This window comes from Rhinichthys klamathensis, unplaced genomic scaffold (assembly GCF_029890125.1).
Source record: "Rhinichthys klamathensis goyatoka isolate OS25496 unplaced genomic scaffold, OSU_Roscu_1.1 h1tg000032l_1, whole genome shotgun sequence".
Taxonomy (NCBI): domain Eukaryota; kingdom Metazoa; phylum Chordata; class Actinopteri; order Cypriniformes; family Leuciscidae; genus Rhinichthys; species Rhinichthys klamathensis.
The window spans coordinates 1,785,069-1,848,682 of record NW_026606581.1 but is presented as its reverse complement, the minus strand read 5'-3'; the positions used below and the strand labels follow the sequence as shown (position 1 = coordinate 1,848,682).

At 36.7% G+C, this 63,614-nt stretch overlaps 5 protein-coding genes across 6 annotated transcripts; 3 read left to right on the top strand and 2 right to left on the bottom strand.

Annotated features, from left to right (window-relative positions):
• The first annotated feature begins 4,999 nt into the window (after positions 1-4,999).
• On the top strand, positions 5,000-8,764 carry si:dkey-229e3.2 (uncharacterized). The gene is made up of 5 exons (XM_056245677.1): positions 5,000-5,507; positions 5,636-5,793; positions 7,057-7,198; positions 7,384-7,452; positions 8,238-8,764. Exons 1-5 carry the CDS (start codon positions 5,292-5,294, stop codon positions 8,358-8,360), a joined length of 708 nt encoding a protein of 235 aa, XP_056101652.1. The 5' UTR covers positions 5,000-5,291; the 3' UTR covers positions 8,361-8,764.
• Positions 8,765-10,392: 1,628 nt separating this feature from the next.
• gpr132a (G protein-coupled receptor 132a) lies at positions 10,393-11,528 on the bottom strand. The gene has a single exon (XM_056245676.1). It carries the CDS (start codon positions 11,508-11,510, stop codon positions 10,539-10,541), a length of 972 nt encoding a protein of 323 aa, XP_056101651.1. The 5' UTR covers positions 11,511-11,528; the 3' UTR covers positions 10,393-10,538.
• Positions 11,529-13,756: 2,228 nt separating this feature from the next.
• Positions 13,757-46,960, top strand: ubr1 (ubiquitin protein ligase E3 component n-recognin 1). Of its 2 annotated transcripts, XM_056245537.1 has the most exons (47): positions 13,758-13,844; positions 15,124-15,389; positions 17,566-17,644; positions 17,821-17,931; positions 20,095-20,222; positions 20,297-20,435; positions 20,521-20,583; positions 20,678-20,801; positions 21,863-21,970; positions 22,969-23,057; positions 23,178-23,276; positions 23,753-23,910; positions 23,998-24,097; positions 24,185-24,313; positions 25,566-25,746; positions 26,103-26,164; positions 26,244-26,354; positions 27,372-27,437; positions 27,569-27,670; positions 27,772-27,835; positions 28,005-28,129; positions 30,149-30,201; positions 30,340-30,442; positions 30,529-30,577; positions 30,861-31,015; positions 31,127-31,226; positions 32,319-32,422; positions 32,505-32,585; positions 32,675-32,856; positions 34,218-34,420; positions 34,572-34,665; positions 36,564-36,716; positions 36,808-36,905; positions 37,000-37,096; positions 37,591-37,739; positions 38,049-38,104; positions 38,187-38,283; positions 38,370-38,437; positions 39,338-39,485; positions 39,578-39,665; positions 39,743-39,876; positions 40,379-40,487; positions 41,157-41,213; positions 41,309-41,386; positions 41,493-41,663; positions 44,452-44,553; positions 45,551-46,960. In XM_056245537.1, exons 1-47 carry the CDS (start codon positions 13,809-13,811, stop codon positions 45,690-45,692), a joined length of 5,211 nt encoding a protein of 1,736 aa, XP_056101512.1. In that variant the 5' UTR covers positions 13,758-13,808; the 3' UTR covers positions 45,693-46,960. The 2 variants fall into 2 exon arrangements, 1 of the variants encoding a protein (XP_056101512.1); XR_008806660.1 differs by lacking the exons at positions 39,743-39,876; positions 41,309-41,386; positions 41,493-41,663; positions 44,452-44,553; positions 45,551-46,960 and having other exon boundaries at positions 13,757-13,844; positions 41,157-41,177.
• Positions 46,961-49,151: 2,191 nt separating this feature from the next.
• On the bottom strand, positions 49,152-53,044 carry prph2la (peripherin 2-like a). The gene is made up of 3 exons (XM_056245675.1): positions 52,464-53,044; positions 50,806-51,052; positions 49,152-49,438 (listed from the first exon to the last, which is right to left on the bottom strand). The coding sequence occupies exons 1-3, from the start codon at positions 53,042-53,044 to the stop codon at positions 49,172-49,174; spliced, it is 1,095 nt and encodes a 364-aa protein (XP_056101650.1). The 3' UTR covers positions 49,152-49,171.
• Positions 53,045-56,260: 3,216 nt separating this feature from the next.
• LOC130080310 (protein ELYS-like) lies at positions 56,261-60,963 on the top strand. Its single transcript, XM_056245667.1, has 11 exons — positions 56,261-56,278; positions 56,362-56,398; positions 56,495-56,584; positions 56,675-56,818; positions 57,189-57,311; positions 58,428-58,506; positions 58,614-58,803; positions 59,634-59,777; positions 59,889-60,079; positions 60,448-60,571; positions 60,653-60,963. Exons 1-11 carry the CDS (start codon positions 56,261-56,263, stop codon positions 60,809-60,811), a joined length of 1,299 nt encoding a protein of 432 aa, XP_056101642.1. The 3' UTR covers positions 60,812-60,963.
• The last annotated feature ends 2,651 nt before the right edge of the window (positions 60,964-63,614 follow it).

Below are 63,614 nucleotides of genomic sequence, written 5' to 3'. Positions count from 1 at the left end.
TCATAGGCTACTCTGTTTGCAGTGCGTAGGCCTATTGTGGTCCTGGAGGGCCACTGTCCTGACTCCTGCAGAGTTTAGCTCCAACTTGCCCCAAAAATAACTATATATGGAGCTTACACCGCCTAGTTTTACTTCGCATATCCTCATCTGCATATCTTTTGCATATGCATATTCATCCACGTGGTACCATGTTAACGGTAGCCTACAAGACATTAGGAAAATATGAGATACGGATGTGCCGTGCACATTACATTGCTAAATTTAATTTGCTATCCTTGCCTTGTTTTTGAATAAATAAATCAAATAAGAATTATTGAGAAAGTTTTTCTCAATCTTTTCCACTGGCCAAAAAGTAGCCTATTTTTAATTGATTTATTTTTTAAATGGAAACAGATAGTCTTAATGTGCATTATTGATCATTATTTGCACAAAAATATTTTCTCAGACCGTGAGTTCTGCTATCATGCACTAAGCAATCCTCGCTGTAGTTAAAACCTTAAAACACAGCATGCCACAGGAAAAGTGTTTTAAAGCATTGCATCCACTACATTTCTATTTATTAGAATATAAAAAAAATTGTAACTTCTCGGTAGCCTATAATGATGTAATTTAAGTGCTTAACTCCATTAATGAGAATGGCATATTTAATCTAAATGTACACTCACCTAAAGGATTATTAGGAACACCATACTAATACTGTGTTTAACCCCCTTTCACCTTCAGAACTGCCTTAATTCTACGTGGCATTGATTCAACAAGGTGCTGAAAGCATTCTTTAGAAATGTTGGCCCATATTGATAGGATAGCATCTTGCAGTTGATGGAGATTTGTGGGATGCACATCCAGGGCACGAAGCTCCCGTTCCACCACATCCCAAAGATGCTCTATTGGGTTGAGATCTGGTGACTGTGGGGGCCATTTTAGTACAGTGAACTCATTGTGATGTTCAAGAAACCAATTTGAAATGATTTAAGCTTTGTGACATGGTGCATTATCCTGCTGGAAGTAGCCATCAGAGGATGGGTACATGGTGGCCATAAAGGGATGGACATGGTCAGAAACAATGCTCAGGTAGGCCGTGGCATTTAAACGATGCCCAATTGGCACTAAGGGGCCTAAAGTGTGCCAAGAAAACATCCCCCACACCATTACACCACCACCACCAGCCTGCACAGTGGTAACAAGGCATGATGGATCCATGTTCTCATTCTGTTTACGCCAAATTCTGACTCTACCATCTGAATGTCTCAACAGAAATCGAGACTCATCAGACCAGGCAACATTTTTCCAGTCTTCAACTGTCCAATTTTGGTGAGCTCTTGCAAATTGTAGCCTCTTTTTCCTATTTGTAGTGGATATGAGTGGTACCCGGTGGGGTCTTCTGCTGTTGTAGCCCATCCGCCTCAAGGTTGTGCGTGTTGTGGCTTCACAAATGCTTTGCTGCATACCTCGGTTGTAACGAGTGGTTATTTCAGTCAAAGTTGCTCTTCTATCAGCTTGAATCAGTCGGCCCATTCTCCTCTGACCTCTAGCATCAACAAGGCATTTTCGCCCACAGGACTGCCGCATACTGGATGTTTTTCTCTTTTCACACCATTCTTTGTAAACCCTAGAAATGGTTTTGCGTGAAAATCCCAGTAACTGAGCAGATTGTGAAATACTCAGACCGGCCCGTCTGGCACCAACAACCATGCCACGCTCAAAATTGCTTAAATCACCTTTCTTTCCCATTCTGACATTCAGTTTGGAGTTCAGGAGATTGTCTTGACCAGGACCACACCCCTAAATGCATTGAAGCAACTGCCATGTGATTGGTTGAATAGATAATTGCATTAATGAGAAATTGAACAGGTGTTCCTAATAATCCTTTAGGTGAGTGTATATATCAGATGTAAAACAAAGTTTTAATCGTTCTTTTATTTTTTTAAACTGTTATTGTGAACATGCACTGTATTTATGATTAGGACTCATAATGAAGATTTAGAAGTGGTTTTCCTTCATCTGCCGTCAGTCCCTCAGCTCACCACCGGTGTTACCAAACTGCTCCGTCTCCAAAATGTTCGTACGCATGGGTCACAGTTTGCGTGCAGGTGCACAAATATTCCCTTCAAGTTTGTTTTTATAAATCACAACGACGCGAGGCATAAGCCAGGGCCGGTTTTGTGCGTACTCGATGATTAGCCTATAAATGAGGCCCCAGGGCTGACACTATGTTGCTGTCTGGGAAGGTGGATTTGCAGTTATAGTTTTGTGTCAATATGCTGAATTTAGGGGTAAAATCATACCTTATATATTGTATTGTTATATATTGTGTTGACAGCTCATCAAATAAATATGTACCATTGTATATTCTGCATATTGGATGTTTTTAAATAAACACTGACAAAAAACTATAGCCTACAAGTTTTAAGGCTAGAGGATATGACGATGTATTGATATTTGTGATATAAGTGATCACATGGATTTAGACCTACCTATATTGTATTTATATAAAAGCGTTTACACGCAAATTTGCTTTATGTATTTCCCCGGCGTCGAAATCAGGCACATCAGAAATCAGCAATCAGCTGTCAGATTCCGTTCTCCCATACTGTCCTATCATAATAAAAGGCAAAAACACCCAAAAATAGGGTCCAGCCTTATGATGAGACACGTTGATGTATTGATTTAAAAGATGCTGATTTTTTCCTGTGTGTGCATGGAGCTTAACCAGCATCATTTTCAAAATTATTAGAACCTCATTGTGTAAGAAACATGGGGGGAACGGAATCCGACGGTTAAATATCCAGCTGTCAGAATCTGTTCCCCCACCCCCATGATGAGAGATGTTGATGTAGTGGCTTAAAAGATGCTGATTTTATTCTGTGTGTGGATGGAGCTTAACCAGCATCAATTTCATAAACTTCTTCCTTAAACTTCCACATCATAATCCTCTCCAAACACAGCATAACAATACAGATTAAGTTAACTGGGCGATAGTCATTATACTCTTCAGGACTGTTTTTATTTTATTATGGAACTGGTATGAGTAAATCAATAGACCTCTGAAAAACGTCTGCCCATCCAGGGGCTATAAGCTAAATTATAGTCAAGAAGCAGTTCATCACCTGTAAAGCAGTATTTTCCAATGAAGAATATTTTTACAAACATCATAAAGGCTATTTATAAAAAGCATTATTTAATTTGAATAAACATTATTTATTATACATGTTTTTTCACTCAAATGCAAATACTGAACAGAGACAGAGAGAGAGAGAGAGAGAGAGAGAGAGAGAGAGAGAGAGAGAGAGAGAGAGAGAGAGAGAGAGAGAGAGAGAGAGAGAGAGAGAGAGAGAAAAGCAACTACCAAAATAAAAAAGCGTTAGTGTAATATAAAAAAAGAAAAAGGTATAAAAATATGAAATACATTTGCAAAGGTCACAAACCCTCACAAAATCGTTATAACACGTTCTTTATAGATTTCTTATTCAAAGTGACTCTCTAGTAATAGGCATAGCCTACTGTCCATGTACTGCCCTACTTCAGTCAACAAAATCTTTAAGTTGTAAAATTGCATTTATGATTGTGAAATTGGTTAAAAAAAGTAATGTAGGATATGAGTATGAGAAAAATATAATAATGAGCCGAGATAATGTAAGTTACTGTGAATCTCACGAGACTTTTGCAGTACGACGGTTACCCTTCTAGACACGACACGAGCACGTGTTGTTGTCAAACGTACAGGTGCGCACTTCACTCTCTCCGCCTGTTTGCGTGACGTCAGATTTGTGGAAGAAAATTGCGGAAATGCTACGTGGATAAACTATTATAGGCAATCAGCGTTTTATAACACCTATTGCTGTTTTTTTTATGAGGGTAAGTGTGATTGTCGTGTGATTGTCGTTTTATTGGCGTATAAGTCATTTTAACCACAAGACGGTTGTTTACTATTTAGAGAATGTATCACACAAAAGGTTAGCCTATTTACTGTTAATCTGTTTACTGTTGGTCTGGTAATCTGACCTCTACATTGTTAAAAAGGCAAAGCAACGTATGTTTAATAAAAATACGATAAAGTGATAACTGATTGATGTAAAATATTTGTGTCAAAAAGCAACTTTTTGTAATGTATGCTATGGTTTTTAGTGGTTCTCAGCCTTCACAGAGCCCTCCTTTCAGACAGTAATATTCTCTATAACACCATATAGCGCTTAACAGATGAAATTAATATTTAAATGTAAAAAACGTACAGAATTTTTACATAACATAATTATTGCTGTAAAAGATTAGTTATGTAAAACTGGAAAGTTAGAAAATACATAATAGTTTATATCTTTAAGGTGTTTACAACACATGGAATAGAAATACAAACTACATCTCAATTCAATTCAATACACTTTATTGTCCCCGATGGGGAAATTTGTCTTGGACTCTGATGCCCACATACACATACACTGACCAAAAACATGACTATCCATAAACCATACACAAGCACATACAAAATTTTAAATAAACAAAAAGTATTGCTTATTAAAAAGTATAATCAACATAGACACAAAGGATTTCTTAAAAACGATTGTTTCACACTGGCAGCCTATGTTGTCTGCCAGAAGGCAGCAACTCATAAACAGTACTCATAAATCGCTTATCTAAATAGTTGTATATTTTGTTTTACTTTTTGCACAAATATTTTACTCTGTTCAATTGTTTTTATTAAAAATGTTAAATTGTGTTTAATGAATGTTCTATAACCAATAAGATACAAGTACCTATGAAAGCTTGTTTTCTGCCACAGAATAACAAAACAAAACAAAATCAAAAATGGACTTTTTATCTCAAAATTCTGAATCCCCATCCCCGTCATAACTGCGAGTTTATATCTCACAATTCTGACTTTATGTCTCGCAGTTGCGAGTTTATAACTTAAAAAAAAAAAAAAAAAAAAAATATATATATATATATATATATATATATATATAATGTTTATGTAAAATGTAATATTTTACTCCACAGACAGATTCCTCGGTCCTCTTCCTGTAAATCGAAGCAAAGCAACTGAGGAAATGTCTTTGGAAGGAAGCATGTGTCCTCTAACCTGCCTATGAAATACAATGGGAACTCCCTGCCTCCTGCCGAACACCAGAGAACAAACTGCACACTGCCAAAAGCGAAGCTACAAAGACGACAACAACAGAAATTAGGTCAATATAGAGGCAACCCCTGCTGATCCTGCTACAGCTTGATAGAACAACTAGATGTAGACAGAACTGTAATAGTGTCACGGGTGTTATTGGATAACATTGTTGTGTGTAATGGGGGAATGTATGTTGGACCTCTATGGTGAAGATGGTTTTCAAAGTGGTGAAGGGTTTGACGAATGGTCCACGTTCAGTTCTGCGGACTGGACAGAACCCCAGCAAGATGACAAAGGGTTTTCAGACTTGGGCGGATTACAGGACAAAACCAGGAAAGAGGAATTATCAGCCATACCTGTGACAGAAACAGGAACTTTCGAGTTTCCTGAAAGGGTACGTTCTGCAGTTTTGTATATTTAACTGTGGTTACATAATACTAAAATCATTTAGAGGTGACATACTTTCAAACCGTTCTGTCTGTGCTGAGTGTTATTGTGATATTTAACGCTGTTGTTTTACAGGCTGAAAATGGAGACAAGGTAAATCCCTGGTTCATTTTTAATGACTGCTTTCAAGTTGAGGAGGGAGAGAAAAACCTTATCATGATGGAAATCCCTACATTGTCCCAGCTACATCAGAGCACATTACACATGCCCTCTCAGTCTGCAGCAATATCAAGGTACAAGTCTATTGCTGTTGCTACTGTTCACTATGAGATCATGAAACCCAGTTGTGGTGAGATGCTTTGCAAGTAGCCGAAGTCATTATAGCAGCCATCTTTACTTTTTTGTTGTTTTAGTGCTCGGATCTATTCATTTATTCACAAAATCAATTATAAATGCACATCATACACAAATAATAACTTGGATATTACTCTTCTATGACTTGCCATAATCTTTAGATCATAGTCAAGTCATAGTTAAGTCATAGTTCTCTATTAACAATTCTCACTATTAACTATGACTTTTGCCTCAAAGTCCTAATTACTGCTTATTAATAGTTAGTAAGGTGGTTGTTAAGTTTAGGTATTGGGTAGGATTAAGGGATGTAGAATATGGTCATGCAGAATAAGGCATTAATAAGTGCTTTATAAGTAATAATAAATAGCCAATATCCTAGTAATATGCATTCTAATAAGCAAGTAGTTAATCGTGAGAATTGGACCTTAAATGAAAGTGTTACCTATTTTATTATTTTGAATATGTTTTATAAAAAAATACAGTGAAGCAGTTTTGTTAAGGCGTTATAAATATTTGAAAACTTTTATCTGACATATTATAAGATCATGTGGTGCAACCAAAAAATAGAAACATAAAAAACATAAAGCTGGAAATTGTATCGTATAGAGATTCAGATTGTAAAACTTTATGAATCTTTACAAAGTCCTGATATTTGTAAAAAAAAAAAATATATATATATATAATTATCTTAAATGTTTTGAAAATAATTATATTATTATTATTATTCATACAGATGTGTACACTCATTAAGCATGTATTCAAGCTGTATGGAAAATACAATTTTTACTTGTTAGTTGAAAAACATTTGGCAACATTTCTCACTTTCGTTTAATTTAACCTGAATTACTAAAATAACTAAAACAAACTAAACTAAAACGAATAAATAAAATAAAAAACTATAAATTTAAAATAAAAATGGACTTGCTCCCCATTATTTATCTGAACTTCTGCACTATTAATTATTTCCATTATTAAAAAAATGACAAAAACACAAAGCCAAATTACTAAAACTTGAACTAAAATTGAAGTAAAACCAGAAAATGTAAGATTTAAATCTAATAGTATGTGTGTACATTGTCATCATTTGCCCTGATTGGAATGTGCTCAAACTATTTTTGCACAGTAAAATGTTGTGATTTATTACTTTTTTTTAAATTATGGAATGTCATTGTCAAAAGTCTCTCTCTCTCTTTCCCATCAAGCCAAGCTGCACATTTCTGGTGTCATCTACAGTCTGGGTCAAAGATTCTGAGACTGTCAGGTCCCAAACCTAAACTATACTCCCATGAAGGACTGGTCAAATCCCTGCAGCTCAGACACCCGGACGCAAGCACTGACTCACAGGTGGGCAGAGACTGACATGGCTGTGGACTGAGTATTCAGATTCAGAGCATTACTTGACCTGCATCTTTTGTGCTACAGACATGATTGATTCCTCATGTGGCTTGTTGAGGGGAGAGGTTGTGCTGTTACATATTCAGGCTTTTGTGGTGCTATTAAAAAAAGCAACTTTAATTTTTTATTTTCAGACCACAACTCTGTCTGATCTTGAACTAGAACATCCAGAAGACCCTCCTGGAGCTCTTATTCAAACCAAGGTTGGTGACATATCAGTATGATTTCTGTACAATTCAGATTTTAGTTTTGTTTGTTTCATTTCTAATATATTTTTAGATAACTGGTATCAAAATAGTTTAATAGTTTGCCAGGTCTTCTTAGGTAAATGTCAAACCTACTTAAAGAGGTTGTTTCACATTATAAGTCACAGTTTTCATGCAATATGGGGAGGAAGTAAGATCTTTCTGAAGATGAAAAGCATGAAATGTCTTTCAAAAGTCATAAAAACAACTAATATGTGGCAAAAACTGAATAGAGATTGTCAGATTAAGAGATTTAATCAGAATAAGACGGCAGTCTACCAAAATTATGGACTGGTAAAAATAAAGATATTTTAATATGTACAGTAGGATATAAACTAAGAATGATTTTTACACTCCTTAAAGGAATAATTCAATCAAAAATGAAAATTGTCATGAACACAAAATATATTTTGAGACATTGTTTGGACATTCAATAGTCAAAATATTTTGATTACCAACATTCTTCAGAATATATTTTCTATTCCACAAAAGAAAGAAAAAAAATCATGCAGGTTGGAATTACATGAGGGTGAGTATGGTAATTGATAACATAATTAGTTTTATTTTTTATTTTTTTAACTGGTTTCCTCCAAATTTGGGGTGTTAGGTGGTCTATGATTTGTTTTTTTTTGTTGTTTTTTTTACCACCTGAAAACGTTTGAAAATCACTGATTTAGAGGAAATTAATCAAAGGTAAAAAATGAACAGGTTCATTGACCTTTAAACTTTTTTTTTTTTTGTAGCTGATGCCATCATCCCACTGTCAAAACTCTCCAGGATTCTTCTACCAGATCTCACGCCAGTGGCTCAGCCAGTACAGCATGAACCTGCGGCCCAACCAGCACAAGAAAGATCCTCTGCAATAAACATCACATGTACACACACACATATACACAAATATATCCCGGAAAAGCCAGCTTGACAAAAGCACAGGGACGTTCTACTATGCACACTAGCTCAGGAAGAATATCCTAACTTACTTGACATACACACTTACTACTAACGTAAATAAGAGGCTGTTAACAGAAGCATTAGAACAGAACTAACAAGTGCCTAATAAGAACAAAATCACTGTAAACCTCAAGTATAGGCAGTTAACAGCCATATCATTATTTATATATTCAATTTTCTGTTGCTGCCTAAGCTCATTGCTTACTGTTCTTAAATCTATGTTATTTTTATTGTGAACTGATATCTTAAATGTTTGAATGTATTTGGTATATTTATATTGGAAATATTTAAACAAGAATAAATGAATATACAGCTCTAATAGTTTGTCCTGCACTTTAGATCAGTTTGCCTTTTATTATAATAATTTTGTTTTTTTAAAAAGGACTGAAAAATGTAACTCAAATGCTTAATAAAAAAGAGAAGTTTAAACTCTTATGGAATACATTTTTTTTCTGGGTGGGTGTGTCAATGAGTCTTAAAAATAGATTATTACATTTTCTGGAAGTCCTAGTGGCTTCTGGAGTAAATGCAATTCGACTCAATACATCAAATACATCAGTAGTAAACAGATTAAAACATTTTGTCAGTTACAATTTTTACATATGCTTTGACAAAAGTATATCTTATAACTCAGGGTTTTCTCATGTGTCAGGGGAGGCACGGAGTACGCTTGGGCGATATGACGACATTGATAGAGATTTTTCTATATTTTCTGTATGTAAATATATCCGTGGAGCGCAGGACTGCTTAAAAATGATAGAGCAGAAAATAAACATGGAAGCATGAAAAGAAAAGCAGGATATGCTTGATGATTTATTAAAAAGCACAATAAATACTGTACAGCACTGAATTCGGTACCGACAGGCAATGACAACGTGGCTTGAACGCTTAAATACACACATCTATGTATCAAAATGGCCGTCTTGTTGAGTATTCACCTAAACACAGTCAGTTATGTCAAAAGTGAAAGTAAACAGTTAGGCGAAATTATTATTATCTAATATTGGATTCATACATAAGGTCTTAAAGTGACAGCAGCCTCATATAGGCCTCCCTGCTGCGGTCTATGTCCTTAATGTTAATCGAACAACAAAAGAAAAGAAAACCATTCACTGCTCTTGACTGAATATCTTACATAGCTTTATTATGAATCTGTGTAGCCTATATGTAATTCATAAAATGTAAAAGGGCTTCCTGTATGTTATGTTAGAAGGGATGCTGCCTTTGACTTTGTAAACTCCTGTGACTTACTATAGCTAATTTCAGTTTAGGGCTAATTTGATATCAAGCTTATTAATTATAATATCAACACAATTTATCACCAAATTAGTCAAGTTTAATGTTTATCAGTTTGAACAGTTTTCCTGATTTAGTCGACTGATTACATTTAGCTTTATGTGGCACTCCTGGTGAAGCTGATTCTGTCACACTTCCTGTCATTGTGCTTGTGTTCAAACTGAAAACAGAACTACACTTAAAACTTAGCCAATAGGAAGTTCACAACTATTTAAAAGGCAAAGTTAACATTGGATCTACAGCATCCGTTCTCACGCTCAAAGTCCTCACTGCAACACAAAGTTTAAAGCATCAAGAACTATTCAGGGAGAACTGATGGTAATTCAGTCTTACCATCTGTTATCATTTCTTGTACTTTATAAAAAATAGGCCTTTTATCAGCCACATGCGTTTGATTGTGTAACTACGTGCCTTCATGCAGGCACACAGTCTACGTGTCTAGAAGATTCTCACCTACAAGCGGACAAAACATCCTCTTTTTTGCACAATCGCACCTTGCTCTAACCATTTCCTCTACTAATGTTTGTGGCTTCTTGCTTCATTTCACACAAATTGCATAATGTTCTTCTGAATACACACTTTGACATTGCTAAGGTAAATATATTTGGGTCAGGGACAATAAAAATCTTTCCAAAATCTAGTTGTCAAGTTTTAAGAAAGGTCTCTTTGTTTATGACAGGTTCACCTACGTCACCTCAAAATAACGTGTAACCAAATTCTAACTTCTATTCATTCTTTAAATGTTATACAGGCTTCAGGAAAATAAAGTCCCAGTTGAAAAAAAGAAAAAAAGAAAATCACACTAAAGAAGAAGATCTTGAGCTGCTTCGTAACCCTTGCAGGCCTTTGTGGATCCTCTTAAGAACACTGTCGCTGGTAAGAACATAGAAAACTGGATTTATGGCACTGTTGATGGTAGACAGACCCAGAGAGATCGTATAGGGTGTGTAGACACTTCTTTCAAAGTCACATTTCCCCTTCGAAAAGTGATAATTGATTGCGCGGAGCAAAAGGATCACATGGTACGGCGTGAAGCAGACCAGAAAGAACAAGACGACAGCCACGGCCAGGTTACGAACTTTGACTTTGGTCCGTAGCTTCAGGCCCGTGCTAGCTTGCACGTTAACAAGGATGGCCAAGTTGGTGACTATCAAAATGCACAGCGGGATGAAGAAACCGATGAAGAAGCGGGAATAGTTGAGTGCCGTCACAACATCAGAGGGGTTGCTTGGCTCGAAGCACCGCTTGTCCTCCATTTTCTCCGAGTTGCCCTCTGTCATGGTGAAAACGGGCACGTGTCCCACAGCAACGACTACCACAATCACAACAGTGATGATCACGGCATGCCTCATCTTTCTCAGACCTCGAGACTCCACGGCGTAGACCACCCCGACGAAGCGGTCCATGGAAATGCAGCACATCAAGAAGATACTGATGTACATGTTGTTGAAGAACACATAGCCGGTGACCTTACAGGCCAGAGAGCCCCATTCCCAGTGATGGCCTCTGTTGATGTAAATGGCCCAGAGCGGAAGTGTACCTAGATACATCAGGTCACATACTGACAGGCTGAAGAGGTAGATTCCTAGAACGTTCTTCCGCCACACTTCAATGAGTGTGAAGAAGACCGTGATCAGGTTAGCAGGCAGACCTACTGTGATTACTATACTGTAGAGAGCCACAAGTGGAAGTGGGTTTTCTTCATCGTAAGGCGGTTCACAACCGTTTGTGAGGTTTTGGACTATTAATGTTGTACTGGTTAAGTTCATGGTCACTGGGAGGCTGAGACTATCCAAAAAGATGGAAAAAAGAATAGTTAAATTGGTAAGTTTCATTTAAAGAAACACGGGGTTAGCAATAGTATCTTAAATAGTACTACCTTAAGTATAATAAATACATTTTCAGAAGTATGTTATCGTTTCCACTCAGATTATTTCCCACAGCAAAGTCAAATATTATACAATACTATATGGGCTATTTCGACTCTACAGGACATTTTTATATTAATTAGTGTATTAATATATTGGACAAACTAAACTCACAATTTTTGATATGCTATTTTAATCAGGGTTAAGGTGCGGTCACATTGTTCAGGGAATTTTTGCAGGCGAAATCCAGTCATTTTAATAGAGAATCATGCAATTGCGAAATTTAAGTGAGGGGAAAAGATTTCCTCTCACAGATTCTGCAGCAGGTCTTTGTCCAAGAGATTCACCGCATTACTAGCAGAAGCTGCTTGGTTTGAAACAGAGACTTCTCTGCGAGTTGTGCGACACTATTGACAGTAGACAACAGACCTTTTATGCCTGCACAATTTTGCTCAAATTTCACTGATATGACCACATCATTTAGTTGAACTTACAGAAATAATTGAATTCTAAAGCATGTGACCTACTGATAATATGGCGACCACCATGAGGGACCCACACCATGGTAAATAAGACAAATTATTAGGCTACTGATAAATGATTTTAAACATTTTTAAGTACTATTCATTTCTCGATGTGTAGCTTTTAATGAGGGAAAAAACACTACACCCACCTTTAAACAATGCTTACTATTATCCATATTATCCAGTCTTTTTATCCATTTATTAACAAAACCATAAACATTCTATCCTGATAGAGAAAAGAATAGACATTTAATATCAATGTAATATAATATTTTGACATCATAACAAAAGTATGATGTCAAAATGTTCTATAAGTAGCTCTTAAAAGAGGATATGCTGCATTAGAAAGCGTTCTTTTGTAGCATTTTTTAGCTACCGGTAGTTCTATCAAATTTCCCTTGAAGAGGTAAGTTGATCAATCCACACCTTTTTTGCATAACGAATAAAACAGTTACCTCTTCCAGCTGATCGCGGGAACTCTACTCAGTGTCAGTGTTCATATCATCATCTATCTCTTTTCCTATTTGTCAAATTATATTATATAATTCAAGCCCGAACGCTCTTTTCTCATCTCCACGAATGCGTTAGATGCGTCCAGCAACATGGTTAAAAGGAAGTGAAGTGATCAGGATGAGCAAGTGTTCAGTTATTATCTGCAGTTAGCCTACGTGTGAGATGCTGTCTCTCACGTACGGTGCAGACGGAGGGGAAATAGTATGCAAATAGTATGCAATACGTTTGATACAGCAAGACATCTGATCTGAGTAACATTTTAAGTATTTATAGAGTGATACAATTTTTATTTTACATTTCCTTAAAAAGTTGACGTCATTTGTGGACATTATTATTGTTTTTTTTCTTCACATTATATTTTATCTTTAAATACGTAGTAGCTGAACTTACCTAGCTTTCCCTTACTGTAAGTAGCCTACTTATTTTGTTGCATTTGACCTAAGCGTGCTGAAACGTGGTCCTTCAAACACATCTGCGTTTACTATGGGGTCATATTTGAAGGCAATCTCTGATTATTAAAATAAACATCCAAAACATTTTTCTCGTCACTACATTTGGACTGCATGCAATACACAACTGATCTTCAGGGTTAAATAGAATGTTCAATCATCCAGAACGTAAGACAAAACGTTACTCCAGAGGGCGCTGCAGGGATAAAAATGTTTCTTTTTTTCTTTTTTCTTTTTGTGGAAATGGATATTTTACAAAGAATTACAATTCTTTAATAATTTATTCATTAAGGTCCAAACCCGTGACTTTGTTTCGTCCGTGGAACAGAACATTATCATCACATTATTATTCCTTGTGATTCAATGAAATTTGGACTAAAAATGGAGGGGGAAATGAGTATCTTGTTATTAATCATTTGATTGAATCTTCCAGTAGACGGATACTCTAAAATAATAAAAAGGCATACATTCAACAATTAGGCTACTTTTATATAATATAAAGTAATTATAATATTGTATATTATTTGTTGTGTTATGTAATTTGTATGTAAAACCACATGCTTTTAATTTGATTACAATCTGTGATCAAATTTCAATGTAGCCTATATTTAACATTTTTGTTATATTAAAGAATTCAATCCATCAAGACTTTTAAACTGTTGCAAATCCGTCCTTGATGTGTTGCTGTGGTGACGCTTTACGGCATTTGAATCATGGCGGAGTCGCTGAACGGTGTACAGTTGAGCACGGTAAATATTTGATTTCAACCACTTCAGACACAAATGCAATCGCATGTCACGAGTTTTTCAATAGATTGTGCTTTTAGCAGGGAAAGATATATGCTGAATCTGCGTGGTAAACCTGTAGATTATGTTTTATTTACGATTTAATGATGAACATTTTGGTCAGATACTAGATTTTGTTGACATGATTGTTGTTTATCATCTAGCATGTAAACCAGCAGATTTAACAGCGCTCTATTCTACACCATCGCATATATTATGGCATTTAGTACGTTTTTTGTCTCTTTAAATTTGTAACATGAGCTGTTAATATTTTGTGTTATATGGTTGGTAGAAAATTACTGCAGAAACAAGCAGTTTTTAGTTACATTTTCGGGCTAATGCTTTTAAAAGCTTAATTTATTTACGAAACGACGAAAATCATAAATAAAGAGTTACACTTTCACTTAAATTGGGTTCAATAGACATTTTGAGAGACAAAATTTTTACCAGGTCTTCGGCCTTGTGCAACTTTTTTTCACCTTTTAATGCAGCCTTTTTTTATAAATATATTTTCATTATTTATAATCAGAATAGCCGTTTTTTTAATTTGATATTTGCTAGTACAGAATGTAGCCTTGCATATTCTAACCATATTTAATATGTGGTTAACTAACTTATACTTCTTCAAAATGATCCCCACCCCCTCACAAATAACATTTAACAAGTTTAGAAAAGTTTGGTTTTGAATGTTGAGCAAGATTTGAAACGCAAGTATGCGTCAGGACTGACCCTTGGTTTTCCTTGAATAATCATGTGGCAGACAGTGAGGTTAACTCAATCATCAATTTATATTATAATTAAAATATGTTTCTTCCTGGTCTAAACAATAATCAATGTTTGATTGGGAACACTGTGATCAGACTCATCATAATTGTAAGATTGTGCCAACAATAAAGAAAATCTTAAAACTAGTTGTCAAGCTTGACTTTCTCCGTTTTACAAAGTATTGTTTAAAATTTTGCTTCTCCATAGAAAACAAAAGGACAATTTTTGATTAGTGTACTAGCAGGTTGTACTAGTCACTCTTTTCCATGCAATTACAATGAATGGAACCTAAAGCTTTCTCTCATCATAAAGGTCATAAAAGCACCATAAAAGTGGGCCTTACTACTCTTTTGTTTCAATAAATTACTTTTTTTTGGAATGAGGAGAATCTTTTGATTGCTAAAATGTAATTTTTGAACACCCATATTTAAAAATATAGTTAATTATACTGTTTATGCTCTTTCTCTTTTGCCACCAGAAATGGCAGGAGGCTTCAAACAGAGGGGCTGCTATACTCCGCTATTTGGGGGAGCAGGTCCCCCTTATTTACTGCCTGGAGAGAGAGCCACAACAAGGAGAGGAGGAGCAAAAGGTTGAGGAACGCCTCCTGTATCCTCTGGAGTGCTTTCTTTTTGGGGAGGACCCCTGTGTGGGCTTGGAGAAGCTACAGCAACACAACAGCAGCTCATCAGCTCAGCAGTGTGGACGTGTTTTCAAAGAGGGCGAGACCGTTTACTCCTGCAGGTTAGAATGGAGACCGTTTCATAAAATACTTCACAGTTTATGCAGTCACCAACTGAAAGTGACATGTGAAGGCCAAGTTTGGTAATCCATACCCTGAATTTGTCCTCTACATTTAACTTATCCAAGTTAGTGCACACACATTAGGAGTAGTGTGAGTAGTGAACACGCTCACTGCAAACTTTGGACACACACCGGGAGCAGTGGGCAGCCATTTTGCTGTGGCGCCCATTTAACATACTCCTATGTATGTTTGTAAGGAGTACATCAGCAGGACTGTATTTCTGTATTTGGGCATTGTTTCGATGTGCATTGTTCATTGGACAGCCTTCGTCAATGGATAATGCACACTTTGCTTTTTCAAGTTAATGGCGAGGCCAGAATTTTTAAAGTGAGTGGACCTTGGTGAAATAGGGTTGACCTCAATGCCTACTCTCAAATTACATCATTTTACAATTCATGGGATACAAATAATTAGACAATGATTTATTTTCAGCCAACAGTTTCATGAAAACAACAAAATCTATTATAAACAGCCTTAAAATAACCAATGAACAACAGAATGGGAACAATAGATGAAGGTAAACAATTATAGACATAGTGTGTAAGGCTGGGCAAGGCTTCCCCTGGCCTTGGACTTGGATTTGGCATGGGATTCTCTCACTCAAAAACCACTGCCGGCTGCTGCTTCTGATTGCTTTTAGACTTGTAGGTAAAAGCTGCTCATAACTGCTGGCCTAGGATCAGTTTGCTCCATAATAATAGCATATTGGCGATTTGGCAAATTATCATGTGCATATCATCTGTTTACACTCTGGAGAGCATCAAATGTTAATTTTTACAATGTGCTTTTGCAGCGTTGAGAAGTGTAGCTAGTGACAGACATGTCTGTTGATTTCTTTAAAGCAATGGCCAATCAGAGGTGTTTAAGTTAGAATCCACTAACTGCTGAAAGCAAGAGTTTTGTCCAGTTCTGCACGCTCACTAATCCTCTCATTAGAGCAAGGTGTAGACATATTATATATATAAGCATTAAGCAATATCACACTCGTAGCCGTGCCATATGGCTCCATAGTGCCGTAGGCAATCACAGCCACACTGATATAGAGCCATATCGCATGGCTACGAGTGTGATATTGTGTAATATCACACTCGTATGTATGACGGTACAACTGTGTAAATAAATCAGAAACTGTCTTTAAAAACCCTCTTCCTTCCGCCACGGATTCAAATCTCAGGTTGGACAGTTTAACATATGAGCCCAAGCCACTGTTACTAACTCTAAAATGTCACTTTAGAAATAGCAACAAGGAATGCTGTGTATATAGAGTAGAGTATGAGAGAGAGAGATCGACTAAGCAAGTGCATTTTCTGCTTCTAGCTGATATTCTTCAGGTCAATCTTATATTCATAATCATAAAATCGCTTTGAATGTCTGCTGAGGAAAGCAATATCTTTGTCTTTGTCCTTTTAACAGTTAAGGGGATTTCCCATGACAGCGCTAGTCAATGCATTTGTAAGCTGCATGTTATTGTTTACAACCTTTTTTCAGTCCCTTTCAAAATAAAAGTCTTTGCTACTGACTTCCTCATAAAGACAGTCTTTACCGCCATCTAATGGTGTAATGTAACTTTTACTGAAGTCGAAATTAAAATCACTAACGGACCCTTTCTCAATATAAATTGCATATTTGAGGTATAAATAACTACATTCTCGCCTAAAAAAACTCTTAAAACTACATTCCGTGACAACAACAGTAGTATTTGTAAAATGATGGTTGTTTGCTCGTCCGCCATGACACTAGGGTTGCCACCCGTCCCGGTTTTCCCGGGATTGTTCTCTTTTTTTGATGTCCTTCAAAGCTGGAAACGCCCCTGGTTGACCCCTCCCCCTCAAAGTGTCCCGGTTTTTCACAAATCAAAGGTGGCAACCCTACATGACACACAGTCTGTGAGAAATGCTGCGGAGTGATGCAAACGGTTCCAGACAATATGAGTCGAGAACCAGAATGAACTATCAATTACAAACAATAATTGATTTTATATATATGTTTTATTAAAATATATAATATATCAATGAAGTTTTTATGATGGGTTTATGAGGAGCCCTGTTCAATGTATAGGTTGCTAATGACAGTATTGCTTTCCTTGCCTTGAATCATCCTTATATGTATTTCCAGGGACTGTGCAATAGATCCCACCTGTGTTCTCTGCATAGAATGCTTCCAGAAGAGTGTGCACAAAAGTCATCGCTACAAGGTACATGCACTCATTAGTATTATTATTTATATTTTTAACTTTTAATGTTTATGAAATATATATTTTTAAATGTAATTACAAATTACTTTTTTTTTTTTATTAATTAAAACATTTTACTTATATATTATATTATTTATTTGTTATTATAACTATTATTATTTACATTGCAACCGCAGATGCATGCCTCAGCAGGAGGAGGTTTTTGCGATTGTGGAGACTTGGAGGCTTGGAAGACGGGACCCTGTTGCTCTCAACACGACCCTGGCACTTCAGTTGCTATGGAAACGGTACAGTTCATTCTCCAGAAGCTTATCGATGTTAAGATTGTTGTCGATTTTTACCGTGAACAGTATTGTTGAACTAACTTCCTGCCTCGAGGTCAGAGGAGCTGTTCTGCCCCTGCGTTTGCTAACCCCCCAACCCTCCCTCCCTCTGTGGGAAAACAGAGTGTGTGGGAAAGTGACACACAGGAGGGCTGTGATGCAAAACCAGCTGGAAAAAAACAAACAGACTACAGGGGTAGAAGAATAATTAAAGTCTTCCGTGAGAGGGTTTGTTGTACAAGTAAATAAATAGAATTAAGTTAGAATTAAACTAATAGACTTGGTTTTTAAGGGTATAAACATTTATTTAAATCCCAGTATTCCATCAAAAGCTAGGATGTACTGATATGGGATGTAATCATGACTGATTTCTAGCTGTGTGTCTGTATTCTGGCCTGGAAAACAGATGGTCTGTTTAAGTGGTCAGATAATTCAATAGATCCGCCGTGATCAGATCAGGGTCTAGATCCACACTCACTCATGGCCACTCACCACATACTCACCTTTGTCGGAAAACAGCAGGTGCCTTTTTGTCTTTGACACCCTCAGGCGAGATCTAAACATGCACATAATGAACATGACAGATGGGCATTAAACCAAAACAACAAACATCATATCCTGCTCAACGGGTCTGCTATGTTTTGTGTCTTATCTTTTTGCTGCTTGCACAGTCAGTTTATGAGCAGTTTCGGTACCTGAGCTCTATTATTAGAGTGACTGGCTTTTAGGAGATGTTACAGGTTGTGATCCTCTGGTGGTGTTCAGAAAATTGAGGATTTTTAGAAGGTTACTGCAGCAGGCCTCTGGGGGGAGCTTGACTTCTTGCCAGATATCAGACAAATATACAAATGAGAATAAACAACAGCGACGTTATTTTTGTGATCTTGCCTCTGTGAGCATGCTGTCCCAGTATTTAGCAGAATGTCCAAGCTGTTCTTTTCCACACCGTGAAAGTGAACGGGGACTAGAGCTAATAATCAAGCTCCATAAACAAAAATAAAAGGCATCATCATCAAAGTAGTCCACATGACTCGTGCACTGTATTTCAAAATCTACTAAGGTCATGTGGGACAAAGGCCACAGTTTAAATCATTCAACTTCTCATCCACTCAAGCTCTGAAATTCTCATTTTCATCAAATTGACAGGCAAGGGTGTCAGACTCAGTACGTAGCTGAAAAAAGAAAATGAGTGGCTGCATATAACCAGAGCCGTTATCCAACTGAAAACACTGGATATCGCCAAAGACCTGAACATACCCACCAGCGAGGAAACTCATTTCTTATTTCGGCTACGTACTGGCACACTTGCCTGTCAATTTCTTCGAACCGGCCGCTTTGATGCGGCGTAAGAATGATGCAGTCTTGCCCTCTGACTTCAGGGAGAAACTGCTGTCTTTTCAGCGCTATGTGATCGGGTTAAGGAAAAAACATTCATAGGTAATGCGATCAAACACCTGTTTTTTGACATGCTAATGCTTTTAATGTACATAAAAAGGTGAGAAATCAGTCATTGTAAAATCTACTGGAAATGACTACAGCTTATTTTTATGGTAGGCCATAAAGTGTTTATTGTTTAATGTGACCAGTATTTACCATAGTTTCAATACAAAAATTAAAATGTGAAAAATATGCAATATTAAAATTAGGTCACACTTTAGATTAGGGTCCAATTTTCTCTATTAACTCTATGACTTTTGCCTCAATAAACTTCTAATTACTGCTTATTAATAGTTAGTAAGGTAGTTGTTAAGTTTAGGTATTAGGTAGGATTAAGGGATGTAGAATATGGTAATGCAGCTTTTATAAGTACTAATAAACAGCCAATATCCTGGTATGCTAATAGCAACTAGTTAATAGTGTGAATTGGTCCTTAAACTAAAGGGTTACGGAATTTTTTTTTTTACATAAAAGCATGTTCCTTATAAAAGACCGGATTTGGTCTTCAAAAAGCCTTTTTCCAAAAGGTACATCTTGGGGGAAAAAAAGATGGGTCGGGGTCGTCTTATATTTGTAACAATAGATTTTTGTAGGTGAGGACAGAACCAATTGTATACAAAAAGTTTAACCATTCTGTGAAATGAAAGTCGAAAGGACTCTCAGTGACAGTCGGCGTTATGTGTGTCACAGGATGAGTGTGTGATGGATCCAGGTCTTCAAGGAAGGGCTCAGACGCTGTTCCACTTGCTGCTGCGGTACACGGCAGACATGCTGGTTTGGGAAGAGAACAATGAACTATCAGAAGAGCTGAAGCCAAAGTGAGATATGCAGTTACGTGCTCCAACTTTAGCAAAAAAGGTTCAAGGTTAATGTTGTTTAATATTGTGTTTAGAGTGAAAGAAGACGCCTACTACTGTGTGCTCTACAACGATGAACATCACTCATATGACCACGTCATCTACACACTTCAGCGAGCAATCGCCTGTGACCAGAATCAGGCTCAAATCTACACTGCACTCATTGACAAGGAAGTGAGTTTTCTTAGCATCCGCTTTCCACATGGTCTTACATTGTCAATGTACAGACTTTTCAATAGTGCCGTTATTATGATGTCAGGGGCGGAAAGCAGTGAAGAGAGGTACCCTCAGATCCTGTCAAGACGCCAGGGATAATATCAAGGTAAACATTCTTGCACACTACATTTTTAAACGGTTGTTTGTAGATGTAATGGATATTTCAAATTTGTTAACCCGCATTTGTATTTCCTCTGCAGCGTAACTCAGAGCACATCGTCCAGAGACCTTTGCGGGTGGAGATTCTTCACACTGCTGTTATGGCTCATCAGACCTTCGCCCTCAGACTTGGCGCATGGTTCCAGAAGATCATTGGCTACTCAGGTAGACCATTTAGGACTCGTGAACTAAGGACTGGTTCTTATTCATAACTGTTCCGTTTTAAAACAATACAATACTTTTCACAACAGTTACATTTACTCGGCAATCATTTCCTGGCTGTAGTAAGCCCTTCTGAATCTATAGTGCAAACATCGATTCAGCCCTTCTGAGGGTGTGTTCACACTTGGCACACTTGCGATTGCTCTGATAGTGCGGTTGGTGCACAGCAAATGAACTCTAAACCGCGTCTCCTTGCAGCCGATCTTCGTTTGTGTGTGTATAATGGAGGAATTCCTAATATACTTTCAAATATAATTTATATCTGTGATGCAAAGCTGAATTTTCATCCGTTACCAGAGCCGTTACTCTTCAGTGTCATTAGTGTCTTCATTACTCTTCGGTCTTCAGTATCACATGATCTGTCAGAAATCATTTTCAGCATTTTCAGGATTTCTATTTTCAGGATTCATTAGTTCATTCATTAGGATTCAAAGTTTAAAAGAATTGTAGCATTTTTTTCTAACAGTATGAATCTTTACTATTATAAATAAGTGCTGTTCTTTTTTAACTTTTTATTCATCAAAGAATCCTGAAAAATTGTATCACAGGTTATAAGAAAATATTAAGCAGCACAACTGTTTCCAATGTTGATTATAACTGAGTATCAAATCGGCATATTAGAATGATTTCTGAAGGATCACATGACTGGAGTAATGATGCTGAAAATTCAGCTTTACATCACAGAAATAAATTCTTTATTAAAGTATATTAAAATAGAAAACCATTATTTTTTTTTATTTTAATATTTCACACAAAAAAAAATTCTGTATTTTTGATCAAATAAATGCAGGCTTGATGAGTATAAGAGGCTTCTTTCAAAAACATTACAAATAGTAATGTTTCCAAACTTTTGACCGGTGCTGTATAACAATAATCTGTATCTATTTATACATTTTAATATATTTTTTTCCTTAAAAGAAAAGTTGCCAGGGTTTTGAGACCAGCTTTTATGTTGCTTATTTTTATAAAAAATGGAGGTTTTGTCCTTGTCGTTGGTTCTGTAGTTGGCCTCAGGGAGGTGTTCTGCCAGGTGGCTTTGGAGCCGGCCGCAGACAACGATAAACTCTGCTTGATCAGTCGACTCATGCTGCATGATGCCAAACTTTATAAAGGTAAATATTGCAATCTCTACAACAGAGGTGTCGTGATATACATACATTGATGATAATCATGATATTTAAAACATGAAATATCGTTATGTTAATAAGGGTTGTTGGTATTGGTGATAACTAATATTTAAAATGAATAGTGCACATATGATGATATGACACGTAAATAATTTGGTCACTGTACAGACTGAAAGTTGCAATTATTTTGCTAGTCCTGAAATGACAAATTAGAGAGCAGCATTTTTCTCTATTTTTACCCAAAAGATGTGAGCATTATGGAACACTAATTTTCCACATGTAATTTATTTTTCTTTCATACTCCACACCGGAGGGCGCCCTTGCGCAGAAAGGCTACAAGTGAGACTCATAGGAGTAATAAAATGTATTTCCAGGATATCCCTAATATGGACAAAGACATCCTGTAGCTGAACAAAATGCAGATATAGAGACATTTTGACTGATTAAACATGAATTAATACACCATTGCGACAGTAAATGGTTTATCCGTCTTCTTCAAGCCATCTCGAGTATTTTCATAAAGATAATGTATGTTTATAATGCAGTGCCTTTTGAAATAGCCTTTATCTCTGTATAGAATACTATAAAATAATATAATTTTTTGCCTCATTCTGTGATAAGAAGCCACATCAGTTCACAGAAGGAAGTTATTTCAAACTGGTTTCCATTAAGTGTAATTGTTCCTTTTGAAAGCAATGGTGTGATTCTTCAAAAAAAGAAAAAAAGGATGAATTTGACCGATAGAATTATTATTATTATTATAATTTTTAAAAAAATATTTCTGTATTTTATTATAGAATAATTATCATTATTGTGAATTCTTTTGGCCATGATAATCATGTAGTGAAAAATCTGGTATCGTGACAGCCCTACAATTAAGTTATGCACGTTCAATAGCCTGAAAACATTTAAAATCTGGTTAGATCTTCTTAGTACTGTCTCTAAATCTTTTTTTTTTCTTTTTTCTTTTTTACTCTCCTCAGGAGCCCGCAAGGTCGTCCATGAGTTAATTTTCACTAGTTTACTGATGGACACCGAATACAAGAGGCAGTTTGCCATGAAATTCACAGAGGTATAATTTTGCAGCTGCATAACATTTCACATATTGTAGTTGTTGTTTTACACTTGCCACATGCTTGGTGTTAGCAAAAACAGCTGAGAGGAGGTTTAACGTGTGTACATCATGTTTCAGCACTACAAGCAGCTTCAGGAAGACTTCATCAGTGATGACCATCAGAGGAACATCTCCATCACAGCCTTGTCTGTGCAAATCTACACTGTTCCCACATTGGTATGATGAACGTCTATAGAGAAATAGAGATCCATTGTCTTCATTGCATTTATGAGTTTCCTACTCATAAATGCAATTAAAATGTAATTACAAGAAGTCTACATAATTAACACAGTAGTTACGTAGTAATTAGTTATTAGAACTTAGTAATTACAAGCCAGGAAACTCAATTTTGTATGTGTTAGCATACAGAATGTGAGAATGCAGTCTTATCAGAAGTCTTCTTGTTCAACTATTGCACACAAGTTGTATGGATTAATAGATTTTAGAATCTAAAACTTTTTTCACTGTAAAGAACCTTTTGTGCATTGACAAGGTTCCACGGATGTTAAAGGTTTGTCATGGAACTGTTGATACTAATAATGATCCTCTATTTTTAAGAGTGTGCTGTAAGTAAATGAAAGAACATTATTTTTTTAGGGAACTAACCAATAAAGTAAGAAATTTAACGTTTTCCTCTTCTTCTTTTTTTTCAGGCTAGGCAGTTGATAGAGGAGGGCAACGTCATCAAGGTCATTATAGACACTGTAATGGAGATGATGCGGGAACATCTGGACAACAACCACCGCTTCCACTTCCAGGGACACAACCCCGACAAGTTCTTCCGGGTTCAAGTTATCTTCCATGACCTCAGGTCTACACACAACGCTTGAATTATGGAAAATAAAAACAGTTGTTTTATTCTGATCATTTGGCTCAATTCAGATGTTGACGTTATCAGGTACATACTAATCAGTAAGCCCTCTGTGTGGACTGAGGCGATGAGGGGGAAGTTCCTCGAAGGTCTATGCGTCTTTCTCCGCTTCCTTTGCTGTATGCAGGTAATGCTTTCTCTCACCAAAAGGTTATTGGCCTGAAAGTGTGTTGTTGGATCTGTAGCTAAATTGAATCTCATTCTTTGATGGCAGGGGATGGAGGAGGTGAAGAGGCAGTTTGGTCAGCATGTTGAAGTGGAGCCGGAGTGGGAGGCGGGGTTTACCCTCCAGATGCAGCTACGCCACATTCTTGCCATGTTTCAGGACTGGTGTTCATCTGACGTGAGTCACGGCTTATCAGAGATCTTTGCTTTTCTGTGGTGCTTTTTAGAAAAAGATACATACAAGTAATTGATGATGATAGGGAATATTACTAAAATAACATGATTGTATAGTATGAATATATTTAATAAATACACTACTAATTAACTTTGGGGGTCAATAATATTTTTAAGGATTTCGAAAGAAGAAACTAATCATTTTTAGTATTCTTTGATAAATAAAAAACTATTTATTTGAAAAGGTTTTTGTTGTTGTTGTAAATTTAAGAACTAGTGACCTGTTACAGATATAATAACCATCCATTTCAAGATAACATACTGTATATTTAAATATAGTATACCTAACCATCTGGACAGTTTCATATTGAATAAAAATGTCATATGTAAAAAAAAAAAAAAGAAAGCCAATCACAACCAATTGCCCACCAAAATCAGACAAGGTTTCTTTCTAGATTTTGACATTGAATGCAAACTGGTAATTGACATCATGAAAATCCAAACTGTTAATCACTTCAGAGTTCCGACTCTACGGCCAACAAAGGAAGTGCGGATGGTCTTTTTTTTTTTTTTTCTCAGTCAGCACATTCACTCATAATTTACAAATATTTTCGAATTTTTCACTTTGTGCCACCAGCTGCAAAGTACAATGTGAGTGCAATCGTCAAGTCAAACTATTTCTACTTTTCTCAGTTACAAAAAACAATGGTAAAACAGATTGTGCTTTATTACCATCAATTATGTTTTATAAACATACTCATGGAAAAAAAATATGTTCTCAAAATCATGTAAAAAATCAACTTCAGGTCACCGATTGACTCCCTGTAATGCTGAGACCAAGTGCTTGAATTCTCCAGTTTACTTTTCAAGCCTTACTTTTGCTTGCTTGACTGATTATCTTACAAATTGTTTATCCACTAGTTAATGAATGACCTGAAAATGTGACACTATGTGGACGTGTGTGTGTGTGTGTGTGGCCCTGGTAAACCTTACGTTGTTGTGACAAAATGTCCCCACAAGGTCAAAGATTTATAGTATTGCAGTCCTTGTGGGGACATTTTGTCACAACAACGTAAGGACTTTTTTGCTCCCCATAAGGAAAACGGCTTATAAATCATACTAAATTATGTTTTTTTTTTAAATAATACAGAAAGATTTTGTGAGGGTTGTGTTTAGAGAATCAAGTACAGTATACAAATTATTATGTCTATGGAAAGTCCCCATAAAACATGGGCGTGTGTGTTCTTCACCCACAGGAGCGGGTTCTGCTGTTGGCCTTTCAGGAGTGTCACAGAGCTCTAATGTCCTGCACCAACCAGCCCTTCCGCAGCGAGCCGACGGACAGCTACATGTGCAAGCAGATCCTCCACTCACGGCCATACAAAGTCTCCCAGGAGCCCGTGTCCATCCACCTGCCCATCTCCAGACTGCTGGCTGGTTAGCAGAATTGTTGCATTTCTGCATCAGAAGTCAGAATTTGCGGGGTTTCTCGCTGGTTTCAAAAGAACACCATTTATTTAATATAGAAATATTTAGAAATCTTTTTGTTAAATTATTTTATTTATTTTGTCTTATTTATTTTTAAGGCTTTACTGTCACTTTTGATCAAGTTATCTTACTTGCTAAATAAAATGATCAGTTTCTTTTAAACAACAACAAAAATGTAGAGACCCCAACTTTTTAATGGTAGTGTATTTCCATATATTATTTGAACTAATTTTGTTATTTTAAACTTTTGTGTTACTTCAGTAATCTCTGGCTGTTATTTAACCTCAGTCTGTATCTGCTCCCAGGTCTATATGTGCTGTTGTGCCAGACTGGAGCAATCCAGTACCTCCCTGACTTTGTGGATCCTGTGAGTATAGCATTCATGAATAAAATGAACCTGTAATGTGTGTATTTCTAGCACTGTGGTTTATGTGTGTGTGTTTCAGGTGCAGCTGAACTTCACTGAGCTGGCGGATCAGCCCCTGCGCTGTGTTGTGTTGGCGGCTCAGGTCGGTGCCGATATGTGGCGCAGAAACGGCCTGTCACTCGTCAGCCAGGTGAGAGCGACACTAATTCCACAATTTTTTTTAAAGCTTGGTCACACATCAGATGTCACTAAAAACATAAAAGTAGACAATATTTGTAAGTACAATAGTTAAATTCTCTGAAAACCCTGAATAACATGTTATTCTGAACATAAAAAAAGTCTCCAAATAAAAACTGTTGAATCAACAACTAATATTTCAAACAAATCCATAGTTTCATTTTAACATCTTGTAAATTTGGCGGTGGTGTGAAATGGCTCTTAATGATTTTTGATGCAGTCGATATTGTATTTAATTTGTAAGAAAATATACATGAACATATGTATTGTATATTTGAGAAGTGAAAAGGACAAAAAACACACACTAGGTAACATAATTCAAATGCACAAATTTAAAGGGGTCATATGATGCTAATTAATGTTTTCCTTTTCCTTTAGTGTGTAATGTATCTGTTTGTGCATGTATACGATCTGCAAAGTTATAAAGCTCATAGACTCCTACAAAGAGATTTATTCTATCTAACAGAGAACAATGATCCAGATCCACTGTGAAACATTCTGCTCAAGTCATGCTTGCAAAGTTGGTTTCGATCAACCGGCTTGATCATCTGCATTTTCAGAATCTGACTCGGGCCCGAACTGATACTTTAAAACCGATGACATTATTGACTGTGTGTTTACAGTTGCTTAAAGCTGAAGCTCGCGATTATGGTAAGGGGGCGTTACATTTCCGACACATGCTTGAGGTGTTTGGCCAATCACAACGCACAAGGTCAGCTGGCCAGTCAGAGCGCACTGAGGATTTTCGGAAGAAGGGGCTTTGTAGAAATAGAGGAGCTGCAATAATGTACAGTATGTCAAAAATAATAATTTTTTAAACATTAAAGCATCTTAACCTATCCTATTACTCCCAATAATCTAAAATAATTAACTTTTAAAATAGCTTCATATAACCCCTTTAAATACACAGGTTGTGTTGTGTCATTAATGTATTCTAACTTTGGCTGATGTTTGTTGGCTCTGTTGTTAGGTGTATTACTATCAGGATGTTAAGTGCAGGGATGAAATGTTTGATAAGGATGTTATGATGCTGCAGGTATGTGCACAAAATCATAAATGTGTAAATAAAATGTATATTATAAAAATAATAATAATAAAAAATATAATATAATTATAAAATGAATAAAAATATATTCATATTAATGCCATTTTCTGACCCCACCACAGATTGCTGCTTCCAAAATGGACCCCAATCATTTCCTCATGCTTGTTCTTTTGAGATTTGAACTTTTCGATATTTTTAATGGCAACTGCTCCAGTAAAGATCAGGTGAGTAAGTTGAAATCAAAAATTAAATCCCCCAACCCCCCCCCCCCCCCTCATTAATAATTGTTGATTTTGATTGGTTTCTGTGCCTTTTCATCACACAGGAAGTACTGAAACAGTGGAATAGGTTAACAGAGCAGATGCTCTACCTGATAATCGTCATTGTTGGTAAGATCTCACAACTTGTCCTTTTATTCCCACCATAGTTAGTTATGGAAATGTTTACAATTTGCTGCCTCTAGTTGATGTGTTATCAGTTGTTTTATGGAAATGGTTTGAATGGAGACACTGCCTTTATTGTTTTACCTCATATATATTTTACATGCAAAATATGCAGGTGAGCGGTACGTACCTGGAATAAGTCATGTGACTAAGGAGGACGTGACTATGAGGGAGGTTATCCATCTGCTCTGTATTGAACCCATGGCTCATAGCAGCCTGGTCAAAAGCCTGCCTGATAATGTAAGACATTTAGTGCATTTATTTCATGTTATTATTTTAATTTTATGTATTCATTTATTGGTAACATTTTACAAAAAGGTCCCATTAGTTAACAATTGTTAATGCATTAACTAACTTAAACAATTGTTACAGTTTTTATTAGACTAATTTTAGTTTAAATGTTAGTTAAAGGGATAGTTCACCCCAAAATGAAAATTCTGTCAGTAATTACTCACCTTGATATTGTTCCAACCCCGTAAGACTTTCGTTCATCTTCGGAACACAAATTAAGATATTTTTGATTAAATCTGAGAGCTGTCTCACTCCTCCATAGGCTTCTACGGGATTGAACTTGCCGGCCCAGAAAAGTTAAAGACATCGTTAAAATAGTCCAAGTGACTACAGTGGCACAATCTTAAGTTTATCAAGCGACGAGAATACTTTTTGCGCGCAAAAAAAACAAACAAAAATAACGACTTTATTCAACTATTCATTTCCTTCTCTGTGGGCCTCGAGTGAGTTCATGTAGTTTAATTGCGCAACGCTTCTGGGTTGCACGTCACACGTAGGCTCACTATTGGCCGACGCTGGTCATGTGTGTGATGCGTGTGACGTACAACCTAGAAGCGCTGCGCTGTTACACTACATGAACTCACTCGAGGCCCACAGAGAAGGAAATGAATAGGTGAATAAAGTCGTTTTTTTTGTTTGTTTTTTTGCTCACAAAAAGTATTCTCGTCGCTTGATAAACTTAAAGGTCCCGTTCTTCATGTTTTTTTAAAGCTTTGATTGTGTTTACAGTGTACAATATAACATGTGTTCATGTTTCGCGTGTAAAAAAAAACACCGTATTTTTCACACAATTTACTTATCTGTATACCGCTGTTTTCACTGTCCAAAAAAACGGCCTGATGACTTCCTTGTTATGAAGTCCCTCCTTCAGAAACACGTAACGAGTTCTGATTGTGCCAGCGGTTCCTGTGTTGTGATTCGACAGCAGCTTATCGCACGTTGCCCGGAAAGGTCACGCCTCTTACCATGCGCAGCTGAAGTGCTTCTCCGTGGGAGCGCAACAAGACCACGCCCCCTTTTTTGTGTATTCCTGTGGGCGGAGATTAGTCAAAAAACTGTTCTAGTTACGTCATTAAAAAAGGAAGTAGAGGGATGTAGTCCAAACCGGCCGTTCGCTGTAGGCTTTGAAAGGGGACTTCTGTTAAACAAAATATCTCGCTAGGCATTGAACTTTGAGCTTTATAATTTTACAGGTATTATTTATGCTCTAACAGCAACATTACACACTAATTAAAGTTTGAAAAATTGAATCGCGAAGAACGGGACCTTTAAGATTGAGCCACTGTAGTCACTTGTATTGTAGTATTGGTTTAATATTTGAGATGCTGTGCAATGAAATTGGTCCGCTGGTTTGTCCAGTTTTCCAATCACATCCAAAAATGTGTTTCCATCGTAGTTTATGCACGTGTGTTCTTATCGGATAAAACATTTACAGGGTTCAAAATGTTTGTTTTAACTGTTGTGCTTTTCAAGGTTTGAAATATGCTTGAATTTTGAATATCATCCTTGAAAATGCTTGTTTTTTTTTTCTTAGAACGAAATAAAGAAAAAAAATTACTTTTGAAAATAGAGTCGTGGATCAATTGCGCATCATTGCATTGATATCACATGAGCATTTGCGTCAGATGTAGTGTTGGGCGATGTGCTCCTCTATAGTCAAATCGTCCTATCAGCCTGTGAGATCGCGATACACAATATTATCGTCCGCTGTTTTTATTATTTATATTAACTAAAACAGTTAACTTAACTAAGTTAATGAATAAACCTTATTGTAAACTGTTACCTATTTAGTTAAGATATGTATTCAATTATTCAGCATTACAGTAAAATTATGGTAGCCAGTTCTGACTGAGATTTACGTACATTAACTTACTAAATTACATTGTCTGAATGTGTGTGACTAAACTATAAACATTTCTAAAATTATATCTGTTCTAACTAAATGAATCATTTTTTAATGCATCACAGGAAAGCCACGAAACAGTGCTTGAAACGGTTATCTCCAAGGTTGCCACTTTCAAGTGAGTACATTTCACCAAATGTTTAGTTGGTTATTACACTGTTATTATACCAGTTGTTACACTGACAGCGCCAAGAAAGGCAAAGTATATTCCAAACAGCACTCTCTAACATTTAACTCTTTGTTAAATGCTGTTTAGAAAACCAGGAGTGTCAGGCCATGGCTTGTATGAGCTGAAGAAGGAATTTCTGAAAGAGTTCAACCCCTTCTTCTATCATTATTCCAGACCACAGCACAGTAAGGTATATGATGCACCTGTTATCTCATCGTCTCATTCAGTAAAACATATTAGTCTTGAAACAGCTGGATGTTTATTTGTTCATGTTAGGCAGAAGAGGCTCAGAAGAAGAGAAGGAATCGAGAGGGCAGTAATAAAGGTGTGTAGATCTGTTTTTTGTACTGTAGTGCAGAATAAAAAATGAAATGGATTTTTTAAAAATAAGTGCTAAACAAAAATGCTACATTTGTTTACATACAAATAAGATTAAAAAAAAAAGTATTCTCAATTATATGAGCAGATCTTTTGAGTCATTTTTTTTAGTGTAATTGTGAATTTTTGCACCTGAATGCTGCATTGACCAATCAGAAGCCAGGACCCGGAACTGTCCATTTATGATTTTTTTTCAACGGAAAATTTCACCTGACGTTCCTCTATTTCAGCCCTCTGCCCCCCAGTGCCCCCTCACTTTTGTCCAGCATTCTCAAAAATAGTGCATCTCCTCTGCTGTGACGTCTTCATCCATGTTCTGAGGAGGATTCTCCAGAAAGCAGTGGAGGACCGTTCCAACCGGTGGACTGAACCCATGATCCAGAGGGTACGACTCTTGCGGCTTTTGTTTTTCTAAGAACATTGTGCGATTACCTGGAATATCATTGGCTGTTGCTGTTTTGATATGGGGGTTTTTAACATGCATGTATGACTTTAGGCACTGCACCTTGTAGGCCAGGCTCTACTGGAGGAAAAAACGCAGTTGGAAAGCAGCGGTGCTGAAGAAGTGACCTTTGACTTTAGTCTAAAAGCACAAAGTAAGATGTTACCCTTCATCTTGGCCTAGCACAAAATATACTCACGGCGAAGTTATTTCTCGTCCTTCGCGTAGGGATGTAAAGTAGAAATACCTTTTCAATGGTATACTGTTAGTGAACATCCTGACGCTGCTGAGAGCGGCGTTAAGATGAATATGTAAATATGTGCTGTGCGCTTTCCTTTAAACGCACAACAAAATGGCAGTGGTGAGAAAACAGCAGTTAAGAAAGCATCTGATCATAGTGATGTGGATATGTTGGCACAAGCTCTGTAATTCGGCACTCCCATCAAGTAACGTCATGTTTATTTATATACCACTTCATACAAAAATATTGCTTTAGTACTTTTACAGTATTAAACATGAAAAAGCAGTGTCAGTGTCACTTTTACCATGACCGACTCAGAGCACACATACTTATTAAGTCATCGCCACAGACCAATATATATGTACTCTCTTTTACTCTTGTATATGCTCTATAATTTAGGGCTGCAATATTTAGTTTTTTTGCTAATTATATTGCGATATGAAAACAAAGCATACAGAAATTGTATCAAGTATTTAATTAAAAAAGAAATTTCCTGTACAGCCGTGAAAATACAATACTAAGGGTACGTTTACACGACAGCGATGTACTAAAAACGTTTTTCACGTACAGATGCCAGTAGTTGACGATGTCACTATGTAAAAAAGCACTACGTGCCTATAGACTGAACACGTAATACGCATGCGCATGATGTCACCATTTTCACAAATACACGTTTTTGTAGTTTACCTTGAAACTATAACAGTATCGTTTTCAAAAACTTGCACTTGTAAACCAGTTTTCAAAAGCTTTCGTTTTCAGGCCCCCAAAACGCCATTGTCGTGTAAATGAACGACCAAAACGCATAAGGTTTTACGTTTTTAGTTTCTGCACATGCAATGCATACATTTATTTAATTTCATTTTATTTGATTTTATTTCAGTATATTAATCGTTAGCCTTACAATTAATGCCTTGCTGGTAATTATTTAATAATAATAATAATATTAATAATAATAATATGCTGCTGCATATTTGCTGATCGATACAGATGTGTTTGTATTTTCAGAAACTGGTTCTGAACATGGCAAATCTTTGTTCCACTTCCTGAACAAAATGAAGTCTTTACCTTCTCTGGAAGCTCAGAATGACATGATCACATGGAACCTGCAGGTTTGAAGATGGTTATTTAATGTGTATTTGATTGTTTGATTCATCGATTCGAAATTAAACACCTGAATGTCTCTACTGCAAGATGTTTGAGGTGGTGAAGTGTCTTCGGGAGAAATCCGGTCCCGTAGCTTCATTTTCCGTGGATCACAGCAAGTCAGAAGAGGTATTGCGATTCACACAGATTCAAATAAGGCTCTCAGTGGAAATGCTTGGGTGTCTTTGAGGGGTTTGAAGTGTGTGTTCTCTGCTCAGAGCGTTCAGGATAAGGAGAAAGTGGAGCGGAAGAGAAAGGCTGAAGCTGCTAAAGCACACAGGCAGAAGATCATGGCTCAGATGTCGGCCATGCAGAAGAACTTCATAGAGTCCCACAAGATGCTTTATGACAACGTGCCTGAGAGCTCGAGTCAGAGCGACACCGCCACGTCTGTGGAGAGGTCAACGCTTCCGCTCTTTCGTTCGTTTCTATCACTTTCTCTTATACCTTGTTTTTCTTTTTCGCTTTTTTACTTTCTTTTTGTTTTTATTCATTATTGCACCGTTCACTTTTGTTTATTATTTTGAGAAGAGTTTATATTAAGGTTCCATTTATTAACATTAGTTAACTACATTGTTTTATTGTAACTAATAATTTATTAGTAAATGGAAAAAAATCAAATGATTAAAATCAAATGTTGGACCTGAGCTTGCATGACCTATATTAATACCTAACTTATATTAATGAAGTGTAATAAATACTGTAACAAATGTATTCCTCATTATTAATGTTAGTTATCCATTGTAAAAAATAATGGCAACACTTTACACTAAGGTCCCATTACTTTACATTAGTTAATGTTAGTTCACTAATGGGACCTTATTGTAAATATTTAACATTTATTAAACTTATTTTTAAGTTCTATTATCATAAAAAAAATGTATACATTTCTACTCTCTCTTTTATGTTTCTATTTTCGTGTCTTTCATTTTTTTATTTTGCTTTTTAGTTTTTTTTACTTTCTTGCAGTCTTTTTCATTTGTGTGGTATTTAATCATCCTTTAATTTACTTTCCCCTTGTTCGTTCTTTCTTTCTTTACTGCTTTTCTACCAATTACTTTTCTCCCCTTTACTCATTCTATTTTGACTCTTTAGTTTGTTTCACTTTCTCTTCTACTTTTTCTCTTTTACTTTTTTTACTGTTTCACTTTCTTTTGTCCTTTTTTATTGCACTCATTGCACTTACATTGGTTTTTTATCATACTTCATGATCATTTCACTCTTCATCTCTTCTTCAACTCACTTTTATCTTTTAGCATTCTTGTTCTTTCTTTTACTTATTTTTTCCATTGTTCTTCCCTGTCATTCTTTAAATCTTTCAGGATTTACTGTTTTACTTATTTAATTCTTTCTCTTTCTTTTTTGCTCTTTAGTGTCTTTTGCTTTCTCTTAGACTTTTAAAATTTATTTTGGTCTTTCACTTTCCTTTTCCCTTTTATTCATTTTTGCACCATTCACTTTTATTATTATTTTTATATTATCATATTTTCATACATTTTTACTCTTTTCTTGCTTTTTTATCCATCATTTTTCCTTTCGCTCTTTGGTTCGTTTCACATTTCTCGCTTTTGAACTTTTTACCCTTTAATTTTATGCATTTTCATTTTTTCCCATATTATCATTTCATTCAGTATTTTCTTTCATTCTTTTGCTCTTTTGTCCCCTAAAGCCTGCCTATCACTATAGCCTATGCCTATCGTCATTTGATATTATTTCTGCGAGTCTTCAAATGTCTAAATGAACTCCACGGCGTGTGTGCAGCTGTGGGATGGATGTGGATGAGAGCAGAGTGGCTGTGGGTCCTCAGCAGGGCTTTTGTTCCTCAGACTGGGAGGCTTTGACCTGTATCCTGTGTCAGGAGGAGCAGGAGGTTCAGGCTCAGGCAGCAGCCATGGTCCTCACGGCATGTGTGCAGAGATCTACAGTTCTCACCCAGAACCGTGCAAAGACGCTCACCACCAAAGGTACCTCTCAAGTACCTTTATTGCTATGAAGCTGCTATGATGATTTAATGACACAATGATAAGCATTATGAAAGGAATTATGCAAACATTGCTAATGTACTGTGATGCTGAATCAGACTGACTTCTCTTCTTTCTTTCTTTTGTCCAACAGAAGGCTGCTACCCCCTGTTTATGCCCGCTGATCTGGCTGTGGGCACACACACTGGCAGCTGTGGACATGTGATGCATGCCACCTGCTGGCAAAAGTGAGTCAGTGCTTAAATAGTTACTTAAAGGTGCTGTATGTAACTTTTTCACTCTACTAAAGCATAAAAATACCATAATATGTTTACAGATATTTAGGAAACATGCTGAACATGCACATACTTGTTTGCACATACTTCTGAAAAACACTTCTACAGCCAGTTATTTTACTTTGAAATGTGCATTCCGTGTTGGAATGTCTGTTTTTGTTTTGGTCTGTGTGATCTCGCCCACTGCCAGTTCACCCAATAGTATTTCGACACCCCGGGATGCCAGTTGTCAGGAAACACAGCGTATTGCAGCCAGCCAGCAAACAAACTGGGTCAGAGATTCCAGATTCCACCCAACCTAAAAAGCCGCAATATCCATCTAAAAATATCTATAAACGAGAGCATATTAAAACACGGATAAATCAACTCTTCAACTTACGTGTAAGTCTCCTCGGCTTTCATTGTCAATTGCGCTCATTCCTGTTGCGTGTCCTCAAACTGTAACCCGCGTGAGCGTCGAGTCTGAGGGGGCGGGGAAAACGATGATCTCTGATATTTTGAATTTGGACTCCATTTTCTATTTACTATTGTCATTCTTACAGACTGCATCTTTAAAGTTGCCTGGTTGACACCAGTTCCTTCTCAGTTGTAACTGAGAGTGGGTCTGGGGAAGGTTCATTCACAGCCCATTTCCAAAGGGGCGTCACCAAAGGACGTCGCTCAAATGCCTCTGGGCGCAATTGGATAGACCTAAAACCAATCAGAGCTATCGTCATCGTGTAAAGCCCGCCTCAACGTTTGTGATTGGTGCCTTGATTTGGAAAAATTGGAAATGGGCTTGAATGGGCTCTTGGCCAGACTGACTTGCAGAGCAAATTTCAGATTTGCCGGAAGTTCGTCTGGGTTTTCCCAGGCTGTCTTTAAAGTGTAACTTCGCCGATTCACTGATCAAAATGCCTTAAATTTGACTTTTAAAAGGCCTTCAGATACCATGTAAAGGTGATTAACATTTTTTGAATAAACTTAATGCCTAACAATAACCATATCCATATTTCATTCAATTGCAAAACTCATGTATATAAAAGTCTCTCTATATTTTAATGTTTTTAATCAAGTAATGATTCATAAAAAGGAAAACTAAAACTTGCTCACTCTCTCTAAAATTAGATTTTAGTTGTCAGTATATACCTTAACATTACTACAGTAATGATAGACACAGGTACAGTAGGTCTTTGTTATTGTCCAGATTGGCAGTAAGAAACCCACCTTTATTGTCTTAATAGATACACTTGCATTCAGCTCACCTACATACATGAGAACGCAAATTATTTCTACGTTTTATGGCTGTCAATTGATTAAAACAATGAATAATTTTCTCTGCTTTAACATGAATTATCTTGAACTTGCTGAAATTTCCCTATAAATATATAGTTCCCATAAACATTTAAATTACATAGAGCAAAATGATTGACAACGGGGAAAAAAGACGATAGTGAATAAAATATTTAATTAAAGTAAATAAATGTTCGGACTGATCTTATTCATCAGGACTTTCACACTTCAGCGTCGCGGTCACTAGTTTAGATGAGCGCTAACACCCTTTGGTGAAATAATCACGTATGTTTAACATCCGCTGCTTTCTCAGATCGACTTGGGTTGGATTAAAACTTCATGTTCCGTTGAGTTTGGAAAATTCTTTAAACTTTAATCATCAGAATATCTCTTCTCTTGTCTCTGAAAATGTCCAGATTTTTAAATCTTTCTGCAGACAATCATTTTAGGTGGCGTTTAGTCAACTAGGTGACTACAGCACATTGAAAATATACATAACCAGATAAATGAGTTGTACTATTTCAAAACGGATACTAAAAAAAATATAGTACACCACATGGCTTTTGGTCTGTTTGCAGGTACTTTGAGGCTGTGCAGAACACCACTCGGAATCGTCTGCATGCAGAGCTGATCATAGACCTGGAGAACGGCGAGTACATGTGTCCGCTCTGCAAGTCCCTGTGTAACACGGTCATCCCGCTGATCCCTGTGGAGCCCAGCAGGATTAACTAGTACAGCACCTTTAATAACCTTATTATATTCAATATTTGGTGTTGATGAGTTGAGTTGAAATGTTCACTCTCTCTGTTTTCTCTCTGTCAGTGAGAATGCTGAGTTAGTTGGTCAGCATCTCACTCTTGAGCGCTGGGTTCAGATTATTTCTTCTCGGATCAGAGGGCTGAGAGCCACATGGGAAGCGGGTGAGAGTCAAAACTGATGTCTTTTCAATTTCTTTCAATGTCATTAACACTTTCTTTTTAATTTGGATGGATTTGTGTGTTGGTGTATTTACAGACAATAACAGTGAGGCAGCGGCGGAGGAAGCAACAGCACTTTTTGACGAGTGTCAAGCTGATTTCAGATCCATTCTCAGTTTTGGAGTTCAAGAGCCGTGAGTCTCTAAACAGACTGATCTTTACTCAAGTCAATATGGCATAAACAATTACCGTATTTACTTAATATATGCTTCTGGTCCTTTATTTATTTATTTGACTTAATGAGAAATACATGATTTTGTTGGTTTATAATATATAATATGTTGGTCATATACAGTCCTTGTCAGAATAATTGGCATGGTTCTCAAATATATATATATATATATATGTGTGTACATGCATATACATACATTTAAAAATAATATAAATTATTGATTTCTGAAGAATCATGTGACACTGAGGACTGAGTAATGGCTGGTGAAAATTAAGCCTTGCATCACAAATAAATGATATTTTAAAGTATATTCAAATAGAAAACCATAATTTTTTTTAATTATATTTCACAATATTACTGTTTTTTTTTTAATAAATAAATATTTATTCATATTGACATATGACAAATTCATGTTGTCACTAGATATAATCATCTAAAATCCCCATTTGTGATTAGGCCGAAGTTCTCTCGCAGTATCACAGAGATGTTGGGGGTGTGTGCGACGACAGTGCACAGGGTGGGTCTGCAGACGGCTCCCAATGACCTGTGCCCGTACGTGCCTGTCATGTCCTGGAACACTTGTGCCTACACCATCCAGGCCATCGGTAATGCTCTCCTCCTTTAACTTGATCACTGGGGCCTTTGTTAGGCATTGTTGTTTGTAAAGCTGCGTAAAAACAGTGGCAACATTCTCACAGTTAGTGTTTTGTATCAACAACCATATTTAAGTTTCACTCTCAAATGACCAGTGTTAATGACACTTCCAACTGTATTCTGCTGCTTTGTGAATGTAGCCATGGTGTATTGTAACATACAAGTAAATTTGACCCAACTCCATAGACTTCATAGATAACTGAGATGCATCCTTTCATTTTGACTTGTGTGTCTAATCTGATTTCTTTCTGTCTCTTTAGAGAACATGTTACAGGAAGAGGGAAAGGCTCTTTTTGGATCCCTCCAGAACAGACAGGTCTGGTTTGGCTGTACTGATATCGATCATAGTATGCACCATTTAATGTGGAATTGATTTTTAAAACAACGTTTTTCTTCAGCTCTCTGGACTCAAAGCGCTGGTGCAGTTTTCAGCAGCTCAGAGGCTGAGAAGCAGTCAAGCTGTCATACAGAAGCACTTTGCTGATATGTTAGCAGGTATGTTACGTTTATGAGAGGATGGATATGTTTGTTGGTTTTGTTCATACAATGTTCATACAATAATTCTCTTTGCCTCTTTCTAGTCCTGGTACCTGTTCCAAATGTAGAAAACACACCATCAATATTAGAAGTGGATTTCTTTCATCTACTGGTGGGTGTTTTTTGTTGTTGTTGTTTTTTTTTTTAACTGGACCTTATAAATATGTAATCCATATCCATCTGCTAAATAAATAAAATGCTAAATGACTGAAAGGCTTTTTTTATGTTTATATATTGTTTATTTTAAAAAGTGTAGATAAAACCATCTGCTAAATATATAAAATGCTAAAGGAAAGGATACATTTTTGCCGATAGATAGATAGATAGATAGATAGATAGATAGATAGATAGATAGATAGATAGATAGATAGATAGATAGATAGATAGATAGATAGATAGATAGACAGATAGATAGATAGATAGATAGATAGATAGATAGATAGATAGATAGATAGATAGATAGATAGATAGATAGATAGATAGATGGATAGACAGATAGATAGATAGCAAACTTGTATTTAATTGTACATTATTTATTGATTTATATGATTGTGTATTTATATTAATTTTTACAAAAGTGCAGATCCATCCATCATTCAGATCTAAATAAATAAAATGCTAAATGACTGAAAGGCTACATTTTTGCCTGGAAGATGATAAACAAGCACAAAAAGAAGTCCTATAGACTTGCATTGACCCAAACCATATCTAAAACCTAGGGAATGTCTCTTTTGCTCTGAGCCAGAAAATAACCAGCCAAAATACCCTAGTATCCACATACCAACATGCTAAAAACCACACAGAACAACTTGGCAACCACATGTCAACGCCCTGGCATTATGGAGGCGACTTCTGCACGGGCATGTCCCATTGACAATTTTAGAAAAATGCTCTTTTATGCACTTAGACTTGAAGCAATAATTCAGAGCAGCTAGTTACGTTAGTTGTAAGTGGTTGAACATTACTATTGAGTATTGAGTTGTTGGACTGTATGTTGTGATGTTCTCCTCAGGTGGGGCTGGTTCTGTCCATCCCGGCGTTGTACCAGGAAGAGGCTGTAGACCTGCAGCCTTCGGCAGTCAGCACAGCGTTCAATCACCTCTACCTGCTGCACCTGGTCACTATGGCACACATGCTGCAGATCCTGCTGGCCTCACACGGTAAACACACGCACTGCTGGATGCCAATTGACACAAAAGTATGACATTTTTGCAAAATCTTTTGCTCAGCAATATTGTGTGTATGCGTGTAGATTGCGCTGTGATAGGAATGGCGGAGGAGGGCGACGAGGCCCAGGCTGCGGCAGAACTCTTCTCTGTTGTGTTTCAACACACAGACGGGTGAGTTTATACACGTCATGTAGGGGAAGACGCCCACTTTCTCTCTCGCTGTCTCTCATCGTCTCTCTCTTTCTCAGGTTGAGGCCTGGTGTATCTGGCTTCACTGTAGAGAGTGTAAAGAGAGGTGTCATTCCCTTCCTGCGCTGTGCTGCGCTGTTCTTTAATTGCCTTACAGGAGTGCCCCCTCCAGAGGAGCTGTCCAGTACGGCAGGTCACTACACTTCATTAGTTGGATTTAAACGTGCCACACTGCTGTTTTCCTGAAAACACTTAAAGGTGCAGTAAGCGATTTCTGAGAAATGTTGAAAGTGGATCGGACCTAAACACATTTGTAGCCAATCAGCAGTAAGGGGTGTGTCTACTCATGAGGGGGGAGGTGCCTGTGTTGCACAGCGTGTTTGTGAATTTGGGGGCGGAGCTATCAAGATGAGGGTGTGATCCTTTTGGATAAGGGCGTGTTTGTTTCTGGTGATTTCAAATATCAACAGTATTTTTCAGAAATCGCTTGCTGCACATTAGTATATCATCCAGGATATCATACAAATGAATGAATTGGGCAGTGTGCAATATTGGTAACAGTGTGTGTGTACTGCGTACTGGATTGATTTCTAGTAGTATAATTGTATGTCACTGTGCACACAGCGGCAAACTCCACAGTGCTGTGTCAGTATAAATTGTATAAAACAATTATTAATCATAATTCATCTTTGCAGAATCACCTGATAGTCAGCTCGCTCTGCTGTGTAGTTACCTCTCTTTACCATCCAACCTGTTTCAACTGTTTCAAGACTACAGGGATGTCGTAACTACCTTATTAAAGAGGTAAAGATCAGATGATGCAAGCTCACAATTTATTTTAAATATATGTATTAATGAGCCATGTCTACATATCTAAAATATCACCTACATTTTTGCTAATGAACTTCATTACTTGGTATAATAATAATTATTATACAAATAAATGTATAATAATAATAAGCAAAACAACAATAATTATTATTATTATAAATAATAAACATTAATATATTATTATTGTTGTTGCTGCTGCTGCTTTATTGATAATCATAAATAAGAGTTTATAATATTTAAACTTATTTTATTGTTTTGTTTATAATAATAAAAACAAACAACCAAAGGTGCTGTTGCTCATTGATGTTCAGGTGTTGTTAATTCATAAATTATTATAATACAAATAAAAAATGATTATATATAACAATAATAATACATATTGTTTATTATTACTAATAATTTAAATGCTGTTGTTTTGTTTATTATACGCAGATAATAATTATAATAACAAATAATTACATTTAAAAAATATATTGCACAATTACAATTATTATTGCTGTTTAGTTTTTGTCAATAATTAAAATAAGAATGATGACAATGATAATAATAGTTAATAATTGACAACAATGAACATTCCTAATTCCATATATTTATCCATTCGTTCACTTTGATTATAAACATTGCTTTGTGTCTGTGTCTCAGGTGGTGTGGGAATACAGCCATATCCAAAGCCCTCAAAGGAGAAATGCACATCATCAGGTTTGATGACACTCAAGTTCTCCTCTGACTGATAGTAAACTCCCTTCCTCTTTATCAAAACACTCATTTATTTATATTTCTCAACTGTTATTCAGGTATCCTCACAAGAGAAATAGACTCATAGATCTTCCGGAGGACTATAGTGTGTTGCTCAACCAAGCTAGTCACTTTAAGTAAGTACTATTAATAATAGGTTGCCTAGAATGTCTATTGAGGGAATTGAATATTTTCTGCAGATGAATAGGATGTTTCCTGTGGTGACTATTTTTTCTTCCATAGATGCCCAAACTCATCAGATGACGAGCGAAAGCACCCGACTCTGTGTCTGCTGTGTGGGGTTATGCTGTGTGCACAGAGCTCCTGCTGTCAGGTGCAGCTGAACGGGGAGGAAGTGGGAGCGTGTACGGCCCACGCCGCAGTCTGTGGTGCTGGAGTGGGAATGTTTCTCAGGTGAGAGGAAGGAGAAAGGCCGCTGAACCTGTGCCATTTACTGTGTTTATCTTATTTCACAAAACAAATGTCTGTTAAGTAGGGAGGTAGCAGTACACAGAAGTCACGGTTCGGTATGCACCTCGGTTTAAGGGTCACGCTTCGGTACAGTTTGATACCTGGACACGCATCACTGCACTGTAGTAGTGAGTCACTTCCATGAGTCACGACACAAACCGGCTCAATGCCAAATGATTTTGTCTCATAACAGCAGAAAACACTTTAAATACTCCATCATTTATGGTCATATGATAAGAGTACATCAGCTGCATTTATTAAAGGTGACCTATAATTCAAAATTGAATTTACCTTGGTATAGTCAAATAACAAGAGTTCAGTGCATGGACATGACATAGAGTGAATCTCAAACTGGACTGTTTTCGCGTTCTCATTTAATTCACGTTTATGAAAAACACCCCTGAAAAACGGTCGGTTCTCCACACAATACCGACTGTGACGCAATAGTCGGGATCATTAATATGTACGCCTCCAAATATTTGCATAATGCCAGCCCTCAATGCCAGGCGGAACTGCGCAGCCGAAGCATGGCAGTTGCTCAGTGTGGATGTACACATGAACACAAAAGTATTTTTTAGTTCCTTCATCTGAGCCTCTGAAGAAACAATGGGTTAATTTTATTTTCTCTGGAAATTTCTAAACATTTCACCGACTGTTTCCTCAACTTGGGCCAATACAGAGCTGGCCTCGGATCGAGCTACCAAGCAACACTTTCTGATGAGTAATTGTTCAAGTTCAGACAGGTAATCTTTCTCTCAAAATCGTTCAATACTGTTTATGCATCAGCAAGTCAAGCCAGTGACTAAAATATCAGCTTCACATCGTTTCTTTTAGTAGGATGAAAATAATCGTATTTAAATTGTGAACAAATTATATACAGAAAGCGATCAAAGAACAATCTTTCCACACAGCGCGAGTTTATCTGGACACTTGCCAAACTCGTTATGAAATCAATGACGCACGTTACTGCACAACGAAGCTCTTACTGTATTTACATCATCGTGTTTGCATTGGTGAAAGCAGAGAGAGTGCAGAAACTGCTTTGCAATGATTAGATCTTCATTCTCGCGATCAACACACAGTCATCTGCTCAATGCTCATCACGGCAACATGTGATGGGAATAGATCTAAATACTTTAAAAACATCTCACGATTCGTTAATCTCGATAGCTGTTATAGTAAAAACGTATAATAGCAGTAGTAAAAGTATTCGGGAGAGAGTTTCACATGTAATGCGTAGCTATTTCATATGCAAGCATGTCAGCCAATCACAGCAGTGGCCGCGGTTACACTGAATCCCACAGCAGACACGCCCCTTCAAACAGAGTGTTCAAATCAGAGGCTAAAAGCAGGCTAGGAAAAATGCCATTTATTTCTAAATTATGATTATTTTTTATCTAAAAAACATACTAACATTATAAGGGTAACCCAGAAAACATTATAAAAAAAAACATTCTAGGGCACCTTTAAGAATAAGAAGGTGGAATGTGTGGAAAGCTATAAATATCTGGGGACAATTATTGATAAAAGATTGCGTTTTGATTTGAACACAGAGGCTCTGAAAGACAGCAGCGCCTTTACTGTCTTAAAAATTGAGATCATTTAACATAGACAAGACACTGATGGAATTGTTCCATAAATCTTATACAGAGCCAGTGTTGTCCTTTTCCATTAGCTGCTGGTTTGGAAATCTTAGTATGAAATATAAAAATTCATTAAATAAATTAGTCAAAAACAGTGGGAATGGACTGCATTTATATAGCGCTTTCACAGACCCAATGGCCACCAAAGTGCTTTACAATTTGCCTCACATTCACCCATTCACTCACTCATTCATACACCGACGGGCGACGGCAGCCATGCAAGGCGCCATCCAGCTCGTCGGGAGCAGCTGGGGTTAGGTGTCTTGCTCATGGACACCTCGACACTTGGCCAGGTGGAACCGAGGATTGAACCACCAACCTTCCGGTTTGTAGACAACCCACATGAACCACTGAGCCACTGCCGCCCCAGAAGATCATGGTAAAGAGCAAAGATGTTTGACAGGTCTGTTTAACAGAAATGTTTTGATTTTAGACAGTGAACACTTCTTATATCCAGAGTTCTCTATGCTGCCCTCAGGTCGTCGTTACAGATTACCAAAAATTAAAAAATAATAGATACAAATACTCTTTTGTTCCGAGTGCAATTAGACTACTAAATAAGTCTTAAAGGTATTTATTAAGGTTTTTATATTTTTTATTCTATATTTTATATATTCATGCTATTTTGAAATTTGTAATATGTATTGCTATTATTACTATTATGATGTACTGCGTGTGTCAGTTTGTATCTGTCTATCTGTGCTGCATCCAAATTGCCCATAAGGGATCTTAATAAAGTTTGACTTTGACTTTGAGTAAGACATCATTCGAAACTGACAATAAAAACAAATCTTTGTGCTTTTGTAAAATAAAGAAAAGAAAACCAACAGGGTGCCGTTTTCTGCCGTCCCGGTTTCCTGTTCATTAGCTTGTGGAGCGCGTCACAAAAATGAATCGAAACTCGGCGTATAGGCTACTGTTTTGGGTTAGTGCATAGATCGTGTCATCTTCTTCTGCTCTTTTTCCTGTTGTGGCGGTTCGGGAATGATACATGTACCGTTACACCCCTACTATAAAGGCAAGGGGTATTTAAATAAAAAATTACAAATAACTATTGCTAATAAATCTGTTTGTGTCTTTCTGAACAGGGTTAGAGAGTGTGAGATTGTCTTGATGGCCAGTAAGACACGGGGCAGTCCCTATCCAGCACCTTACCTAGATGATTATGGAGAAACAGACCCTCAGCTTGGGTAAAGTTCATTGTAGTGAATGAGTAGTTGACACATAAGATGTTTTCTATAATGTGACTTCTTTTTTTAATCAATATTAAGATATTTAATTAGTCAGAAATATTCAGATCAGATCAGAAATATTATAATTAGCATTTAACATTTTTTTTAGATAAATATTGTTTCTTGCTATATTTTATTAATGCACAATAGTTGATATACTACCTTTCAAAAATGTGGGGTTGGTAAGATTTAATGAAGTCTCTTATGCTCACCAAGGCTGCATTTTGATTTGATCAAAAATACAGTAAAACAGTAATATGTGAAATATTATCACAATTTTGACTTGAATATGTTTTAAAATATAATTTATTCCTGTGATGGTAAAGTTTAATTTTCCGCATCATTGCTCCAGTCTTCAGTGTCACATGATCCTTCAGAAATCATTCTAATATGATGATTTGGTGCTCAAGAAACATTTCCTATTATTATAAACTTTGACACTTTTTTAGGATTCTTTGATGAATAGAAAGTTCATTATAAATCTCTTTACTGTCATTTTTGATCAAAAAAATCTTTCTGACCCCAAACCTTTTGAATGGCAGTAAAAAATGCTAGTAAAAAACTAAAACCCTTAGCTTTAGAAACACAATATCATCTTTAGCATGAGCTTTGTCTGTATAATCTTTAATAGCACTAATGCTAATAATCTGTACTTCTGATATAATTCTTCCCTCAGCTTTAGAAATACAATATCATTCAGCATGTGCTTTGCCTTGTTTATTCTTTATTAGCACCAATGCTAATCTGTATTTCTGATATAATTCTTCCCCAAGCTTTACACACAATATCATCATTTAGCATGTGCTTTCTGTTTGTTCTGTATTAGCAGCACTATTGCTAATCTGTATTTCTGATATAAATCTCTAGTTGCACAATATCTTCTTTTAGCATGTGCTTTGTATGTTTATTCTTTATTAGCATGAGTGCTAACACATATTTGTTTGGACTTTGCTAGGCGTGGGAACCCGCTCCACTTGTGTCCAGAGCGCTACCACAAGCTCCTTCATATGTGGCATCAGCACTGTGTCCTGGAGGAAATCGCCCGCAGTCTGGAGGTCCTCAACGTCATGTTCCCCTTTGAGTGGCAGATGCTTTGAGCTCCGAGCCGGACAGAGGAAGTAGCAAGACACGCCACATTCAGTTAGCCTGCGCATGACATCAGCCTGACTGCAGGGAGTAATAGACACCCTCACATCTCTTAACTACTGCTGTCAGTGCATCATGGGTAGCCACACTTAACAGGCCCATATAAGATATTTACAAAGTATATTTGCTTTCTCAGCTCTTTATTTATTTGGCTTCGGTTGCGGATCTACACTCATTATAGCACTGCATCTTTTTCTTTTTTCGCTCGTTGTGGTGTTTTTGCATTTCGTTTTCAGGTTGTAAAGATTAATTTGAGGGGCTTGTGTCACTACGAAACTCAAACGTGCTTTTATACCTCTGTGAATTCTAGTCCTCTCACCCTGCCACCGCTTGTTTGCTCTTTCATCTGTGTGAGAAATGTATTCATGTGAATGTAATATATCTCTATACTGCTCTATACAAAGATGCCCTCAAAGTAAAAAATAATAATCAGTGTTTCTGAGCGAGACGCTGTTTTGTAACTTATGTTCTCAGGTGAATCTCACAAAAACATGTCTGGGTCACATGCCACCCTGAAGTCAGAAGAAGAAATCAATATTTGTTGTTTTTGCATAAAGGCGCCTGTGTTTAAGGCCACTACAATTTTTCAAATTACTACAGTCTTTTTTATTTTTTATTCCAATTATTGTCATTACAGTAAAAATGACTAAAATGCATATTCAGTATAAATGAAATATAATAATTGAATAAGAATTTAGAAAGTGAATACTAATAATATACAGCTACAGTTAATATACAGTTTTTTTACAGTAATGAGATTTGTTACAGTAATGTACCATTTGGAAGTAATAATCTAGATGCAAATGATTTTAATGGTCCTAAAAATAGGCATTATTTAATTTAAGCACATTTTCTTATTTCTCTTGATTTTGGGGTGAATTATGAGCCAGGCATATTTCGTGAGATTCACTCATGCTATGGATGTCACATTGAACATGTATATAAAACAATGTATAATTAGATTATGCTATTTTACTATAAGAATGCATCTGTGAATTAATGAATAGACAAAAAAGGTCAATAATCAAATGTAACGATGCCTATTGGGTAAATTCAAATATATCACTTGTCAATATGTATTAAATCAAACACGTGTTTTTCTTGAGTGTCAGTCCAAGGTCAGCGGTTTTTTTTTTCTTTTTTTTCTCATCGGTTGTTTCAAGCTGTAAGGTGTTTTTAAACTTCTTACTTCCATGAAATAAACTACTGAGTGACATCATGTCCATGCTGACTGATCTCTTACCTTTACTTCACATTCTGTCCTCCTTATTCTTAACGCGAACTCTATTGTGTCGAGGTTTCCCGTCTCATCCGCTTCCAGTTATTTTAGCTGTACACAAACTGTTAGTTGTACTGCTTGATATTGCAAACTTATCGTATCATATCATTTTTATTTATTATCGTAATCATAAACACTGGTTTGTGGTGCAAATTATTTTACCATTTTGTTATTCCTCCAGTTATAGCAGCTATTGAATCGTATGTCTCGCGCATTCACAGAAAATAGCTTACAAGGTGTAATAAAAGTTACAAGGTGAATAGACTTGTTTAATCAGGTTTTAAAATTCACTAATAGTGATTGATGTGGGTATATCTATCAGATATTAAAAACACAAGCTAAATGTTTCTTTGGTGCATGCTTTGAGATTTCCTAAAGGCAAAAAAAAGTCTGCTTTTAATTTTTGAAATAATCTGTAGTTCGTAGATATCAATGCAACTTTGTGAGTATATGATTTTTATTATTGTATTGAGAAGCACAGCTCAATTAAAGTAAAAACATAAATGGTAACACTTTACTTAAATCTGTGCACTACCATTCAAAAGTTTGGGGCCTTTTTTAAAAAATGAATTAAATTGATCAAAAGTTACTGAATACTTTTACAAAAATGCTGTTCTTCTAAACGTTCTATTCATTAAATAAACTTGAATATCATGATTTCAACAAAAATATTATGCAGCACAACAGTTTTCAACATTGATAATAATAATCAAAGTTCTTTAGCAGCAAATCAGCATACTAGAATGATTTCTGAAGGATCATGTGACATGAAAATGTCCGCTTTGACAATCACAAGAATAAATTACATTTTAAAGGGGTGGTTGATTATGATTTCACTTTTCTAACTTTAGTCAGTGTGTAATGTTGCTGTTTGAGCATAAACAACATCTGCAAAGTTACGACGCTCAAAGTTCAAAGCAAAGGGAGATATTTGCTTTTAAAGAAATTGCTTTTTAAGGACTACAACAAACGGCTGGTAGGGACTACACGAGCTTCCTCCCGGGTTAGTGACATCACTAACCCTAAAATTTACATAAACCCCGCCCCCGGGAACACAGTTTATAGATGATCAAGACAGAATATGAGTCTCTTGAGTCTCCATCTTTATCTGATTCCGGTTTGAACATAAAAGGCTAAATTTTTTTTAAATGTTCAGTGCATGTGTGTGTGAGGTAAAAGGACACAAGCTGTTGAAGCTCCGCCCCCTGTGCTGAGAGCTGCAGCTCATTTGCATTTAAAGGGCCAGACACAAAACGGAGTGTTTTTGCTCACACTCAAAAAGTGACAATTTTAACATGCTATATAAAAATATCTGTGGGGTATTTTGAGCTAAAACTTCACATACACACTCTGGGGACATCTGAGATTTATTTTACATCTTTTGAAAAGGGCATTATACCACCCCTTTAAAATAATAATAATATTTGATGAATTTATAATGTATTCTTTATACATACATACTTCAAGCACAGTGTTACCAAAAGATTTCAAAGGTTTCATCAAGTCAATGAACTGCACACGACCCTTGGTACCAACACTTTAAGGTTTTAATGATGTATAAATTAAATGTACATGTTGCATTTATTGTCACTACATACATATTCATGATCATTTTAGGCATGGGTGAGCTTAAAAAATGTTTTAGAGGCTGTTTGTATCATGTTTTCACAAGTTATTACAACACCTGGCTTTAGGCACGAGACCAAGGCATGAAACAAGAATTCATGATGGCTTGTGAGTAAGCTGACATTTTTGATATCTTGGAAATATTGAAAAGAAATTCGCTTTATGGAAATATGTAAACTCCCTAATTAAAAACCTACAGTGAACAGTTTTTCCTCTAAACAAATCCAGTGACGCATAATTCATATGAGAATCTCTAAAACACACACAAATGAAACTGTTGCATGCTCAATGAGAGGCAGTTAAAAGGTTTTAAGACTTTAAAGGCCCCATGATATTTTGCCTTATGTTCTTTCACATTAAATCACAATAGAACTTCATTATGTTGTGATATCTCTCCGTTCTTGCTTTACAATGCCATCTAAGTTTTCACCTAATCATTTTCATAATCTTTAAGTCATATAGCATCAGAGACCAGTCCTCTGTAGCTTATGTAATGTTTCTCACCAGAAGGAGCATTCTGGAGGGTTAACTGCTCGTGGGAAGAGGCTTTGGAGGCACGTTATCTGGACCATAATGTGCTGTAGGTGGTCTATCAATGTTTGGATCTCCATTGCTGGCTGTGTTGATCTGATTGAACTTGCCCAGGTGTTTGATGATCCTGAAATTAGTGCGAGCGGTTTCCACAAAGCTGTTCTCCAGGAGCCACCCGTCAGACTCGCTCTCGGGGTCCCCCTGTCGCAGCACGTTCTCCAGGGACGTTTGGAGGTAGCGGACCCCAGTAAGAACTGAGAGCTGTCAGAGAAGGAATCGATGAGGTTGTTTTGACTCATAGCAGTCCTATAAAAAAAGTTGATTCAACTGAAACTATTGTATAATTCATACGGTTTGAAGTGCTACATGAAGCTTCACATGTTTTAGGACACTGTCATTGGAGTATTGAGCAGATTATAAAGTTAGTGTACAATCCCAGGATGGGATTAGGCCACAGAACCGGATCAGATTTTAAAAGCTAGGGTGGGCAATTTCGTAGAGGCTAGCAATAGCAAGCTTGCTTTTAAAACACAAGATCCTACTCTCCCTTCAGAGTGTCTCCAAAGCCATGCCTCCTTCAAAACACGGTAGAACATCCAATCATTGCATTTGGACCGAATGCAATGATTGGATGAACATTTTTTGGACTGTCAACACTTAGCCAATCAAATTCAAAGATTTTGTAAAGGTGCGGTCACATTTTTGCGGGCGAAATCCAGTAATTTCAATAGTCATCCTTGTGATCAGGAATTTTTTTGTGAGGGTGAAAAATTTCTGCACACAGATTTCGCACTCGAGTTGGTTATACAAATTCGCTGCGTTAGCCAACAAAAAACTGCTTGGTTTTGAAAAGTGCCATCTTTGTGAGCAGTGTTTCATGCTTCTCTACACTTGGACCTTTTTGCCCATGAAATTTTACTAATGTGACCACACCTTAACTGTATCGGTTAAGCTTAGTTACTGAATCTATTACAGTGTGTTAGCATTACTGTAGTGTAGCCTGCTATCTTGTACAATAGGTGATCTTGTTATGGGTATATATTAAAATTGTATTGTTTTGCATTTTAAAATAGGATAGCATTCTTTTAGGCAAGAGGTATGCTAGATGTGGTGGTATGCTGAGTGGTTAAGGAACTAATTTACCATGATATATATATAATTTATATCATAAAATCAAATGTATAGCTTTTCTAATAAGGTAATGAATAGAGTACACATTAAAAGGCAGATGGGATTTCTCATTTGACCAGGCCGATATGAGAGAATGATCAAATGTAAGTTCGTGAGCTTAGAATTATAAGGTTCTATCTCCGTTTAGGGTAGTTCTGAGATATTGAGCATCAAAGTTTTTACATCCCTGCTGTTTTGTGAGATGGAACCTTTTTATTTTATTAATAACTACTAACAAAATATTTTTTTTTTACAAAAATAACACCACACAGGCATTAATAAATACCTAATGGATAAGATTGTCAAAAACTCAATTTTGACCAAAAGTGGAGAGAGAACCTTATAATTCTAAGCTCACGAGTTCTCATTTTCAAATTAAAAGTCATGCTTAAACTTTGCAAATGTTATAATATTGAATCCTTCCCTAATGTATTGCCAAAGCAATAGACACAACCAACCTCAAAGAGCCAGATGATCAGAACAGTGAGGCCGATAGAATGCATGATGTCTGCGTAATAATCTAGCAGAGCCTGACGACACCCTCTCATCCACAGGTTGAGCTCCTCTGTCTGGTAGTCGTAGTTGAAATGAGCGGACTTATTGGTGATTTGGTACTGAATGCACGGCCGAGGAGAATTGACATTGCAGCAGCTGAAGGGAACCCCGTCCATTAAGTATTTTCCCTCCACGTTGCTCCTTAGACGGCTGGAAAAAAAAAAAAATGTAAAATTGCACCAAAATCAGAAGACATTTAGATTTCTTTCATTATTATTTTAGTGCCCCTATTATGATTTTTTTCAGATTTTACCTTTCATTTAGCTGTTTGTGAATGTAAAAAGTCTTCAAAGATTCAACGTGTTATTATCGCCCAAAAGAAAGAACTGATTTTGCCTGAAACAAGTCATCAGTAATTCCAGTCTTACACAAAATTACACAGGTTTGTAACAAATTTGTATAATGCCAGTCTATGATCTTCATTGGCTGCCAGTGAACAACCTTTGACCCCCCCTAAAACACTTTAGTTGTAGCTGAGACTGGTTTGTGTTATCGAGAAGATTTTTTTTTTTTCTACACTCGAATTGAGCTCGAATTGAAAACCGCCGCTATTGTTTCTGTTCGTATTAAAAGGGCTAAGGAAGATCTGGAGCTGAAATTCAGATATGGTAATAGTTGTGTTTCGTTTCCACACTCTATAGAGAGCCTAAGTCCCTCCCCTCCGCTTCCGGCTCATGGGACCTTATTTCGGAAAAAATATGTATGGTAGTCAATGGCGAGACACAACTTATCTTTTTAATCCGTCTGAACTGTGCCCTGAATTACACATATGATGTTTGTCCATTTAAAAGATAATTATGAAAGTCAAGAAAGTCACAGTTTGTCATAAAACAGAAGAGTAACATTTAGTTTTATGTGAAAATCGCTCAATGAACTACATCTCCCGGGAAGCGAAACAAGGAGCTCGTGTGTGTGCAGTCTGGTACAAAACACTCAGGCATGACGGCGTAACGTTGCGATTATAATGTAAGACTATAGAAAAAATGACAGACGTTAGCTTCAGTAAAGTTATCTTCATTCATTGAGAGAAAATGTGCGCCTTTTGGGTTTGTAATTACGTATTTTTCACAGTCTTATACCTCAACAGTTTTACATCAAACTGCGACTTTCTTGACTTTAAAATGTATCTTTTAAATTGACAAACATCATATGTGTAATTCAGGGCACAATTCAAACGAGATCAAAATATTTGTTGTCTCTCGCCATTGACTACCATACAATATTTTTCCGATATAAGGTCCCATGGTGGTCGACCGGAAGGGGAGGGACTTAGGCTCTCTATAACCAGTACACCAATCACAACAGACTGGGTCATCAGACCAATCAGAGTAGAGTGAGCTCTCGGAAAGGAGAGGTTTAGAAAGACTGAATCCTTGATTGAACCGACACTGTGAGAAAACAGGTGATGCTGTAATTCATATTCTGTTTTTTGACCTTGGATGTATGTAAACCTATTGTAGGAGACCTGCCAATCTAAATAAGGAACCTTTAAAATAGCATAATAGGGGCACTTCAACTAACTAATTACATATTAACTATTTATGTTTCAGGCCCAACTTACTCTACCACTTCCCGTTGAGACATGTCCAGGTATCGGTTGCTGACCCACTGGATCTGGAACCAGTCTCTGTAGCCCTCGTTCCCACAGCACTGAAACTGAATCTGCAGCAGGTCCACCGTGTGCTTCAAGAAGCAGCGGCCCGGTGTGTCCGTGTCCTTGTAGTAACGCATAGCGTCACGTAGCCCCAACGTTAGCGATTCCTCCAGCCGTCCGAGCATGCTGTAGCACATCAAGGCACCCACGAGCACGCTCAGAGTGAAGAAAAACGTACAAATGATGTACGGGAGCATCACCAACTTCCAACGTAAGAACTTGTTGGTGTCCACACAGTCATAGCAGATCTTTCCTCCCAAAAAGTTAATCGCACAGGCTATAAGTCCCACGGCAATTAGCATGTTGGGCACGGATTGGAGCTGACGCTCGACCATTAGATCCTGCCGCTTGTTGATTTCTACTTTCAAAAAGATGCCCAAGCTAAAGAGGATGATTCCTGTTACAATGGAAATCCAGTTCAGCACCCACAAAACCTGGGCCAGTTTGTCTCTCTTGGTTTTGGTGAATCTAACCGGCAGCACAGCCATTTTTACAGTTTGTGTGTGGGAACTGCCTCAATTTCAGAGAACCCTACACTTTATCAAATTGATTTTGTGGAAGTCTAATGGAGTACAATAATCAAATAGCTAAATTAATGCTTCTTAGCTATTAGCTTCTTAGGCTAACTTAGTGTCAATCAATAAAGGACCTTGAACTGCAATCGACAAACAGCATTCATGCAGCTCATTCATTTAAATAATGAGAAGAACTAGATATAAATCAAAAAAATAATAATAATAATTGGGCAAAACAAAGCCGTTTTATATTTTGATTTGTCAAGCTCCTTGGAGATGCCATGTGAGGTCCTTTAGAAACGTAGTGAAGCTGAAACTATTTCCATTTTGTTTTGCAAATGAGAGGCAAAAAAGAGAGAAAACAAACTTAGCAACAGCTGAGACAATATCGAGAAGAGCATTATTGCATACCTTTAAAAGTCTCATAAAAACAGAAGGGTATTGAGTCATATTAAATACAAATTTTGGATTTCGATTTTACCACATGAAGTATATATTCAGGTTACATTTTTGTGCAATAATTGTTATCTACGGCACAGCTAGCAAGCATGCAAATATTTTTAGCCATATAACTCTTCAAAAAGCTAAGAATACTCCTGGCCTGAGTACTGAAAGCTGAAAATAGCAGGCGAAACTAAATAAGTTGAGCTGAATGGACAGGCACAGGGCTTGTCCTCCGCCAGGAGTGGTGTGTGAGATGAGGGTAGTAATAAACAGCTTACTCACCCATCCAGGTCTCTCCACCCCTCAGTGGCATCCCGCCCTATTCCAAGTGATTTCTTTCCATCAGATGTTCGCAACTTTTGGTTAACAATCTGAATGCATTGTTTGCAAATGAATACTAATGTGTGTGTGTGTGTGTGTGTGTGTGTGTGTTTGTTAGTGTCTGCCGCAGACTCAGCTGTGACCTCTCTCGTAATTCTTTCTAATCAGTAATCAGCCCAGTTGGATTTGGAAGAGTACCTTCTGCCACCAGCACAAATCTCACTGACTGGAGTGTGTGTGTGTGTGTGTTAGAGAGTACAGAATGAGAAAAGGGTTACTGAGCTAAAAGTCTCCAACTATGCTTGCATGTAGTTTAATTTTTATATCCTTCTTTTTTTGTTAAAGCTGCTGTCCGTAACTTTTTTGGGTTAAAAATTATCCAAAATAATAATAATTAAAAAAAAACATAACCAGCCAGTGTTCAAAAATATCTGCTTGCTTTTGCCCGATTCAAAACGGTTAGCTTGTAATAATGATTTTAATTCCAGTGGTACTGGTGGATTTCCGCGGGAAATTCGAGCATGTCTTTGCGTCATTACGTCACATCTGTACACATAAAGAAGGCGTCCCGGCTAGTCGGCGAAAACAAGGATAAACATCGGTTCAAAACGGACGCAGAGACGGCTTTTTTTCTTTTAGGACAAGACATTTCAATAGTTCAATCGTGTAACAGTAGCACACTTGTTCGCTTAATACACACAGTTACGGAGTTTCCTGTCTTTATTCGTTTAGCTATTATGGTAAATATTTTGTGCTAGCTATGAGAGGGAGCAATTCACCTCTACTCCAAGCAAACCAAACCGGCCTCCTCCGAAATTATATATAGTTTTAAATATGCATCGGATTACAGATACGTGTTTTTTTTCTTTTCTTTTTTCTCAAAGAAAACCAGTAAAGAAACATTAATTTATTGGTATGACAATTAGAAATTAGACTGCACAGAAATAGAAACTGAACTACAGGGTAATCATAATACACATTAAATGTAGTCACAATGCTGATGTTGATAATTTGAGAACAAAGTATAATTTGAAAGGTTTGACGCAAACGTTATATTTAATCAGCACGATTTACTGCAAGGCTTTCCCCCCTTAGTTGATGTGGATGTTACTTACTTGTTCAGATGACATTTTCCGATGAAAATTCGTATGTTGTCATGGTCATAATGTAGGCCTACTTCCAAAAGTAGAATGTGTGATTCTGAATGCCAGTTTCCACATCGGCGCGGTGACTGACAGACTCGCAGTCTCAAAACATTGTGTTCATCCGCGCTGTTTCATGCCGATGTGCAACTCACGCAAAGTTAATAATTCCGCGAATAACTGCAATTACAGATTTCAAACAGAGATGGCGACAAAGAGGAAAAATGCCGGACTGCAGCTTTAAATGACATTATTTACATATATCATTTATTATATGTAAATGTAATAGTGCTGTCAAATCAATTAATCGCGATTAATCACATCAAACATGAAAGTTTGTAAATTATATACTGTATATATATATATATATATATATATATATATATATATTATATGTATGTGTGTGTGTGTGTGTGTGTGTGATTAATCGATTTGATAGCACTAATTTTATGGTATTTTATATATCCCATTAAAATACAAATATTATATATTTTCATGTTACTTTACTTTGTAGTTTCTTTTAAAATAATATAGACCTGAAAGATCTGGAGAAAAAAATTTGGGATTACTTTTTAATCTTTTCCCATAACACAGGCAATATATACATTATATGTACCAAAACACAAATATATATGTGCACAAGTAAATTATTGCTAAATAATATTGATAATATTAATAAATAAATAAATACATTTTTATTTTAGAGAATGAAACAGAACACAACAGAACTGTACAAAACAGTCTATTCATGGCTTAGAATATGTTCTTCTATAAATTAAAATTCCCCTTTAGAAATGGGACTTCTGAGTCCGAGGCTGTTTGCTTTGTTGTATGCAATGGACATTCTTTATTTGGCCGACTCCTGTTTTATGCATATTTGATGTAATACCACATGTACTGACAGCAAATGAAATCCACAGGATTATTCAGGCCTAAAGGGGATTGAGTCAGGGGAAAGCACACACTAACTAGTCAGCAGATCTGAATGCAGGACAGTCGTATGACCACTGGATACTGGATGAAGGGTGCTTTATCTGGTGAGTACTGCTTACCACAATGTTTATGAGTTATGAGCTTGGACAATTTTTCACTTACTGTATAGATGAATAACTTTTAAAACACACACGATTTTATACTGACTATTTAGCATTTGAATATGCACAAAGGATTGTTATATTAAGATTTCTTTCTCCTTTCTATAAGCATGGTTTAACCAAAGTCTAACTTTTAAAGCCAAGATTGGGTAGTTTATATCTTTAGGGTTTCTTTATCGATAAACAGGATGATGCTAAATACAGAGGTTTGGTGGAATAAAGCTTTAACAGACAACTGTTACAACTTGTACAACTGTACAACAGACAAAAGAATATATTGATATTCAAGGGCCTCATTGGCTGCTTACGGGGCCTTTGTACTGAAGGTAGGACTTCAGTGTCTTATATTGAACCAGTGCCTCGGTCCAATATGGATCACAATGATGTGACACGTGAATTGTTTGATGTGTTGTTTCCTACAGGTGAAGGGGATACGAGTGAATGTTTGGCCCGTTTTAACTGCTGGCTTCAGAGTTCAGCAGAACTGGCCAAGAAGGAGCTGTTAATGCTCTGTGAGTAGGTGAAATCTTATTAAACATTGAGGTTTACCGCTTTTGTTTGGGTGGTCGGATAAAGCTCACTTGGCTCTTCTCTGATTGTAGGTTTCGGTCGATGTAAAGGCTTGTGGATGTTTATAGATGAAAACTCTGTCGCTCTAGTCCATAAACTGGTCCTCAAGTTGAAGAACCTGCTTTCTCTGGTCCACCTAGTAAAGAAACAAAGTGAGCCTCTACACTCCAAACAAGGTCAGTCTTGGAGTCTCTGTTCACTTTATTTGACAAACCACATGCAAAGTCACCGGTAAAATATACAACATCAGTAATATTTTGCTCACCAAGGCTGCAATTATTTTTTCAAATAAAGTAAAAACAATATGAAATAATTTCACTTAAAATTACTGTTTTATTCATTATTAATTTTGTGTTTAATCTATTGCAAAACAAAAGAAATGCATATGTAGATACTAAAACAATGTTCTGAGAAATTTTTGCGATATTTAAAAAAAATCCAAGGATGTCAATATGTCTGTAAACTGTTGGGATATGAAGTGCTCTAACAAACTGGTTTTTGATCTATGTTCACGGGGGGTCACCCCATGTGGGGTGTGTACACTAGGAAGAAGGGCTTCATATATATGGGGTTGTTGGAAACAAGAACATCATGCCATGAGGCAACACATCCTGCTGGGCCGCCTGGTGCAGTGGTGGAGCATCACAGGACTTCTGCCCAAGTACCCAGGTGATATTCGGGATAGGGGACTTTGTTTAAACAAAGTTAGTGTCTTTACAAATGTCTTTACTGTCACTTTGATCCATTTAATGCAGCCCTGCTCTAAAGTATTCATGTATTTAAAGTGACCCTACTATGCTATCTTAAAGGTTCCTAATTTTGTTTCGGAGGGCTTCTGTAATAAGTTTACATGTATCCAAGGTCAAAACATTTATCATAATATACATTGCAGCATCACCTCTTTGCTCACAGTGCCTGAAACAGTTTGATAAAGGATTCAGTCTTTCAAAACTCCTTTCTGAGAGCCTACTCTGCTCTGATTGGTCAGGTGGCCCAGTCTGTTGGTTGATTGGTAATGAAACGCCTATTACCATATTTGAATTTCAGCTCCAAAGGCTTCCTCAGCACTTGAATACACAGTGATACAGTAAACAGTAAGGGTGCCTTCGGTTTTACCGTATCAATTCGATGAGTCATCATCCTTTGGAAGCAAAGTGGATTTTCACAGCAAAGTGGATATTCACAGCTCTTCCGCTCTCAGCTACAGCTAGTGTTTGAGAGCAGGTCAAAGTAGACATTGTTCACTGGCAGCCAATAAAGATCATAGACTGCCATTATGCAAATTTGTTACAAACCTGTGTAAGTTCATGCAGGAAGTAAGACTGGAATTACTGATGACTCATTTCAGGCAGTTCAGAATCAGTACTTTCTTTTGGGAGACAATAACCCCATTTATCGTGCACTTTGATATTTGAAACTTTTCAGACATTTTACATTCACAAACAGCTGTATAACACACCACATGAAAGGTAATATCTGAAAACTTACATTAAAAGGATAGTTTACCAAAGAATGAAAAATCTGTCATCATTTACTCACACTAAAGTTGTTCCAAACCTGTATGAGTTTCTTTCTTCTGTTGGAAAAAAGTAAAAGTTGGAAAAGTCGGGATAAAATATTATGGAAGTCAATGGCTACCGTCAACAGTCTGGTTGCCGACATCCTTCAAAATATCTTCCTTTTTAGGTGAACTATCCCTTTATATTAAATTGTATTATAGGCTATTTAATAGCTTTTCAGCTATTTCAGACATTTTTATTTCTGTTTGCTTTGTCTTTTTTTTAGAAGCCCATGAGCTGAAGAGGATATCTCAGATGTGGCGTGAGATGGACCACAAACAAAGGAGAACATGTCTGCAGTTGAGGTACTTTCCCACTCTGACAAAATCATGGTTATTTAGCATTAAACAGTAATTAATGAATTCATTAATTATTATACTAACCAATATTCTCATGCTCTGTCTCTCATCAGCAGTTATGCTGAGGATAAGTACAGATGGAGTTCTCTTATTCAGGGTATGGTAGCTCATATGGACAAACAACACGGGCCTATATGGGTTTCAGAAGACTGTGCCTACCAGACGTACCCACCACCATCTCTAGAAGCTTTACTAAAGCTAGTGCTGCTGCCTAATATTGACATGGTGTCCGTCCAAGCCATTGTATCCTGCTTGATTTTATTTGAATATTTTGATGTTGAAATGTTATGTTATTCATTCATTCAAAATTCTGTAAGATTATGTTTGTATATCTTTTCCATTTTTAGTTGATAAATGTTTTACTGTTTATATTTAGCTATTAAATATAATAGAATCTATATACTTTTTTCACTAGGGCTGCGTTAAATTGATCAAAAGTGACAGTAAAGACATTTATAATGTTACAAAAAATATATATTTCAAATAAATGCTGTCCTTTTGAACTTTCTAATCAAAGAATCCTGAAAAACCACGCTGGTTTCCACAAAACTATTAAGCAGCACAACTGGTTTCAATTATAATAAATATTTATTGAGCAGCAAATCAGAATGAGAATGATTTCTGAAGGATCATGTGACATTGAATACTGGAGTAATGATGCTGAAAATTCAGTTTTGCCATCACAGGAAAAAATAGAAAACAATTATTTTAAATTACAGTAATATTTCTCAACATTACTGTTTTTAGTGTATTTTGATCAAATAAATGCATGCAGCCTTGGTGAGCACAAGAGACTATATTATATTGGAAGCACTTTGTTTTTAATATCTGCTGACACTTTATTTCGATGCTCCCAACAGACACTTAAGTTATTGAGTAACTTAAGTGTCAACTTATTCTACTAACCCCAACCCTTCCTAACCTAACAGTCCCCCAATACTCTAACTAGATTTATCTGACATGTAGGTGCAGGTTACTTATAGTCAACAGGGGACCATCAAAATAAAGTTAAACCTATTATATAAAAATATTCATGTCTCACCTTCGGTTAACTTTCTTTAATAAGGCTCCAGGTAATGTACTTTGTCCTGGATGTGTCTAACTTCCTGCAGTGTAAGGATGATCTCCTGCAGTCATTCTGTCATGTTTTCAGTATCTCATCTGCATTTTCCCAACAGATTTTTGGATTTTGGCTTCTAGATCACGGATTAGTAACAGTGAGATGCTTTTTAATACCATCATTCAGCGTTATCAAAAATTGTCCTGGTATCATATTACGTGGGTCTAAACCCCTTGTTTGCTGAACATATGGCGCTTTTCATTCCCAGGATTCAATGGATGTCTTATTGAGCCCAAGAGCTTGTCCTCCAGCACTGTCATGGCACCACTGTGCTGTTCTGAGGACCTTACTGAGGACAGGAGAGAATCAAGCAGCACTGAAGTATCTATACACCATCACACCAGCCATGGAGAACATTCACGATATCAAACTCTGTGTGGATGTATTAATACAGAACAAGTAAATCACAATGACTCTTATTCTGCAAAATCTTCCTATATTGTGGTGAGCATAATTTTGCCAAGTACATGTTCCTGAATCAACATCTTTGATGATCCTGGAACGACATTCCAATCAACCAATAAGATTCAAAGTTTAAAGTTTATGTCAAGTTTAGTCTTACAACAACATCAGTGTTATTTACCTCTGATTTTAGGCATAACTAATGGGTAGGGTTGGGTTTTTAGGGGATAGGGTTAGGACAACCTTTTGGATAGGAATGTTGTTCCAAGTTCAACAAAATATGCTGATCCAGGAACAGGTCTTACTTAGCAAAATCACGGTGACCCTTATATTGCGAATAATTATGGGTTATGATTATTTTTCAGATGTATATCAGCAGCCTGGGCTCTGCTCAGAGGACTTCATGAAGATGTTCATTTGTTCAAACACTTCATTCATGTCTGTGAGAATCGTGGGATTTGTAGTCATACATTGGCCACACTATGCGAGGTGATACACAGTGATGATTTTCACCCTGGGGTATTTGGAAAACAAATCTGTTCTTTGACAACCATCTAATTTTCATGGCAGGGTATGGCTCGTCTCCATTTGACGGAAAGCCAAAATATGCAGTCCAATGAAGCACAAACACGGAATCAAGAAACAATAGGTCAATGTCCAGTAAGACCTGAACCAGGTAAACTATGCTCAACTATTCATCTCAAATATACTGTAAGATGTTATATATAGTCCTCTTATTCTGTGTAAATGATGGGGTTTCAAGGACAAACTCCACGTCCACTGTCTGCATGGCTGTACCAAATGGATGACCAACTGACCCCTGGAGATTTTGTCAGGATACTCAGACAATCTATTTCTGAAATATGTCCACTACCAAAGAAAAGAAGGTAAGAAACAAGCACTGTAAAAAAAATCTCAACTCATTGATTTTTTGCATTTGCTTTTTTGAGTTTTAGGGGACAGGTTTAGTTTTTCAATTAAAAACGTATATATATTTTTTTTGCGTTTTGGCAGTTCATTTACACGACAAATTATGTTTTATTAACAAAGTTCGAGAGGAGCAGATTCAGATAATTAACACGGGTGGAGAGCACTCAGCAATCAATGATAAGAGGTGTATTGATTCAGCAGTCTCACCTCAATCCATTGACAGTTTTGCAGTATCCCTCCACCGCCCCTTCTCCACACTTCTAGTCCTAACCATTTACATACGGGGGGGAGTACTCTGGGACCCGGACAGCACGCCAAATACGCATTAAACTTTACTCCCTCTAATTGTATGTAAGTGTGAACTTGTGAAAAGCGTATTGGGGGCCTGAAAATCCAAGCTTTTGAAAACGATGCCGTTATCGTCTCTGTGTAAACTACAAAAACACAAATCTGTAAATACGATGACGTCATGCGCATGCGTATTATGTGTTCAGTGTGTACATGTAGTATTTCTATAGAAAGTGACAACTACTGGCCTGGCAGCAGAATAAAGCATTTTCAGTAGTTTTCGCAAATCCATGTGTAATGGGGGGTTGTTTTGACAATGTTTTCGTCTGTATGCAAAGGAGAAACCTTTCTGTTTTAAGTACACCGTTGTTGTGTAAACACACCCGGCTTTACTTACTTCCAAAAGTTGAGATAACTGTCAACTGAAATACATTGGACACATAATTGGATAAACACAGTAAATTAAGTTTAATTTACTAAAAAGCAGAGCCGCATTTTCAGCAGTCAGTACTTCAGTCTTCAGTGTCACATGATCCCTCATAAACATTCAGACACAATTATTATTATCAATGTTGGACACAGTTGTGCTGCTCACAGGCCCGTCGGAACAGGACAGGCAAACCAAGCAATTGCTTGGGGCCCCGAGCTGGACTGGGGCCCCAAGACAACGACTGTTTAAGAATAAAATGCAACGACAAATTGTGAGCGCCCCTTTGATAGTCAATGCAGTAAAGTGCAATGACACTGTTATCGGAATCCCCCTCAAGGGGGCCCCTCTCAGTAGTCGCTGACAGCAGCCAGCCAACCACGCGATCTCTGCTGCCGGCAAAATACAAACCTCCTCGGGAGTTATCATGAAGCGGAATTATGCTTCAGGAAGCCAGAAAAGAAAGAGGAGAAAGGAAGAGAAGGTTAAGAAAAATACCAGATAGTGGTAAAGTAATAAATTACACTGCATAAAAATAGCTCTACTTGTCTTGTACAAATGGTGTAATTTTGCAGCAGGTAACATTAGGCTAGCAAAAATATGTTTATGTTACGTTAGCTACCTGCCTGACGGCAAATGCTGCTTGTAACGAACAGTTAGTGCAAATTTTTTTTCGAACGGACGGAATATGGTTAACGTTGCATACTGTAGGCTAATATGTTTTTTAACAGTTTAAGGAGTTCCATAATCACTGTTTATCGTATTTAATGACATGACATTGCTATAGCTAATAGGTTTTGATGAAAGTGGCATAGCATAACTATTCCACCGTGATAATCTATTTACCAATGGGGGTTAGGAAAACCACACAATAAATTCTGTGCATCAAACATTAGCTTGGGATGTTTTTAAGCATTGGTAGTGAAAGCAGCATCCCTTCCCTTCTAATATCAAAATATGGAAATGCTAACATATCTTTAAGTTTTCTGTAACACTTTATAATAACAATCATTATGGTAAATTGTTAGTTATTTAATATTTAGTTAATTGTCATTTAACTGTTAGCAAACAGTCTTTTTACTTAAATAATTTGTAACCTTACCCATCTATAAACATTATTCAACCTGAAAAAGGCAGAGGAACATGATTTTTTCATTGCTTATGTCAATGTAATTTTTTATTTTTTTATGCACAGTATGCAACTGCAGTATTTGCACTGTAAACCTTTTTTAATCATATAAAGTGTGTGTAAGTGTATGTGTGTGTGTGTGTGTGTGTGGGGGGTGGGGTGGGGCAGGGGGCTTGGGGGGCCTCCATGTCCATTTTGCTTGGGGCCCCCAAATTCCTTCAAACGGCCCTGGCTGCTCAGTATATTTTATGGAAAAATTTATATTTTTTATGGAATCTGATATTTTTTTCCAGGATTCTTCAATGAATAGAAAGTAAAAAACAGCATTTACTGAAATAGATTGTTTTTGTAACAATAGCCTATATATATATATATATATATATATATATATATATACACACACACACACACACACTCACACACACACTATTATTTAAATGAGCAAAATTTATGATGAGATGTGCTCCAGTTCACGTGCAATGCAATCGCGCCCGCGCCTCCTTATCTTTATCATATTGTCTGCTATATGTGCTTCTTATTTAGGCTATTATACCCAGTCAATTGGTTGATGAAAAATTGATTAAAATTAAGATACAATTTATACAAAACGAAATTCACTTTAAAAAAGGCTTTCTACAAAACAAAACTTAATTTATACTTAACATAAAAAAATAAAAATAAAAAACTTTTTCCTTTAAATCCTCGCTTGTCTGGCTTATGCTGCTCCGAGCAATGTCCGAACTTGGTATTTTGAGCAC

Bases quoted from the DNA above. Each gene is read 5' to 3' on its own strand.
- LOC130080310 (XM_056245667.1), top strand. The intron at 56,585-56,674 runs GTGAGTAGGTGA...CTCTGATTGTAG, and splicing joins GAAGGAGCTGTTAATGCTCT to GTTTCGGTCGATGTAAAGGC. The intron at 60,572-60,652 runs GTGATACACAGT...TTTTCATGGCAG, and splicing joins CATTGGCCACACTATGCGAG to GGTATGGCTCGTCTCCATTT.
- si:dkey-229e3.2 (XM_056245677.1), top strand. From the start codon at position 5,292: ATGGGGGAATGTATGTTGGACCTCTATGGTGAAGATGGTTTTCAAAGT. The intron at 5,508-5,635 runs GTACGTTCTGCA...GTTGTTTTACAG, and splicing joins CTTTCGAGTTTCCTGAAAGG to GCTGAAAATGGAGACAAGGT. The intron at 5,794-7,056 runs GTACAAGTCTAT...TTTCCCATCAAG, and splicing joins CAGTCTGCAGCAATATCAAG to CCAAGCTGCACATTTCTGGT.
- gpr132a (XM_056245676.1), bottom strand. From the start codon at position 11,510: ATGAACTTAACCAGTACAACATTAATAGTCCAAAACCTCACAAACGGT.
- prph2la (XM_056245675.1), bottom strand. From the start codon at position 53,044: ATGGCTGTGCTGCCGGTTAGATTCACCAAAACCAAGAGAGACAAACTG. The intron at 51,053-52,463 runs GTAAGTTGGGCC...TTTTTTTTCCAG, and splicing joins TCTCAACGGGAAGTGGTAGA to CCGTCTAAGGAGCAACGTGG. The intron at 49,439-50,805 runs GTTGGTTGTGTC...CTTCTCTGACAG, and splicing joins TGATCATCTGGCTCTTTGAG to CTCTCAGTTCTTACTGGGGT.
- ubr1 (XM_056245537.1), top strand. From the start codon at position 13,809: ATGGCGGAGTCGCTGAACGGTGTACAGTTGAGCACG. The intron at 27,438-27,568 runs GTATGTGCACAA...ACCCCACCACAG, and splicing joins AGGATGTTATGATGCTGCAG to ATTGCTGCTTCCAAAATGGA. The intron at 38,284-38,369 runs GTATGTTACGTT...GCCTCTTTCTAG, and splicing joins CTTTGCTGATATGTTAGCAG to TCCTGGTACCTGTTCCAAAT.